Here is a 60,948-nt window from a genome sequence, read left to right as displayed (position 1 = left end):
CACAGCTCCGACAATCAGCGGCGGTTTTGAGATTGTATTTGTGCTACCACTATCCGCACACTTTATATGTGAGTGCCATATTCCAAGCAAATTAAAGTCATACTTATATAAAAGATAAAGCACCATGTCGAGGTCTTTTTTGTATGTGGAGAATCGCATGGAGATGAAAATATAGAGGAATTGCACCCTCTGGAGAGGAGATTCATCCTATAGCATATGTCGCATACCATGGATATCTTAAAGCAGGAGTTCTAAACAAGCAGGTTCCAAAGGAGGTGAACCACAAGCTTATATAGCCTAATTGCAGGCTTCTTATGAGGTGAGCGCACATCTTCACTTGAGGGAGGATTCACAAGCAGTCACCGATTTATAATCTTTGTAGATTGAAGATTTTCCAGCACAAAGTCACTTTTTGGGACATTTTCTTTACATTTATTTTTATATTTTTTAGAATATTTTTTATTTTTATTTTTATTTTATAGTTTTTATTTTTCATTTGTTATGCACATTATTTATTTGTACTAATTTAAATTATAAGTGTATTAGTATTTATGTTTACTTACACACATCATTCTTAATTACTGTGATCCTTATAATAGAGATCAAATTTAAATAACAATATATTGATTTGATGTTTGGGAGCGCAACACTATATATTTTATTTTTGTGGTTTATCACATTGGTAGTTATGTGCTAGAGGTTTGCGATCCAATATTAGAGTGTATTAATAAGGAGTTTTTGTCTACTTTCTGGCTCGCAAGATATTTTAAATATTTGGAAATGCTATAGCAGCCAGCCAGTGGGAAGGTAGTACCAGGCATGGGTGATGGTGTCCCCTGGTAGTGAGGGGGTTGGTGGCGAACAGTGCCCGTTTGTATCTGAGACTGAACTTGCAGCACAGGGACCTAACTGGCGGTACTAGGAAAGTGAGAGAAGTGGATCGACAAAGAGGTTATGCTGTTAATTCTGTACTAGATTGTCTCTGGGAGTGAGGTGGCAATCATGGCTGAACTGGTGGAGCTGGACACAGGCTCCGTGGTGTCCCCTCAAAATGCTGAACTTGGAAAGAAAGGAGTACATTGTCACAGAAAGAATGCTTCACAGTAAATGCGTCATGTATTAAGTGTATCTGTGCAAGGCGAACAGCTCACTTTAGTTAGGGTGCCACCTTAATGCTGATTTTTGCATGACCGTGGCTGCGTGCCTATTTCCCAGGCATTAGCAAGCGCATTTTCAAAGGGTTTCCACTTAGGGTGAGTAGGCCCTGCTCACGCACACTCCCCCCATCACCGAGCCAGCTTACCAATCACACTGTCCCCCATCACAGAGTCCTCTACCATACAGTCCCCCATCACAGAGTTCCCCAATCAGAAAATCTCCCCATCACAGAGCCCATCACTCTAACAGTCCTCCCATCACAGAGCCTACCAATCACACAACCACCCATCACAGAGCCCATCAATCAAACAGTCCTCCCATCACAGAGCCTATCAATCAAACTGTCCTCCCTTCACAGAGCCCATCAATCAAACAGTCCTCCCATCACAGAGCCTATCAATCAAACAGTCCTCCCATCACAGAGCCCACCAATAACAGAGACCCCAATCGCACATCCCCCCATCACAGAGCCCCTCTTCACACAGTCTTCCATCACAGAGCCCATCAATCTAACAGTCCTCCCATCACAGAGCCTACCAATCACACAACCGCCCATCACAAAGCCCATCAATCAAACAGTCCTCCCATCACAGAGCCCATTGATCACACAGCCCCCCAATCATAGAGCCCATCAATCAAACAGTCCTCCCATCACAGAGCCCATCAATCAAACAGTCCTCCCATCACAGAGCCCATCAATCAAACAGTCCTCCCATCACAGAGCCCATCAATCAAACAGTCCTCCCATCACAGAGCCTATCAATCAAACAGTCCTCCTATCACAGAGCCCACCAATCACAGAGACCCCAATCACACATCCCCCCATCACTGAGCCCCTCTTCACACAGTCTTCCATCACAGAGCCTACCAATCACACAACCCCCATCACAGAGCCTATTAATCAAACAATCCTCCCTTCATAGAGCCCATTGATCACACAGCCCCCCAATCATAGAGACCATCAATCAAACAGTCCTCCCATCACAGAGCCCACCAATCACCCCAATCACACATCCCCCCATCACAGAGCCCCTCTTCACAAAGTCATCCATCACAATACCCCTATCACAGAGCCCACCCATCACACAGGTCCCTCATCACAGAACCCCAAATAATACTGTACCCTCTTATATTAGAGCCCTATATTTGACTCCTGCAACACGACAGGGGCAGAAGGTGGAGGGGGTCTGAAGGAGATGGACTTCTTCCATCTTTTCTTGAATGCTGACAGCAGGCCTGCATACTGTCTGCCCTGGATCAGTGTCATACATTGCCATGGTGGAGGCAGGCTTGCTGCCAACACCATAGCAACAAATGACACCAGGCATCATGGCGCTAGAATGCCATTGTTTGTTATGTCAGTGAAGGTCTGCCCACTTCATCATGGCAGCTTATGGGTCTAAATAAGGGCAAACTGGGTCCCATGCTCATGGCTCAAACACAGATGGTACCCCAGTTCGGAAACACTGGTTGATAAAAGCAACAGTACAGGTGAAGGAAGACTGCTGGCAGTCATTGAATCCTTGTTCTAGCACACAAGAATGGGCTATTATTCTTTATGTAAATCTTGTGGCCCATACTAAACAGTACATATCCCCAGGCAGCATGGAATAAACCAACCTCTGTCTCCCTATCTCCTTCCCAGCCATCCAGTTTTAGCTCTACGAGTTTAAAAGCAGGTATTTTCGATCCTTGTCACCACTGGCATTCCAGGAATGCCTGACACTTCCAGCCAAAGTTTTCAGCCAGGCCAGACTAAAGCTGCTTGGTTAGTAATCGCCCACTGCAAGCCTGACAATCCCGAAAGGCAAAGCAAGCAAGGTAAATAATAGTAGAGAAATGATTACCCTGAGCCCAAGGTGAGTGAAATCTGAGCAGGCGGGCACGGTTCACTTGCCGAGCCAATAAAAGGCAGCTAAGATTAAGCAATAAGATTTTCTTTCGTTTGTGTTTCTATGGGAGCTGTATAACCATTCTTCTGATCATGTCCTAAACTAGCAGGATCGTTCTGCTAACTCCTGCTGGATCGTAATGTCACTTTGGCGAGTGGATGATTTAATCAGGACAAAATGCCAACCCCAAGACAACGGGCACCGACTAAACTATGGAAATAAGAAGGCCTGTGGAGATTTGTACTGTTCCAATCAGAAGGACATTTTGATCAATTTAAATGATCGCTTGGCGGCTTATCTGGAAAAAGTGCGAACACTGGAAGAGGCCAACCAACAGCTGGAAGAAAAGATCAAGAAGGTGTCCGAGAAACGGCCAATAGACCATGACCACAGTCGTCATCTGAAGACTATTGACGAACTGGAAAGTCAGGTAAAATAATTCATATTTGGTACTGTTATTACCTTTTATTAACAAACATAAACTTTTGAAAATAAAAGCATATGGCAGTACACTGTACATTAGGCCTCATGCACACGGGCACTCGGAGGCACAGGTAGTGCATACAGCCCACAGCCAGAAGCCTGTCAAATTTAATGAAAGGCTAAAATATGCTGCTGTAAGCAGATCTGAGCAGGACTGTATGCGTAGGAGACATATACCCCGAACGTGGATCTTCTACCTGTGAGGCATACATTCCTGTACTCAGATGTGCAGCTGAAGCATATTTTAGCCAGTCATTGATTTTGATAGGCTGAAGGCTATAATCATCACCTGTGCCTCTGGCCGCCAAAAAGAATCCAATCTTTATCTACAGGCACATGGGCTTGTGTGCATGAGGTCTAAAGTGTATGTAGAGTCAACATTTTTTTTCAGGTTTTACATACAGAGTAGAGTGTAAAACCTGTCCATTTTTTACTGCTGGCATAGAAAATCAAATGAGAGCATTAGAACAAGGAACTAAGGGGAGAATTTACAAAATAATAGACTCTGGAACAGTTACTCATAGTAACCAATCAGCTTCAAACTTCCGCTTGTTTGGTTAAGCGTTGAAAATGAAAGCTAGAAGCTGATTGGTTGCCATGCACAGCTGCTCCAGATTGTCTTTGCTTTAGTCCTTATAAATTGGCCTCCAAGAGTCCAACAAAAAGACATAAAATATCCAATTTTGCTATTTCTGGTTTGCTGTTTTATGTCTTTTTTGCTGTGAAATACCATGGGCAATACAAATTTTATTAAACTCTTGATTCCTTGGTGTGGCACTCTCACTAGATCTTCCATACCTGGATTCTGAATTCTGGGTACCCTAGTTTAGGAGTACCCTGTTTGGATTGAAAGCAGCCTGAACAGAGCCATTGCATCCCAATAAAATGTGATTCCAATGAACGATTCCCAACACACCTGTTCCTGAAGAAATGGCTGTATGTGTAAGCCAACACACCATGGATCTCCTGAAAGCTATAATCAGCAATCACGTTGTCACAGAAGAAGCAACATTTCAGAGCCTTACAGGACCCCTTTATCAGGCATGTGATGTCACATGCCTGATGAAGAGGTGACGTTACATGCCTGATGAAGAGGTGATGTCACATGCCTGATGAAGAGGTGATGTTGCATGCCTGATGAAGAGGTGACATTACATGCCTGATGAAGAGGTGACGTCGCATGCCTGATGAAGAGGTGATGTCGCATGCCCGATGAAGAGGAGATGTCACATGCCCGATGAAGAGGAGATGTCACATGCCCGATGAAGAGGAGATGTCACATGCCCGATGAAGAGGAGATGTCACATGCCTGATGAAGAGGAGATGTCACATGCCTGATGAAGAGGAGATGTCACATGCCTGTTGAAGAGGTGACGTCACATGCCTGTTGAAGAGGTGACGTCACATGCCTGATAAAGAGGTAACGTTACATGCCTGATGAAGAGGTGATGTCACATGCCTGATGAAGAGGTGACGTTACATACCTGATGAAGAGGTGATGTCACATGCCTGATGAAGAGGTGACGTTACATGCCTGATGAAGAGGTGACGTTACATGCCTGATGAAGAGGTGATGTCACATGCCTGATGAAGAGGTGACGTTACATGCCTGATGAAGAGGTGATGTCACATGCCTGATGAAGAGGTGACGTTACATGCCTGATGAAGAGGTGATGTCACATGCCTGATGAAGATGTGATGTCACATGCCTGATGAAGAGGTGATGTTACATGCCTGATGAAAGGGTCCTGCGAGGCTCTGAAACGTTGCTTCTGCTATAACAATGTGATCACTGAATAAAGCTTTGGATCGATTCTGGAGATCCATGGTGTGCTGGCGACAATCTCTCCCTTCTGTTAAAATATCATGGACCTTCTTCAACCATGAACTTTTGACAATTTAAATCCAGCATTTCAGTTTAACATGTTCCAGGTTTGTATTCATTCGCCTCTGTATGTGTCCTGGTGACTGTTGCTCCCAGAAGAGAAAGTGATGGGAAGTCCAAATTTTTTTGGGTTACATGAAGCTGGAGAAAGGGGTGAAGGGAAATCCTCCAAGAGGAACAACTGTTCCAGTGACAAGTTTGCAAGAGTGTATTTCCCCTCACATTGGAGAGATTTCCTCTCATTTCCTGTTGTGGCTCTTAAGTAAGCATTTAAGGGAGATCTCAATAATTAGATAGTCAGTAAGCCTGTCGGCATAGCCCAGTAATAACGAAAATTAAAAAAAAGATTTTGCTGCAATGTCTACCTTCAATCTGTAGCTGTACTTTCTCTCTCTCACTGTCTCTGTCACTACATGTCCAATATCTTCCAGTCTTCCTGTTAGAATGACAGCCATTATTATTTAAAGCTAAATTTCACATTAAAAGGGAAAGTTCACTTTTCCTACTCTATTTACCCCTCCTCTTCCATTTTTGGACTTTTTTTTCCTGGGAGTGGGTACCTATTTCTGACAGGTACCTGCTCCCACTTCCGGTCTGCTTGCCTAAGTTTGCCCTCTGCCCCTCCTGCGAGGGGAAATGTCACATGTCCCAGGAGACTCCGGGTCTTTTGACAACTCATGCATGCGCAATGGGGAGCCAGCTGTGAACAGCAGGAAGTCACAGCCACCTTCCCCCTGAGCAAGATAGCTGTGCCAGGGACCTGTAAACCAGTGAAGAATCAGCTCGGATGATGACAGCGCTGAATCCCTGAACTGGTGTGTGTTTATTAACCAGTTTATGCCCAGCCTATAGGAGAATAATGGGCGAGTGGGACTCTCATCAATCCAGGTGAGCATCATATGACGTCCTCCCAGATCACTGCCTTGCGTTGCACTGTGGTGAGATCTTACCATTATGTGTACTAGCCTATTCCCAGTACCATGTGACCTCTGTGACCAATCAAAGAAGGTCACATGACAATTGTAAACAATGGATTGCTTCCTTTCATACCATCCATTGTATACAATTGTGTTGCTAGCTATAAAGTGTAAAAAAAAAAACAATACTGATCACTTCTCCAGAGTAGTACAATGTTACTATGGTAACATTATATTACTCTGGTCACATAGTTTTATTTTTTTAAAAATAGTGAAAAAAAAAACAAATATATATATATATATATATATATATATATATATTTTTTTTTTTTTTTTCCCCAATGTCCCCAGTCATTGTCCTTGACCACTGCCACACAGTGACGCTGTACTACATGATAGCAGTATGTGAAAAAATGTCTTCATTTTCAAAAACAATTATGACAAGAAATTACATCTTCATCAAACTCGCCATCATTATTATTATTATTATACAGGATTTATATAGCATCAACAGTTTGCTCAGCGCTTTACAATATAAAGGGAGACAATACAGCAACAATACAGTTCAATACAAGAGGGCTAGGAGGGCCCTGATCCTAGGAGCCTACAATCTAAGAGAGAGGGGCTGGTGTTACAAAAGGTAATAACTGTGGGGGGTGGACTGGTAGGTGGAATAGAAGATTCCATTATTAGCTGAAGGCAGGATAGGCTTCCCTGAAGAGATAGGTTTTCAGAGATTGCCTAAAAGTGGGCGAAAGTCTGATAGATTGGGGTAGAGAGTTCCAAAGGATGGGGGATGCTCTAGAGAAGTCCTGGAGACAGGCATGGGAGGAGGAGACAAGGGAGCTAGAGAGCAGGAGGTCGTGGGAGGAGCGGAGAGGACGGTTTGGGTAATATTTGGAGACAAGATTGGTGATGTAATTTGGGGCAGAGTTATAAATGGTTTTAAATGTTATTGTTAATGTTTTGAATTTTATTCATTGGGCAATAGGAAGCCAGTGGAGGGATTGGCAGAGAGGGATGGCAGATGTGGAATGAGAGCCATGCCTCTTACTAAATACAGCAGGCTGTCTACTTTCCAAAAAGGGGTAATTAGGGGGATATCTGTACTGTCCTGACATCTTTTGGCCTCAAGAAATGAAATAGGCCATCAGTACATCAGGATTGATCGATTTTCAGATATACAGTACAGTGAGGAACAGAAGTATTTGAACCCCCTGCGATTTTGCAAGTTCTCCCACTTAGAAATCATGGAGGGGTCTGAAATTCACATTGTAGGGGCATTCCCACTCTGAGAGACAGAATTTAAAAAAAAATTCAGGAAATCACATTGTATGATTTTTAAAGAATTTATTTGTCTTGCACTGCTGAACATAAGTATTTGAACACCTAAGAAACAGCAAGAATTCTGGCTCTCAAAGACCTATTACTGTGCCTTTTGAGCTCTTTAAAGACACCTGTCCACCCCACAGTCAGTCAGATGCCAACTACTACCATGGGCAAGACCAAAGAGTTGTCAAAAGACACCAGAGACAAAATTGTGGACCTCCACAAGGCTGGAAAGGGCTACGGAGCAATTGCCAAGCAGCTTGGTGAAAATAGATCAACTGTTGGAGCAATTGTTAGAAAATGGAAGAGGCTAAACACGACCATCAGTCTCCCTCAGACTGGGGCTCCATGCAAGATCTCACCTCGTGGGGTGTCACTGATGATAAGAAAGGTGAGGAATCAGCCCAGAACTACAAGGGAGGAGCTGGTCAATGACATGAAGAGAGCTGGGACCACAGTTTCAAAGGTCACTGTCGGTAGAACACTATGCCATCATGGTTTCAAATCATGCATTGCACGGAAGGTTCCCCTGCTCAAGTCATCACATGTCCAGGCCCGACTGAAGCTTGCCAATGACCATCTGGATGATCCAGAGGAGGCATGGGAGAAATCAGGTGGTCAGATGAGACCAAAGTAGAACTTTTTAGCCTAAACTTCACTCGTCGTGTTTGGAGGAAAAAGAAGGATGAGTTGCATCCCAAGAACACCATCCCTACTGTGAAGCATGGAGGTGGTAACATCATGCTTTGGAGGTGCTTTTCTGCGAAGGGGACAGGCTGACTGCACTGTATTAAGGAGAGGATGAATGGGGCCATTTATTGTGAGATTTTGAGCAACAACCTCCTTCCCTTAGTCAGAGCATTGAAGATGGGTCGTGGCTGGGTCTTCCAACATGACAACGACCCGAAGCACACAGCCAGGATAACAAAGGAGTGGCTCCGTAAGAAGCATATCAAGGTTCTGGAGTGGCCTAGCCAGTCTCCAGACCTAAACACAATAAAACATCTTTGGAGGGAGCTGAAACTCCGTGTTGCTCAGCAACAGTCCCGAAACCTGACAGATCTAGAGGAGATCTGTGTGGAGGAGTGGGCCAAAATCCCTGTTGCAGTGCAAACCTGGTCAAGAACTACAGGAAACGTTTGACCTCTGTAATTGCAAACAAAGGCTTCTGTACCAAATATTAACACTGATTTTCTCAGGTGTTCAAACACTTATGTTCAGCAGTGCAAGACAAATAAATTCTTTAAAAGTCATACAATGTGATTTCCTGAATTTTTTTTTAAATTCTGTCTCTCAGAGTGGGAATGCACCTACAATGTGAATTTCAGACCCTGCCATGATTTCTAAGTGGGAGAACTTGCAAAATCGCAGGGTGTTCAAATACTTCTGTTCCTCACTGTATATCGTAGTTTGTGGACTCTATAAATTTCTTACTGACAAAGTCACTGAAAGTGCACAGGCCAGTATCTGACAGAAATAAAACAGTATGGGCCTATCCACACCAGCCTGGTCCTCTGCGTTGCACTACGGCATCCCACTCATTTAAAAATCACACATACCATTTTTGGCAAGGCAGAGAACCACAACACGTGTGAATGCATTGTTGCTCCAAGACAGGTAGGGTAGTTCATGATATTCTGAGTCCAGCTACCCATCCACCATGCTGTAGGACAAAACCATAGCTTCTAACTGTCCCTCATTTGGAGGGAGTGTCCCTATTTTGGAAACAACTCCAACTGTCTCTATTTCCTCCTTTTAGGTCTAATGTATACAACTCTTTAAAAAAAACATACTGTTTATCTATTTAGCGATAGGATCCATTCACACCAATTTGTATTGGACTGCATTGGGCAGCCTTGTCCAGTGCAGTCCCAATCAGGGGCGGACTCAGGGGTGTATTTACCACAAGGCAAACAATGCACTTGCCTAGGGCGGCAGTTTTCAGGGGGGCAGCACCTCCCCCCCAGAAGAAGGGATGTGAAAGAAGGGACGCTCTTGCCATGGGAATCAGGCAGGATCCAAGAGAGGCGGCGGGCTGCTTGATGTAGAGCCTGACTCTTGTTCCTGGAGAGCTGTGAAGATGAGTGTCTTTATCTCTCTTGCCGGGGGGGGGGGGGGGGGGGGGGGGGGGGGGTAGTGGAAGGCTCTCCCGAGTGGGGGGAGGGGTGTTGCTGGTCAATGTCAGCATTGTCAGGTTCTCTACACGGGAGGGGGAAGGAAGGGTGATGCTGGTCAGTGTCCGTGTGAGCAGATGATTTTTGTGTTGCCTAGGGCAGCACATAACCTAAATACACTACTGGGCGGACTGACAACTCAACTCATGTGGCCCCAGGATAATAGGGGATCATGGGGCCCCTTTTTCCTCGCCCACACTCAAACCACTCCACAAAAAGCCTATGAAAGGTACCAGAGGCATATTATGGGCCCCCTACTGACCGGGGCCCTCGGGCAGTGCCTGAGTGTACAAATGGTCAGTCCGCCCTTGCAAAGACAAGGGAATTTAGCCTGTTTGCTATCAAGTCAGTGGTGTATGCTGAAGAAAGTACTGCATGCAGTAATTTTTTTCAGCATAGTGAGTTCTAACACAAACTACTGCTTTACATCACAATGCCAATGAATAGAACTGGTTGATATGTCACTTGTAACAGTTCAATAAAGTTCTAAAAAAAAGAAAAAAGTAAACTGCGTCTATGTGATGCACCGGAATTGGCGCATCAGCACTGTTCCTCCCACGGCTTCTGGTGTGAATTCTTTATACTACACTTAATCTTTCATCCAACCTAAATGATTGCATTTGTTATATGGCAAGGTCAGTATAAAGGCAATAAAGTAGTGAAAAAAGCATCAATAATTGTTTGCATATTCAGAATTCATAGTCTGTGTAACAGGAGTTGTGTCTTTTCCCTCCATTGTGCTAAAAAAAAAAAAAAGTCTGCCTTTCTCCTCTCACAAAGTTAATGGAATCCGAGTTACATTGTGAATATCTAAGTTCTTTAAATACCAAAAATTTAAAGATTGGATGAATTTGTTGACAAACTGGATAAACCTCTTAACCATGGCTGCAGGGGTTATAGGACATGCTAAAGCCATTGAAGAGTCCTCTGCCTCTGTAATCACCATGTCAAAGGTCATCCCTTTAATGATGCAGAATACCAATTCCTGTCAATTCCTGTCAATTGCAATTATATGCATTCTATTCACAATCCTGTGAAAATACTATTACTGGCCTCATAACAGCTACATGCTACTTACTGTTACAAGTGAACTCAAAAAGTGAAGATTTGATACCATATGAGGAATATCAAGAAATGTTAATTGGCCAAAGCATGAAAGATTTAGCATTTGCCTTGGCTTGTTTCTAAATACTAGAGGGGAGCGGAAAGATAGCATTGGACCCGTGGTATTTTACAGGTATTGTTATCTAAGGTATTAATATTGGTGTAAATTATCTGGTTGGGCGGTGGCTTTTACACCGCAGAGGATCTCTACAGTCTCCTTGCCTTGTAGTGTGCTGTAAAAAGAGTTGAAATTGAAGCGCCACACCACTAAGAGGTTCAAATACAACTTTATTCCATTAAAGGTCAGGGGTACAATGCAAAAAGTAGCCTGGCTACTTTTTGAATTGTACCCCTGACCTTTAATAAAAATAAAGTTGCATCTCTACCTCTTAGCAGTGGTGTGACACTTCAATTTCAGCTCTTTCAAAATGCTATCAGTGAACCTCCCGTTCCAAGGTACACTGAGCCCCATATATCGATAAATCTAAAGTGTGAGATCATCTAAGGCAATGTGCCTCTGGTTGCTAGCCTCACCACAGTTGGAATAAGATTTGGTGATGTCACTTCTGTGTTGCTCACTGTTATTCTTGCTGGAAGGGAAGCTGTACCTGAGGACTTGCAGTGCACAAATCTCTCTGCTTCCTATTAATTCATTTTGTGAATCTGTGCTACTTTCTTCTTTCCTGTTGCTTCTTCGTCAATACTCCACCAGTCATCATATCACCAATCATCGGTAGGGTTCTGACAGGAGGAAACAAAGCTTTCTTTTCCAAGATGGCCAACTCCACAGAGAGACACAGAGCAAAACAGGGAAAAGTAAGTCAGTATTGGAGAAAAGACCAGCTGCATGGAAAGAGATAGTATATATGATGACTAGACCTTAGCAGGGCTTTTTTTTTATCAGAGAATAGGTGCAGGAACCCCCCCTCCTTCTGAGTCAGCACTTGTTTCCGCTCCCCCTACCCACCTCTGAGCACTGTCCCTTGATTCTATCCCCTACCCACCTCTGAGCACTGTCCCTTGGTTCTATCCCCTACCCACCTCTGCACACTGTCCCTTGGATCAACCCCCTAGCCACCACCCAGTACCGCTCCTTTTAGAGAATACAGAGTCAAATATAATTTTGTATGGAATTTGTTAATGATAACAAGCCAAGCAGTAAAATAGATCCCCTGCAGCCAGCAACAATAGGCCCTCCCAGCAACAATAGATTCCCACAGCAACAGTGGACCGTCGCAACAAAATATCATCCCAGCAACAATAGATCTTCAACAGCAACAACAGATCTCCAATCATCAAGCAACAATAGAAAGCCTCCCTCAACAGTAGATCCCTTTTGGCAACAATTGACCTCCCAGCAACAATAAATCCCTCTCCAGAAACAATAGACCTCCCCAGTAACAATAGACCACCATGCAAAAATAGACCCCTCCAATGACAATAGATCCCCAGCAGACAGCATTAACAGACCTTCCAGCACACCCCAGCACCTCTTGCCATTACATATATTCAGTGCCGTATGTGCCGGAAGCGTTCCCCCGTGTTCCTGCGGAAAAAAGCCCTGGTCTTTAGTCCCCTCCTTGCCTTTTAAGGCACAGCTTCCACACTTCAGGTTTTCTTTAGTATCTCCTTTGAACATAATCCAGACAGATTGTATGTATTTAAATATAATGAATTGTTTTTTTCATAAGGTAACATAGCAAGGCCATGGATCACTTTTTCCAGGGCGCTCAGCCTTTGGCACCTATAGGAGGACAATTAGGTGGCAGTCTGAACACCGTGGCAAAACGTAGTTGTGGCAAAATTGCGCTAACAGTGGGAGGGGCTTAATGTTTGAGCCAACTCACTAAGTACACAGAACTATGCTACAGGTCTTGTACCCAAATAGTTCATTTGTCCATGATCCATGGTCAGCAACAGTTGCAATAAAGCAACTAAGAACCCCAGGGGAACCTGGCCTGATACACTTATGTGGGCTGTCTTTTCTCCCTTTGCGGTCTCCCAGCAGCTATCTTTGCCTGTCAAGAGTCCCGCTACACATGTCAGTTGGTGGGACCAAAGTTCAGCTGCTAATGCAGCCAGTCAAAGTCCTCCATTTCCTGCCACACTGTCCAATCAGCAGTGGGGAGAAATAGGCTGCTATGTTGAGAATGCCCAGGCCACAAGACTCCCATGGCCACCAGCCAAGGCAATTCAAAGGAGTAAAGTGGGAGAATTACTGGACCCCCATAACCCCCACCTACACCCCTGAATATAGCACACCTCTTCTTTTACTATATAACCCTAGATCATTCTCTCTGTAATTGAAACACACAGCAGGTTAGGCTAGAAATAATATAATAGTTGTAATGAATAGCAAAACAATATATACATGTTGATATCGGCATCCTTTTAATGAAATGAAAACCACAGAAGCCAAAAGGGAACAGCTTATCTTTTAATAAACAATGGGCACCTTCATATTTCTGAAAATAAAATAGGTCAACAAAACACTTGCTCAAATAGCGTGGGAAAGGGATTGAGATCTTTTTCTGTTTTATTTACAGTAATTGCATTGATGGGAGGTACGTAGGGCACTATTAAAGTATCTGTTCTACAAAATATTGTCTATGACCAGTGGAGAAATTATAATGCATCTGTCAGCTCTTGAATGTTCCACAATATACGGTATAGATTGGTGAGTATGTGGAGGAATACACCTGCAGTATGAGTCCATATATCGCATAACCACCATATTGAATGACCATGGACCTATTGGTTTTCGAGTCTAAAGCCTTAACCACTCGGCCATCAAAAATGCTTGACTGCCAGGATTCTAGAGCCGGTTCACACCATGCCATTGACAGAATTGACCCTGTAGATTAGTGGCCAAGTAGAAGAAGGTCCGCCGTAACCTGGTGATCATTGGTAGTAGGGCCCCCTCATACTAATGCCAGGGAATCCTGTAGGTTAGTAGAAGATGGACCATCTTAAATTGGTGATCATTGGTAGTAGGGACCCCTTACACTGATTGCCAGTGAGATTAGTGATGAGTGAAAGGAACACTGCCCTACATTACTATTTAAAGTAGGGCCCTTTACACTGATTAATTATATCACAGAAACCCCAATGCACAAGGAAACACTTTCAGTACATAATATAAGTGAAAATTTGCTGCTGTGCACCAGTGTTATACACCAAAATAACAAAAATAATATATAAACAGCGCAATCAAAAAACCTCATTCAATATATGATATTATAAATCAGTTATAAATATTGTGAAAGAACTACTTGGATATAGTGTTCAAAAAAAATTATTTAAATTACTTGTGTCCACAAAAAATATTTTTACAAAAGTCCTTTCATCCCAAAAAAAATTTTGATATAAATATCTTTTCCCAAATAAAAGTGCTTCCACCATCCACCAGTGTGAAATCAAAATCAACCGCACTCACCAGATGTTTGTGAGTTTTGCGCATTTTAGAATTTAAGGGATCCTAAACCCTTAATTAAATTTAATTAAATTAAACATATCAAGGAAGGAGAAAGGGTAGGTATACTTAATAAAAAGGAAAGTAAATATTTAGTACCTAATGCTCCAAGAGTGCCGGTTATATATCAATTGCCTAAAATTCATAAGAATTTGGAAAACCCACCTGGAAGACCCATCATTAGTGGCATGGATTCCCTTTTTTCCAGATTAGGTGAATATGTTGATACATTTTTGCAGCCCCTGGTTCCTACTGATCTGATTAATTTGCTTAACCACTTCCCGACCAGCCGTTGCATATAAACGGCCGGACTGTGGCAGTGCAGGGTCGGGTGGCCGTTTATAAATGGCCTCCCCGCACCCTGCTTGTGCGCGCGCAGCACCGCGATCCGGTGCCCGCTGTGTCCTCCGGACACAGTGAAACACAGATCGGCGGACGGGACCACTGTACGAGGTCCCGATCATGTGATCACTGATTGGCCAATCAGTGATCACATGCAGAGCAGTAAGCGAGATGTCACTTGTGACATCATTGCTTACTACGTGTGAAATCTGTGAATGATCACAGAGGTCACATGGTACAAGGCTATTCACAACAGCCTTGTACCATGTGACAAGCTGTGACCAATCACAGCTCACTCAGTACTTCTCAATGAGTGCAAGAATGCAGACAGAGAGAAAGAGAAATGATTGCTCTTACATCCTATATGGGTGTAAAAGCAATCAGTGTAAAAAAAAAAAAAAAAAAAATCTTCATCACCCCCCACAAGTAGTACAGTGTCACCATGGTGACACTGTACTGCTAGGGTGACAGTATGTAAAAAAAAAAAAAAAATAATAATATAAAAAAATAAAATAAAAATGTAAAAAAAAAAATTTAAAAATTATAATTTTTGGTTATAAACTAATTTGGATTTTTTTTTTTACTAAAAAGATAACGGAATAAATTTTGGCAAAGATGTATGATGAAATATTATTTATTTGCAAAATTTTATTAAAAAAAACACTTTTTTTCATAATTTTTGGACTTTTTCATTTACATAGCAAAAAAAAAAAAATTCCAGCAGTGAATAAATACCACCAAAATAAAGCTTTATCTGTGTCAAAACAATGGTAAAAAATTCATTTGGGTACAGTGTTGCATGACCGCGCAATTGTCATTCAAAGTGTGATAGCGCTGAAAGCTGAAAATTGCCCTGGTCAGGAAGGGGGTAAAAGTGTCCGGTCTGGAAGTGGTTAAAGATATCAGAGAAGAAGGAGATTGCATCATGGCGAGTGTTGATGTAAACTCTCTCTATACAAATATCAGACATGGTGATGCATTGGGGTCAGTAAAGTGGGCTTTGGAGACAAAATCAGGAATGAAATCTGATCAAATAGATTTTTTACTTAAGAGCCTTGACCTAGCTATGTCGTATAATTTTTTCTGGTATTCCAATAGGTTCTATAGGCAAACAATGGGCGTGGCTATGGGAGCAAAATATGCGCCGTCAGTGGCGAACCTGTTTATGAGCAAGTGGGAAACTTTTTTTTTGGATGAAAGGACTTTTGTGAAAATAACTTTTGTGGACACAAGTAATTTAAATAATTTCTTTTGGACACTATATCAAAGTAGTTATTTCACAATATTTATAATTGATTTATAATATCATATATTGAATGAGAAGGTTTTTTGATTTGCCCTTTACACTGATTGCAAGAAGGGCCCCTTTTCACTATGGTCAGTGACTGTAGGGATGCTGTGGATCAGTGGTCAGGGGAAGTTGGACTATCTTACATTGGTGGTCAGGGATCGCTAGCAGCTATTAGCTTTGCTTTAGAATTTCTGTCTATAATCTATTTATCTTTACTGATAAAACAGGGAATAATGAGGCTCCCAATCTCCATGGTAGGTTACTTCCAGGCACCAGGAACCAGACAAACAGTAGTAGTTTATAGAAAGTGGCTTCACTTGTAGAGTAAAACTCCTAGGCTTCCCTAAAGGCCTCTAACACTAAGAAGATTATTTGTAAAACATGTGTTGGACAAATATTACACGCCACATTAATATAGGCTGCACAAATTCTGGCTGTAATTTCTATAATAGATTAATTTATTCAGGAAGCAGCTCCATCTAGCGGCCATAATGCAGTATGACTTTCTAAAATACCTCAATGAGAAAATATTCCACAATTTAGCCACTAGATGGAGTTGACATTTATAGGAATTGATCTATTTCAGAATTGATGTGTGTGGCCTACCTGCATTGTCGAAAAGAGTGTGCATATGTGCATTGTCTGTATATCATTTAAAAAAAGATTTCAGGCTGAAAAACAAAACTCTTGGCTTAAATAAAAAATTTTTTATGTTTGTTTCTCAGATAAGAAGTGCAAAACAAGCTAATGCCGAATGTTGGCTGAATATTGAGAACACGAAAATAGCAGCAGACGGCTTTAAAGAGAAGTGAGTTTCCATAGTAATAGGTTTCTGCTATTCAGACCATGTTATGCATGACCACCCTGGGTGTTGTACAGATTACCAGAAGCTCAAAGGTTTCTCTGTGTGATGGATTGGAAGAATGAAAAATAGAACGGCTGACCTCCCTTTAAAAAAAAAAATGGCCAGAATCTGCAGTGAAACATGAGAAAACCTAGTCTAGAAAAGAATATACGGCCTTGTATTAGCTTTTGACAATTGTTCCATTTGAGCATGCTCTACCTAAAGCAACTAACTGGTGAAATGTTTAGACAATTTTAAAGGACCAGTAAAGTTCATTTTAATTATGGATGGAGCTGGCTGAAAACACCAAATGGCTTAATTTCCTGGGAACTCTAGTGGTGAACTCTCCCCAACTATAGTCATTAACTGGGTTTTATGTCTCTGTGAAGTCTTTTTCCCTTTGCTACTGTCAGGGAACGAGAAGATCGCTGCGGCGCATGAATCTGCACATGCGCAGGATTCCGACAAGGCATACAGGCAAGCGGGCACTAGGACCCAGGAGCGCCTGTCACCAATGACGGCGCAAGCAGGCACTAGGACCCAGGCGCGCCTCTCGGCGCTGGGTGGGCTATTTATACGGGCCACTGCAGGATCCAAATTGCCATATGGTCTTATTCCTCTGCCTGTGTTTTCTGATCCTGAGTTGTTTCCTGTTGCCGAACCCAGCCTGCTCTTGACTATCGTGACCTTCTCCTGCCCTGACCCCTGGCTTGACTCTGGATATTCTTCTGCCTGCTCCTGATCATTCTGACCTCCTGTTGCTGAACCTGGCCTGTGACTATCCCTCTGCCTGCTGCTCTGGTCTGTTCTGCCTTCTCGGATATCGAACCCGGCCCGCCTGACTCTTCTACCTGCCACACGGATCCATCCGCATCCTGCTCTGGTCTGCTCTGCCTCTTCACGTCAGGCTCACTGCTAAAGTACGTGACACTAGCGGTCTCCTCTACCGCAGCTGGGCATACCTAGGGGCCACGACCTGGTCTCAGCCTGCTCCAAGTCCATCCCCACCATCAGGGGCTCTGGTGAACAAGCAGACTGGGACTTAGACCCCGCGCCCTGGGGAAACCCCAAACTGTGGACCTATAGAGCTACTGCTAGAGTCTTGACAGTTACAGCTTAGATTGTTCTACATTAAAGACCAAATCCAACTAAATGTTTTTATTTTTAAATGTTGGACAGATTGGGGAAGAGTTAAACTTACTGTAAGGTCCAACTGAGCACACAGGAAGTCAAGGAAATCACCATCTTTGACACAGGCAACAATAAACCTAGAAGCTCTACACCCTTCACCACTCTTATGTGAGGGCAGGGCCAACTCGCCCTACATGTTGGGTCACCTTCTCGCTTGCACGCGTTTATCAATGCCCGGGACCTGGCAGGGTCATGTTCATGTGAGAGTCAACATTATGGCAGAACTCCATCTTAGAGATGAGCAGTACACTGTGTGCAGCTGGATGACCTACAGAGTCTTTCAGTAAAACGTCTACACACCTTTACTCTTCAAATGTTTCATTTAAGGGGGACACTACTGAGTCTATGCCCTCTCCACCAGTCCAGCATATCTCTTCCACCTCACTCCTAGTGATAGAATGGGGTCCCGCCACGCACTAGCGCGGTTCTCATGTTTGCATTTCTTTAACTCCTTCTCTTTCCCATACCATGTGGCAAGGTGCTTGAGGTCTCCTTACCATAGGTTCGGTCTCAGTCACTGCTTGGGGGAAGCAACCAAACAGAACACTGACTCCAGTTCATGGTTACCAGTGGCAACTACTCTCCTCCATGTTAACCCTTTATAGTGGCCTTCCTCTTCTACCCTGTGTATACTCTACAGGCCCTGCTCCTAAATACGCCAAGTATCTTCATGCACCCCTTTGTAGAGACTTCAGACCAAACTCTTAAACAGCTCAAGAACTTTCCTGGAGTTTCTGCAACATTACAGACTATAGTCCAAACACAACTTTTCCTAACTATCTAACAAATGTCTGGCTGCCCAGACATAGCTGTCCCGGTGGTAGTCATAAGTGGTAAAAGTTCTTAAGAGGTAGGTTCCCGTGTGAGCAATTTGCAAGAAAGTGGGGACATCTTCACATCTCTGGTGGAACCGCACTTCTTTCCCATGCTCCCTCCCCCCAGCCTCCCCAAGCACTACTTTTACACTTCCCAACTTCATACAAAGCTAGCAGAAACAAAAGGTTTTGGTTGGATTTGGGCTTCAAAAACAGATAGGGGGAAATCTGATATATTGACCATGATGGGTGTGAAGACCTAGGAACTCAACGGTAGTTCCTATCAGAGAGACATAAACCAACCTTAGAATTTTTGAGAGACAATGACATAGAGCACTTTCAGCCAATCTGACCAGCTTTGGATTCAAAATAATACAGGCAAAAAAGAAAAACTGAACCATCAAGTATTGTTTCTTGTGGTTCACCATTGTTTCTCAAAGTGAACTCTTTGTTGACCTATACTGTATGGCTCATGTCAGACAAGCAATTTTTTGCCAATGTCATTATTCCAGCAACAGAATTGATAAATATGTAACTTACATTATCCTATGTAGAACCTAAACCAGCTGTATAGTGTTCTGCCACTGCTGCAGTGCGAGCAATTGAGTCTCAGTGGCTTTTATAACATTAATAAAACCAATTACAGATATTCTCCTATCATAAAAGTACACGTTTAAATAAGAAGATTCATACTCTGAATGGTCTAGGGTCATCAGTGGTGTACTCCCAGGTTCAGTGTTGAGACCCTTACTTTTTAATATATTTATAAACGATATGGGGTCTAGGATTAAAAATCCAATTTCAGTCTTTGCAGATGACACCAAGCTGTGCAGTGGAATAACGTCCTTACAGGATGTCTTCAACCTCAATTGTCTGTGTAGTTGGGCAACTGTATGGCAAATGAGGTTTAATCTTGATAAATGTAAGGTTATGCTCTTGGGGGCTAAGAATATGCATGCTTCATACATACCAGGGGGGGGTACAACTGGGGGAAACAATGGTGGAGAAGGATCTGAGAGTTCTGGTAGATCACAAGCTTAATAATGACATGCAATGCCAAGCTGAGGTTTCTAAAGTGAGCAAAATCCTCTCTTGTTTTAAAAGAGGTATAGACTCCAGAGAGAGAGATATCATTTCCCCCCGGTACAAATCATTAGTAGGACCTCATCTGGAATATGCAGTTCAGTTTTGGGCACCAATTCACAAAAAGAACATTGAGAAACTGGAGAAAATACAGAGAAGGACAACCAAACTGATAAGAGGCATGGAGGAGCTCAGCTGTGAGGAAAGATTAGAGGAACTGAATTTATTCTCATTGAGAAGAGGATATTAAGGGAGGATATGATCAATATGTATAAATACATCAGTGGTTCATATAGTGAACTCGGTGTAGAGTTATTCACCCTGAGGTCATCACAGAGGACAAGGGGGCACTCTTTACGTCTGGACGAAAATAAATTTAATCTCCAAACATGGAAAAGTTTCTTCACAGTGAGAGCTGTGAAAATGTGGAATAGACTCCCTCAAGAGTTGGTTCTGGCCAGCTCAGTGGATTGCTTCAAAAAAAGCTTGGCTTCTTTCCCTGATACACATAATATAACTGAATACTAACATTTATAGGTAAGGTTGATCCAGGGAATATCCAATTGCCTCTCGGGGGATCAGGAAGGAATTTTTTTCCCTGTAGGAGCAAATTGGATCATGCTTTGCTGGGTTTTTTTGCCTTCCTCTGGATCAAGTGTGGGTATAGGATTATAACTTTTTTTTTTTAAATGGTTGAACTGGATGGACTTTTGTCTTTTTTCAGCCAGACTAACTATGTACCTACGTAACTATGAATTTCAGTGATTTTACTGTTAGTGTAAGTGACAACAGAATTGCCAGTTTGGCATGGAGTTAATGCCAATTGCACAATATCCTGGCATTTTTTACCAGTTCTCAGTGGCAGAAATAAACAAACTGATCAAGCCAACCTCTCACTAAATCTTTAGATCAATGGTTTTCAGTTTACAAGGTGTAGGGGGTCTCAACTGTAGCCCCTAGAGTCACCAAGTGGCTGCACAAAACCATCAGTATATGTAATGCTAAACAATTAAAGAACACAGACTCTGATCTGGTGATCAATAATATTATAACCCCTTTTTGAATCAACATTCCTGCTACTGACTTGTGGGCTCCAAGGGCTGCATGACAAGCACCAAAGTACTGCATCCTAGGGCCACAGGTTGGCCAAAAAGTTAGATCAATTTAGGGTGTCAGCAGAATCTTTTGTGGGTGGTGTCCAGGGTCTGACAAACCACTTACCTTAGTAATTTCAAGTGCCTGCCCAGTGATAGTTCCCGCCATAGAAGTCAAGACAGAAAAAAGGCCAGCCCAGCACGCAAATAGTTGAAAATACTTAAAATGTGTTGTCCATGTGGCCATCATGGATTTCCTGGTAGAAAGACTTATACTACCCCTCAGTTGCTTTTAGATATTGCCTATTACTCATTCTCTCTATTTGAGTTAAAATATAGTCAGAATTTCAGCTCTCCAGCATCAAAAACTGAAATATCAGTATTGTGTGTACTGGCCATTTAAAGATCAGCTTTCTGATAATCCCAAAACCTTTCATCCTCACCAAAAATGGACTTTTTAAGTGCCCCTCTCTGTGACCAATCCCCCCGATGGGCGGGGTGAAATGCATGAGATGGCATGTCCGGAGTGATGGCTGAGGCCAGCTAGAGCCCACATCGCTTCCTGGTTGACTCCTGGGCAGCGGTAGAGTGGAGTCCACCCTTCCTCACACTCAGCATGTTTCTGGAATGACTCAGGACGCTGCTCCCCTCTCTTTCCCTGCCGGCAGGGTGATGGCACCTCCTGTCCAGCTTTGAGCGGCACCACAAGTTAATTACCAAGTCTGCCCCTTTCTGATACTCATTACATGGCAAAGAAGCTCATCCTAGGAGGGGTTTTATTAATAAACTGCCACAATAAATGAGAAATCGGTTCACCTGAACTTGCATTTGCCATCAAGCAAAACAATTCACCTAATTAGTGCTCATGTACCCAATATTTTTGAGAAAGCCTTGAACCATCTTAAGATACCTGCTTACAGTTCTTCACACTTGACCTTTGAACAGCAGTATCAGTAGGATCCAAAGGCTATCCCAATTTTAGTTGCTATTTAGGGGACAATGAGTCCCCTCTGACCTCAATTATCTAAAATAGGAACCTATATACTATTATTATGTAGCACCCTCCTAGTCAGCTATGGGGAGCTAGAAGGAGGGATAAGTAGCAGCCTGGGTGTAATAGCTAGCAGGGGTCAAATTGTGGTCAGAGCTGAGAGGCTCTGCAGACCAACCCTCTGGAATTTCCCCCTGCTCTAGAACTTTGGAGAAAGGTCTAGAAGCAGTGGGTGGATCTGAGGAGTGGCTGGTCTTTACACCTGGAGGATCCTGACCAATTGCCAACAGGAGGTTTCACAAGGGGCCAGGACAGCCTTTAAGAGTAGCTGAGTCTGGTCAGCAGGGGGAGTTGTTGGAGGAGTTCAGGGGGAAGCTGGAAGATGGAGTGAGGTTGTAGAGAGGAGCCTGTGAGGAGGCCCAGATAGAGAGGGGCTTACCTAGAGGCAATGGAGCTTGGAAGGAGGAAAGCTCAGACCTTCACTGGCCTCCAGAGTAAGGACCACCTGTGTAGCAGGGAAGGAGCAGCCCAGCTAGAAGGCCTGGTAGCAGCCACCAACCCACTAGCCGCACAGGAGAAGGACTGAGTGAGTAGACCTGCACCCCCTGGACCAGAAAGGGAAAGGAGGTACTCTAGTGGGAACCTAGATTAGCCTGACACCCAGGACTGTTTCATTAAATTTGTGGCAGATACTGAATCCCTTGGGATTTCTCCAGACAGCTGGGTAAAGAAGATGGGTACAGGAGATGCTGGCTAGCTCTCCAAAAGAGACTGGTTGCTGTAACCACTGTATATTGTTCAGGAAGTTGTCCTAGGTTTCTCAGTTCCATTGCGTATTCCATACACCTCTTACCCTATCCAGGTTGAAATCCCCTAATAAAACATCAAAACAAGCTGGCTGTGCAGGACTATAGGGGGGCTCAAAACTTCAGCAGCTCCTAAGGGGGTAGTGCTACAATTAAATACTTTAATAAACTATTACCTCATTTAAGATCAGTTTGATCTCCGTTTGTGTTTATTTATTTTATTTAAATTATATACGGGGAAATATAATAATTGTAATATAGAGTCTTCAGAAGGCAAGTATAGAAGCAATGGGGTTGTGGCTCTCTCTGGTAATGGTAATGGTAGTTGATGTAGTCCAGGGTTTCTTTTCCAGGGTTCCATGGAAGGAGGTTGCTAGGGGTTCCTTGAGCAATGAGCAATTTGTGCCTCTCAGATAAGTTTCTACTAATACCATTGATTTTTTTCACTATCTTTAAGGGGGAATTCTTCCCAATGACTAAAAGTGTAAGCAGTCTTCTTCCAAATGACCATCATACTAACCTATCACGAGTTGTAGATATAGTAATTTTTAGCAGGGGTTCCCTGAAACTAGAACAGTGGTGGAACTACCAGAGTCGCAAAGGTTGTAATTGTGACCAAGCCCTGGTGTTCCGCCACTGTAGGGGCCCCAAGAGCCCAGACTGTGGCTCCCCAGTGGGTTTGCTGTCTGCAGTGGTCTGAGCTCAGTCTCTCTCACACAGCCGAGAGCCAGACAGTTCCTCCCCTTTGCATGGCCAGGAGAGGAAAGAGAGTGTAAGGGAACTCTACAAGTTCAGATGTAAGGAGATTTCTGTGCAGATCCAGATGCAGGGGAAACTCTGCAGATTAAGATGTAAAGGGGAACTCTGTAAATTCAGATGTGAAGGGGAAATCTGCAGATTCAGATATAAGGGGAAACTCTGTGGACTCTGATGTAAGGGGATAAATATATATATATATATACACACACACTGTGTATATATATATGAATATATATAGTGTATGCTACTACAAAAAAACCTTGCTGAGCGCAAGTGTTTGGGTTCGGCTTGAAGAAAAGGTGGCAACCCTACAGGAAAGGAACCCGCTGAAGAGTATGTGATGGGTCACGCTGTGGGATATTATTAAAGGGTCCCGCTATAGGTGTAAAGTGCCCCAGGATCAGTGGGAAGGACCCTGACTCAGGGGGCAACCCTGAAGGTTCTAGTTATGTCTCTGGACTAGTAATTTCAAGGGTTCTTCAGTGTTGAAAAGGTAGATAAATGCTGATTTAGTCTTTTGGGTAAAAGAAAGATGTCTGAATGTTTTCAGTTAACCAGAACTGATTTCTTAAGATGAAAGCTGAGCTAAAGAGGTTTTCAATGTTTTCAGCCAGGGAGCTGGTACGGTTTAAACACCCAGGGTCCAAGGGATCAGAATTTAGCAATGTCAAGAAGACTAGGCATGTTTTTCTAAATGCTATTTTTTCTTTATTTGGTGCTTGGTTATTGGTTGGTGCCACGACCAGAAAATATCTTCCATAATATAGGGTAATTATAGTGCTGGCATTACTATGGGTGTTCATGAAGCAATGAGATGGAGAGTGGAAAGGGGGCTTTTCTGTAGATTTCCTCCTGATTTTACCCAAGACATCTTCCACCAGTGGAGAGCTTTGTAGGATCTTTGGCACCAGTAAAGGACAACCATAATAAAAATAATGGGACACACTATAGTATTGCCAGGGGGTGTTTAAGTGGTGCTATCAAAGACATTGAAAGAAAAAAACATTTGAGTAATGGGTGGCTATGGCATTCACCCCTGACAGTGTTAGAGCTTGTTTCCACAAGAGGTGGATGGCTCTTCAGAGGGCATTTGACAAGTGGTGAGGGGGTAATATGTTTCCTCCTTACCATCTGTTGTAACCCCTCAAAGACAGCACCACCATGCCGCATAAAGTGCATGCAGTTGTGGGGTGGTTCACGGCGCAGCCCCATTAACTTGAAAGGGTCACATTTGACAGGCAGTAAAGCTGCATTTGAGGTTTAAAGGAAACGGTTGGAGGCAGGTGCGTGGGCGACAGTAAAAATGTGGCTCAACCACCTGTTTTTACTATCCCCCCAACCACAAGTGTAAACTACTGTAAGCCTTACAGTGTATTTCAACCCCTGTCTCTTCTGTTGGAAAGCTTAGTCTGCATGAAATTATGGGGAAAATCTAATTAAATAAATGTAAATAAAGGATGACTTAAAGTTGCTTGGGGTCTATTTATAAATGATTTTACACAAGATTCATACCACATTCATCCAGACATCACATGTTTTCTATTTGAATTGAGTTGGAAACATTTGGGTGAAAATTGTATGACTATTGTATTTATTAAGACACTTATATATAGACCCCTGTGCATCCTAAAAATTTTTTTTTCGTAATTAAATGTTTTCAGCTATTTTAATCATTCTTTGTATGTCAGTGGTGTCAAACTCCTCTATACTCTTCAAGCCACATCCTGTCCATATGCACTTGCTCCAATATTAGGCTGTATATCATTGATCTGCACCAGTTAGTTACAGTAATCCATGCCTGCATAATGTGTCGGCATGACTGGTAATAGTCTCCATCAGCGACCCATATGATGGGATGATAACGCAGCCTAAATGCCCTCCAAACCAATGCCAGTAGGCAGGGGCGGACTGACAACTCATGGGGCCCCCGGGCCATAGAGGATCATGGGGCCCCTGTGTCCTTGCCCAAACTCAAAAAAGCCTATGAAAAAGGTACCAGGGGCATCTCATGGGGCCCCCTACTGACCTTGGGCCCTCAGGCAGTGCCCAAGTTTCCAAATGGTCAGTCCGCCCCTGCCAGTAGGATCAGCATGGGAAAAGACCGATGCAAAACAGACAGGATTAGCTTGTCAGGCTCTAGTGGACTTCAACAAAATGGTGGCTGTAGACAAACACTGACTCCACTTGTAGAGAACTCCTCAGAAATGTTCTGCCCTTTTCAAGGCTTAATCATTTGAACTGTTTTAGGTTTTTTTTTTTTTTCCTAATTATTTGAAACTTTTCCTTTGCGAAAACAAATCAATAAAGGGTGAACTTTTGTTGTTACAGAGCATTATGCAATTTCTGAAGGCAACATAGCACAAACCCTTTGCTTTCAGACTTTCTCTCTCAATGAAAGTCTGCATGGAGCTATATATCAGCATTTTTTTTCTCAGCTGTGACACTGTTTACACTTTTTAAAAGCACGCAAAGTCTCAGAACACACCAAACAAAAATGTAAAGAATTCTGAGCCTGGGATAATGCATACAACCCCCTTGATGAAATCAACTTCACATCAGAAGCCCCTTTCCAATAAGAGGTTCCCTCCATCACATCAGAGACCTCCATCATGTCAGAGGTCTTCTCTATTTCATCAAGTCCCCATTTCACATCAGACTCGCCCCTTCACGTCAGAGGTCCTCCCACCATATCACAGTCTCCCCATTACATTGCTATCACCCTATCACCATAGAGTCCCCCAATGACACAGTTCACCCATCACAGAGCCCCCCACTTAAACAACCCCCCAATCACACAGCCCCCTTTCTGATTACTACTTTTTGGCTCCAGAAGAGCAACAGAGGGTGGAAGAGCTCTGGAGGAGGTGAGCTTTCATCTTCTACTGAATTTTGATGGTGGTCCTACATGCTGCCTGCTCTAAATTAGAGTCATACGTTGCCAAGGAGCAAGTGAATCGGCCACCATCACCATAGCATGATACCATGCGTCCTCGCCCTACAGAATAATTTGCTGTTATGTTGCTGGTGACCAGCCTACACTCTTGGTGATCCAAATAAAAAATGTGTTCCATACTGGTGGCATCCTGTGACAACCCAGAGGGCTTCCCAGGCTGTCAAGGCACCCCAGTCGAGAAACACTGCTCTAGAGTGTCATTGGTTTTTATGGTGCTGGTGACCAGCCAAGCCCATCATGGCAACTTATTGTGCTGATCCAGGACAAACTGGGTCACATGGTGGTGGTACCCCAGTGAAACCAAGACTGCACCTTGGTTGAGAAACACTGCTATAGTGAGTAAATGGGGAAGGATAAGAAGTGAGCGAATCAATCAGCCATCTGGCTCATTTGGCTGCTTGTTTGTAAAATGAGCTTTAGGCATTGAGCTCTGTAACCATGGTCTTCTTTAGTGAAGCAGCTGAGATTAGTCTAGTATATCTTGAAGCCCAGAGCTTCACCCGTTGGCTGGAAATAGGCAAATATGACAAAGGTGTTGACAGCACAGATAATCCGCTCACTGTATGAACATTTATATTTGAAATACGATTGTGAAAAAGGTGACAAAATAAAGATGTGACAATGTGACAATCATAAAAAACAACACATAAAAACATTTCCCCTTGAAATCATTCAGGTACGAAGCAGAATTAGCTTTGCAAAATACTATAAATGATGACGTGAAGAAACTTAAATCTGTCAGCAGTGGTCTGGAGATGGAGATACGCTGTTTGGAAGTTGAGGAACAGATTTTATCTAAGGAACTGGAGAACCTTAAGCAGGATCAGAAGGAGGTAAGCTATCTGAACTATTATAGTCAGACTCAAAATCCTTAAAAAGTATTTTTTTTCATTGAACCTGTGCTTTGTTCATGTAGGTACCCATATGGAAGAAAAATATATTTGAAATATATTTTAAAAATATTCTTCCCAAATATATTGACATATATTTGAAATGCTACAATTGTGGTCATATTCAATATAATAAAAAATAAATAAATAAATATATATATATATATATATATATATATCACTGTATGTTGAAATGCGTTTTTATTACAAAATATTTTTTTAAAAGAATTAAAAAATTTTTTTAAAATACACTTCAAATATACTGTATGTCTTTAGAAGTACAAATCTACATTTTTGGAATGCATTTACAGATATATGTAAAAATATATGTTAACCACTTCCTGTCCGGACACTTTTACCCCCTTCCTGTCCAGGGCAATTTTCAGCTTTCAGTGCTATCACACTTTGAATGACAATTGCGCGGTCATGCAACACTGTACCCACATGAATTTTTTAGCATTTTTTTGAGACAGATAAAGCATTATTTTGGTGGTATTTATTCACCGCTGGGATTTTTATTTTTTTTGCTATATAAATGAAAAGTCCAAAAATTTTGAAAAAAATGTTTTTCTTATAAAATTTTGCAAACAAATAATATTTCATCATAAATCTTGGCCAAAATTTATTCCGTTATCTAAAAAAAAATACGCCAAATTAGTTATAACCAAAAATTATAATTTTTAAACATTTTCTTTTACATTTTTTTTTCTTTATATTATTATTTATTTATTTTTTTTACATTCCGTCATCCTAGCAGTAAAGTGTCACCATGGTGACAATCAGTGATCACATGATTGGGACCTCATACAGAGGTCCCGTCCGATGATCAGTGTTTCACTGTGTCCGAGCGCGCACAACTAGAAATAGCGGGTGCCGTTTATGAACGGCAACCTGCCCCTGGAGTGCCACCGCCCTGCCGTTTAAAAACAGCAGGCGGACGGCAAGTGGTTAAAATGACTTTTTTATATGTTTTTTTAAAATATATTCTTCAGAGTTTTTTAACCTCTTGGCGCCAGTCGAACGCAAATGTGCGGCCTCCCAGCATCTGGGCCTAGACGCCGAGCGACTGGACATTTGCGTTCCCAGCACACATGTCCGGTACTCACGGAAAGGTTCCGATCTCCTCTTTCGATCGGGACCTTTCCCGAATATGTGACCGCCATGACAGTGTGTCACGGCGGTCACATGACCCTAAACCCCGCCCCGCCTCCCGGCTTCTGAAACCCTTAAAGGATCAGGAGGCACCGGCGCCATATATCTGTAAAAGCATTCCAAAAATGTAGATTTGTATTTTTAAAGACATACAGTATATTTTAAATGTATTTTTTTAAAATATTTTTCATATATTTTGCACTAAAAACCCATTTCAACATACAATATATATATATATATATATATATATATTGAAATATATTTTGAAATATATTGAATATGGCCAAAATTGTAGCATTTCAAAAATATGTCAATATATTTGGAAAGAATATATTTTAATAAAAATGCATTTCAATATACAGTATATATATATATATATATATATTTATTGAACTATATTGAATATGGCCAAAATTGTAGCATTTAAAAAACATGTCAATATATTTGGGAAGAATATTTTTAAAATATATTTCAAATATATTTTTCTTCCATGTGGGTAAAAAGTTTGTTTTAATGTCCTACATCTAAACAGCACATATACACCTTTTTTTCACATCCCTGCTTCTCCAGGTAGAAGCAAGAAAAAGAAGTCATAAGCTATGAGCTGTTGAAGCTAACATGGGGCTAAGGTCCTTCTACATAACCCATGTGACCGCACTGGCCCAATCACTAAACACTAATGCTGGTGATCTTTCCAGCACCCTTACTGTCCTAGGGTGACAATGCTTACCTTCGTGTATCTATTAAGAAGCAGCCATGTCACCTTAGGCTAGGAACGTAGAAAGACAGAAGAGGAAGGGCAGAAAAAGACCAAGTGGTCCATTGAGTACGCCCTGGTTATTTTGTTATAATTTTTTATTTGTTTTTTTTTTAACATTGTTGTCTCTTCATTTCCATAAAACAGGAGGAAGGTGACCTGCAGTCTGAAGAAGTAACCACTGCAGGATGATAAGATGCTTGAGATAACTCTGCAATGACGCAAAGTTCATTTTTAGGGTTTCCACACACTTTAGAAACAATACCTGCAGTCAGAAGCCCATTACTATACCTTATATATTAATTAAATTTTTTATATTTGTAGGACAGAGAGCGTCTCCTACAGGAAAAATCCAAGTGCCAAGTGAATGTTGAGGTGGACTGCATGCAAACAACAGAGCTTACAGATGCCCTGGAGAAGATGAGAGATCAGTACAAGGCCATGGCAAGTCATCATCAAAAGCACTATGAATCCTTGCTTCAGGAAAAGGTCTGGATAATTATATTGCACCTAATGGTTCTTAAAAATGTATCTTTCATCTATCTGAAATCTAAAAAAAAAAAAAAATCAATAATATTAAAGTGAATACATAGTATTTTTTTTTCTTCTGGAAGAGATCAGATGGACGTAAATAACATTTTCAATTCATATTACTATTTTAAGAATTTTGTATAATATAGTTTTTAATTTTGGAAATGTACATGGGACAATCATATTTTCCCTGCTTCTTGTTTGCTGATCATAGATCACGGGTCACAGATGCACAAAAATGTAATTTCCTTTGCACATCATTGAGTATTCAATACTGCTTCTCCATGTTTACCATTTATTAGTTAACATTCACCTTGCCAAGGGAACAGTCTCTACTTTTTAAATAATTGAATCCCCATGAGTCAACCCACTTAAAAAAAAATACAATACACCCCTAGAGTCATCTTATCTCTAAAGTCAATAAAAAAAAGAGGAAAAACTGAGCATTTGCCCCCTCTAGTGGCTAATCTATAAATCTCTTTAGTTGTTATGATAAAAAAAATATGGAAGTGTGAGCATGTGAAATGTGAAAGACACATCAAGAATTAATTAGATATTCAAAAGTCACTCAACCACTTCCCATCCAGCCCATGTATATAAACAGCCAGACAGGGGCAGTGCAGGAGCGAGTTGCCGTTCATAAATGGTGCCCACCATTTTGGACTGTGTGCGCTGCCTGAAAGTGCGCGGCTGTGTCCTCCTCCGAAGAATATATTTTAAAAATATATATTTTAAAAAATATATTCTTCATATTTTTTTAACATATAAAAAAGTCAGTTTAACATATATTTTTACAAAAATTTGTAAATGCATTTCAAAGATGTAGATTTGTATATTTGCAATGTATTTTTAAAAATATTTGTAATATATGTTGTAATAAAAACTAAAAACGCATTTCAACATGCAGTATATATATATATATATATATATATATTGAAATATATTTTGAAATATATTGAATATGGCCAAAATTGTAGCATTTCAAACATATGCAATATATTTGGGAATAATATTTATAAAATATATTTCAAATATATTTTTCTTCCATATGGAAGAAAAATATGTGCAAAACCATTAGACAGAGAAGGTAAGTGTAATATGTTTTTTTATTTTACTTAAAAAACAAACAAATGTTTGCAACCAATTTAAAGCAGACCTTTACCCCAACACTAAAAATTGGAATGCTGTTCCCAAACATCTGCAATACAGTATTTAAATGAAACATGTATTGTGTTATTTACAGCTGTGTCTCCAGTGCTTACCAGGGAGATCTCATCAGTAACCTGCAAGATCTAGTGAGATTTTACAAAATCTTATCAGATCTCGTGGAGAAAGACTTTTTTTTTTTTATTTCACTCAAATGACGTGTACTGTCACATGTTCAAGGAGGCAAATGAATAGGTGTGCATGAATTACCAAAGTTCTAGAAGAATTAACTAATTCATTCTCAGATCCATTTTTGCTTCTTACTCATATTGCGCTTAATATTGGAGGGGCAGAATAGGTTTTGGGAAGTAAAGGGAGGAATAATATTCTGCCCTTACTTAAAATGGCTGCCGGGAGAAGATCGTTGCTTATAAAAAAAGGAATATTGAATTATGATGAGTGTATGTTGTCTGATTATAAACCAATTATAAACTGGCCAATCTAACAATCTATGTATCTTCTTGCAGTTTAAGGAGACCACCCAGCAGGACAGCAAGGACACAGAACTTCTTCTAAGCCAAATGAGACATCTTTCTTTGTTGAGGAGGAAAACGCAGGAGCTAGACACTGAGCTTGAGGTTCACCATAGCTTGGTAATATATAACTGAGTTAAATTTTTGGAGTCACTACTCAAAAATGTGTTTTCCATTTTTCCTGTATATTTGTCTGTATATTTGCCTGTATATTTGTCTAATTCTATTTTTAACATATTCGTAATTAAAGAAAAAAGGTACTAGTTTCTTTGGAAGAACAGAATATTATGTTGTTAGTCACTGTCCTTCCCACCTATATGGAAGAGAAAAATATATTTGAAATATATTTTAAAAATCTTCTTCCCAAATATATTGACATATATTTGAAACACTACAGTTTTGTCCATATTCGATATATTTCAAAATATATTTCAATAAATATATATATATATATATATATATATATATATATATATATATATATATACTGCATGTTGAAATGCGTTTTTAGTTTTTATTACAAAATATATTACAAATATTTTTAAAAATACATTTCAAATATACAAATCTACATCTTTGGAATGCATTTAGAAATATATGTAAAAATATATATTAAAATGATGTTTTTATATGTTAAAAAAAATATTTTCAATGCATCTTTGCCTTAGTGGCAGAGGATCTTGCCCATTACTGTGAAAAAACATGTCCCCTAATTTTCACAGAGAAAGCAATGTAGGAAGACAATGAAATTGTCAGAATCCTACCATATATACACTCACTGCCCACATTATTAGGTACACCTGTTTAATTGCTTGGTAACACAAATTGCTAATCAGCCAATCACATGGCAGCTACTCAATGCATTCAGGCATGTAGATGTGATGAAAACGACTTGCTGAAGTGCAAACCAAGCATCAGAATGGGGAAGAAAGGGGATTTAAAAGACTTTGAACATGGCATGGTTGTTGGTGCCAGTCGGGCTTGTCTGAGTATTTCAAAAACTACTGATTTACTGGGATTTTCAAGGACAACCATCTCTACGGTTTACAGAGAATGGTCTGAAAATAGAAATATCCAGTGAGGATCAGTTGTGTGGACGAAAATGATTTGTTGATATCAGGGGTCAGAGGAGAATAGGCAGACTGGTTGCTGTGACATTCAGATGGTAGGGCAGATTTTGGCAAAAACATGAAAGCATGGATCCATCTTGCTTGTATCAACGGTTCAGGCTGGTGGTGGTGGTGTTCTTGGCTCTAGCAAGGTGTACCTAATAAAGTATTTTTGAAGAGCTGTAGAGCACTTGGTGTACCACCCCAGACCCCAGATGAATCTTCCTCTCATTCAACTGTACTGAGGGAATCTCTGGGCAAGGGTTCCCAGAATCTGTTGCTTTAAATGCACAATCCCAGATGGGGGCTAGTCAAGTTTCTCTCCAGAATGCCCTCTCCCCTTGTCTGGCAGGCTTGTTGGGTAAGTGGCTGCCTTCAGGCCTTCTGCTGGGCTGGCTCCTTCCTTAGCTGTACAGGCGGTCCTCTCTCTGGGGACCGATGAGGTTAAGCATTCCTCCTTTGCAGATCCAGCATGTAGGTAGGCCCCTTCCCTCTGGGCCCTCTCCTAGGCTCCTGCATTTCAGCCTCCCACTCCATCTTCCACCCAAACTCTCCTGCTGCTGAGCAGGTCAGTCACACTTAAGGGCTGCTCTGGCCCCATGCCAAACTTCTTGCCTGGGGATTGGTCAGAGTTCCTTAAGTGTGAAGATCAGCCCCTCCTCACCCCCACCCACTTAGTTCTAGAGACTTCTCCAAGCTTTTAGATCAGGAGTAGGTATAAGGGAACTGACCTGCAGAGCCCTCAGCCCTGACCCAAGATGTCCTTGTTGACTTACAAACAGGTTGGCTCATATCCAGGCTGCTGCTCAGCCTTTCTTTAAAAAAAAAAACAAGCTAGCTCCCCCTTACTGACTAGAGAGGCGCTACATGTTGTTTAAAGATGAAAGGGCATTAGCAGACGTTTCCTTTTTAACAAATCCCATGATGTCCTTTTTTTCCTAGAAATCTGCACGGGAATCAGAACTGTATGAAATCAAAGTTGGTTATGTTGTATATCTGGAAAATATACAGGCAACTGTATTAAAGTTACAAGATGCATTGACAAAATTAAGGTCAGAAGCTGAGAAATTGACTACTGACAGTAGGATATTGCATTACCTGAAAGACCTTCTGGAGATGGAAATAAGAACATACAGCATATTAATGGATGATGAGGAGAAAAGGTAAAGATACTTCATTCAAAACACTGGGAAATCTTACAACAGTTCGAATTTTCTGGATTCATATGTCACTTTAGCCATGACCTATATTTTTGTTACTTGCTATATTCTCTGGTTTTCACTTTCTCTTAACTGGGGCAAGAGGTTTTAAAGGAGGACTGCCTTCAATGTATACTGATAACTCTGAGGGTTTCTTCAGCCCTTTCAGTATATATGGCAAGCAGGATGTACTGTCTCCACTTACTGGGGCATTGGAGGGTATCTAATAGCAGAAGAACTACTGACTGTCAGTCACCATAATCAAACAAGGGGGTTGTGGTGATAACATAATATGTCCACCTTTTGCTGTAAATACATGTTAGTGGGTGGAGTGTGGTGCGGTGGCAGAATGCAGCAACTGATGTTATGAAGAACTTGCAAGCAGTACAGCAGTCAAGCGGTAGAGCTCGAGAGGGAACTTACAGTCAATGTAGTGGAGAGTCAGTGGTAGTTGGCCCACAATTAAGGCAGCCTGGCCAGTCCAACCAAAAAGAGAGCTTTCTGAAGTTGCAGACATGGGCCCTGAGCTTTTTCTACTCCTCTGGAACCTTTCCCTGCCGCTTGTGCTATCCCTGACAGATGGGTATGTTCTCTCTATACACTATATAGCTACTTTGCAAATTTGTGCCAAAACCTGGGGGCAGGGACTTAAAAAGACTCTGCATGACCCAAGATGGCCACCAGTGTCACCGGGATGCAGCATAATCAACCAGAATGCTGTCCCAGGGACTGAGGGAACAATAGAGAAACCCAGTTTCCCTTTATTTCCTTTCCATTTGCATTGCTGCTCCAGAAGAGCACCACTTACAGTGGAGATAATAGATTGCACATGCCTGCTTGCCACTCAAACACTGTAACTGACATATAAAGTTTAGATAGTTGTTCTGTTTCATGATTTTTATTTAATTATGTATTCACTATTGCTCTGCGTTCTTCTTTTAGGATAGAAACTGTGATTTCCGAGCCTTCTTACAACAGACAAAGTAAGTACGCTATAATATAGGCACACCACAAATATTAAAGAAAAGCGTTGGAGATCAGTAGAATGTAAATCCAACATATTATGGCCTGGCTAAAGGATTTTGATGAAGTGCCCCTGTATGTTGAAGATCAGTGGAGAAGGTGGTCAGTGGTGAAGTATCCCTCTTAGATTGATGGTCAGTGGAGATGGTGGTCAGTGGTGAACTGTGCTCTTACGTTTATGGCCAGTGGAGAAGTGTGCCCTTACATTGATGATCAGTGAAGAAGATCGTCAGTGGTGAAATGTACTCTTAAATTGATGGTCAGTGGAGAAGATGGTCAGTGGTGAAATGCCCCTTTACATTGATGGCCAGTGGTGAAATGTCACCTTACATTGCTGATCAGTGGGGACGGTGGTCAGTTGTGATGCGCCCCTTACATTCATGGTTAGTGGAGAAGTGTGCCCTTACATTGATGATCACTGAAGAAGATTGTCAGTGGTGAAATGTACCCTTACATTGTTGGTCAGTGGATAAGATGGTCAGTGGTGAAGTGCCCCCTTTCATTGATGGTCAGTGGAGAAGATGGTCAGTGGTGAAGTGCACCCTTACATTGATGACCAGTGGAGAAGATGGTCAGTGGTGAAGTGCACCCTTACATTGATGACCAGTTGTGAAATGCCACCTTACATTGCTGGTCAGTGGAGAAGGTAGTCAGTTGTGATGTGCCCCTTACATTCATGGTTAGTGGAGAAGTGTGCCCTTACATTGATGGTCAGTAGAGAAGATGGTCAGTGGTGAAGTGTGCCCTTACATTGATGATCAGTGAAGAAGATTGTCAGTGGTGAAATGTACTCTTAAATTGATGGTCAGTGGAGAAGATGGTCAGTGGTGAAGTGCCCCTTTACATTGATGGCCAGTGGTGAAATGTCACCTTACATTGCTGGTCAGTGGGGACGGTGGTCAGTTGTGATGTGCCCCTTACATTCATGGTTAATGGAGAAATGTGCCCTTACATTGATGGTCAGTAGAGAAGATGGTCAGTGGTGAAGTGTGCCCTTACATTGATGGTCAGTAGAGAAGATGGTCAGTGGTGAAGTGTGCCCTTACATTGATGGTCAGTGGAGAAGGTGGTCATTGGTAAAATGTGCATTGCATTCATGTTCAGGGGAGAAGCTGAGCAGTGGTGGAGTGTGCCCTTACATTGACGGTCAGTGGAGAAGGTGGTCAGTGGTGAAGTGCCCCCTTACATTAATGGTCAGTGGAGAAGGTGGTCAATGGTGAAGTGCTCCTTACATTAATGGTCAGTGGTGAAAGGTTCTCTTACATTGATGGTTAGTGGAAAAGGTGGTCAGTGGTGAAGTGGGCTCTTACACTAATGGTCAGTGGAAAAGGTGGTCAGAGGTGAAAGTGCCCCCTTACTTTGAGGGCCATTAGTAAAGCGCCCCCTTACATTGATGGTCAATGGAGAAGGTGGTCAGTGGATGAAGTGACCCCCTATGTTTGTGAATAGTGTCCCTATAATATTGATAAGATAGAACAAGTCCAGTGAGGGGTAACAAAAACGGTGAAAGGCCTGGGTGATGAAACATATCAGGAGAGACTTCAGGAACCTAACAGTCTGGAGGAAAGAAGGGAAAGGAAAGACATGATTGAAACCTCTAAATACATCAAAGGGGTGAACAAGTGCAGTATTTTCAATATGCAACCAAAATCAAGAATACAGGGACATCACCCTAAACTAACTGGAGGAAAGTTCAAAACTAATCTTAGAAAGTATTATTTTACAGAAAGGGTAGTTGATGCTTGGAATAAACTTCCAGCAGAGGTAGTGAGCCAGTCAACAGTAAATGGCTTCAAACATGCTTAGGGCAAACATAGATCTATACTCAGACAAAAAAGTAAAAAAAAATAATAAATAATTAAAAAAACGGGCAGACTCAATGGACCACTCAGTCTTTTTTCTACCATAATTTTTCTTTGTTTCTATGGTCAGTGTAGTGACCCTTATGTTGGTGGTCATTGGTGAAGTATCTTCATCACATTGGTATTAGTGGTAAAGTGCTCCCTTACAAGTTACAATCTTCCAACATTCTCAATGAGTAATCATTGGGGGAGGGGAGAATAAGGAAATATGTTTACCTGCCTGCAGCAAACTGATTACATCATTTCCCCAAGAAGCTTCTCTCAGATCTAGTCAAATGCAACAAGATAAATTGGCAACACCCCAAGATGGGTACAATCTCAAAAAATGGGTGCAGAAAAAGGCATCAAACTACAGTAGAGAGATCCCACCCCATATATCGCATACATGGGGCAGCACAGTGGCTAAATGGTTAGCACTTCCACCTGGCAGTACTAGGGTCGTTGGTTCGAATCCCAACCATGACACCACCTGCCTGGAGTTTGCATGTTCTCCCTGTGCCTGCGTGGGTTTCCTCCCACACTCCAAAGACATGCTGGTAGGTTAATTGGATCCTGTCTAAATTGTCCCTAGTATGTGTATGAATGTAAGTTAGGGACTTTAGATTGTACACCCCTTGAGGGTTAGGGACTGATGTGAATGTACAATATATATGTAAATTGCTGTGTAAATTGACAGCACTTTATAAGTGCCTATAATAAATAAATACATAATACATAAGCTAGTAGGTGATTCCTTCCATCACACTTTGTCTATAGTTAAAATATAAATATTGTGGTCGGACTGATTTTTTAACTTCCCACCATCCAATTAAAAAGGGCATAAGAATCCAGGTACTTTTTACCAACTAATGATGCCCATCACAAGGTGTTACCTTCTGACTGTAAAATCTAGTCTAATTTAATGACTTTATAGTATTTCCATATCAGCGTACAATTGCATCATTGAAATTTTTAGTGTTTTTGTTTCTGATTTCAGAGTCGAGGTCCTCACTTACCAGGAACTTACTGTTTGCAGATCATGGAAGAAGACACACAAAACATGTTGGCGCATCGGCTTTTCATGAATTAGAAGAGAATGTTAAATAAGTTTTTGTATAAATAAATAAAGCTATTTATTGATAATAAAATCATAGGTAGGTGTGATTTATGATAGGTTGAGGTTTTGGTAATATCATTAAGTATTTAACAGTCTAATTCTGCTTTTCTACCAAATGATTTACACTCACTAAATAATTAATGTTAATAATAAAATAAGAACTTGTTTAAGTGTATCTATTGCATTTTTTTTACTGTTTGGATGGTGTGGGACAGGGGTCTCCAAACTTGTTTAGTATGAGGGCAATAGCATATATTTTACAAATATATGGGAAGAAAATACAAGAATAAATGAATGAATAAGTTGTATTTGGAGTTCTTTTTTGGAATCAGCATATTAATCAGAACAGAGGAAAAATAACTTCAGTAAAACATAGTTCTTCCTTATATCAGGGTCCCCATCAAAACCTTCCTTACATCAAGGTCCCCATCAGAGCTGTCCTTACATCAGAGTTTGACTTAGGAGTTCCCCCTTAAATGAGAGTCCCCATTAAAGACCCTTTACATCAAAGTCTCCATCAGAGCTTCCCCCCTGCATCAGGGTCTACATCAGAGCCCTCCTTACTTCAAGGTCCCCATCAGAGCCCTTCTTACATCAAGGTCCCCATCAGAGCTGCCCTTACATCACAGTTTGACTTAGGAGTCCCCCCTTAAATGAGAGCCCCCATTAAAGCCGCCTTACATCAAAGTCCCCATCAGAGCCCCCCCTACACCAGGGTCCCCATCAGAGCCCTCCTTACTTCAAGGTCCCCATCAGAGCCCTTCTTACATCAAGGTCCCCATCAGAGCCCTTTTTACATCAAGTTCCCCATCAGAGCTGCCCTTACATCACAGTTTGACTTAGGAGTCCCCCCTTAAATGAGAGCCCCCATTAAAGCCGCCTTACATCAAAGTCCCCATCAGAGCCCCCCCTACACCAGGGTCCCCATCAGAGCCACCCTAACAACAGCGTTCCGCTTAGGAGTCCCCCCTTGCACCAGATTCCTGGTCAAAGCCCCCCTTACATTAGTTTTCCCATCAGTGCCCCCCTTACATCAGAGTTCAGCTTAGGACCCCCCCCAGACATCAGAGTTTCCATTGAAGCCCCCCTTACATCCGAATTTCCCTTACATAAGAGTCCCCATTGGATCAGGGTTGCCAAAAGAGTCCCCCTTTCATCAGGGTCCCCATCAGAGACACCCTAACAAGAGCGCTCTGCTTAGGAGTCCCCCCTTACACCAGATTCCTGATTGAAACCCCCTTACATTAGATTCCCCATCAGTGCCCCCCTTACATCAGAGTTCCACTTAGGAGTCCCCCCTTGCACCAGATTCCTGGTCAAAACCCCCCTTACATTAGATTTCCCATCAGTGCCCCCCTTACATCAGAGTTCAGCTTAGGACCCCCCCCATACATCAGAGTTTCCATTGAAGCCCCCCTTACTTCCAAATTCCCCTTACATAAGAGTCCCCATTGGATCAGGGTTGCCAAAAGAGTCCCCCTTACATCAGGGTCTCCATCAGAACCACCCTAACAAGAGCGCTCTGCTTAGGAGTCCCCCCTTACACCAGATTCCTGATTGAAACCCCCTTACATTAGATTCCCATCAGTGCCCCCTTTACATTAGAGTTCATCTTAGGAGCCCCCCTTACATCAGAGTTCAGCTTAAGAGTCCCCCCTTACATCAGAGTTTCTATTGAAGCCCCCCTTACATCTGAATCCCCTTTATATAAGAGTTCCCATTGGATCAGGGTTGCCAAAAGAGTCCCCCTTAAATAAAGATGTCCATCGGAGCCTCCTTTAGTTTCAAATTCCCCATCAGGGTCCCACTTACATCAGGGTCCCCATCAGAGCCACCCTAACAAGAGCGCTCTGCTTAAGAGTCCCCCCTTACACCAGATTCCTGATTGAAACCCCCTTACATTAGATTCCCCATCAGTGCCCCCCTTACATCAGAGTTCATCTTAGGAGCCCCCCTTACATCAGAGTTCAGCTTAAGAGTCCCCCCTTACATCATAGTTTCTATTGAAGCCCCCCTTACATCTGAATCCCCTTTACATAAGAGTTCCCATTGGATCAGGGTTGCCAAAAGAGTCCCTCTTAAATCAAGATGTCCATCGGAGCCTTCTTTAATTTCAAATTCCCCATCAGGGTCCCCCTTACATTTGATCCCCATATGAGTAGCCCGCCATTACTTTAAAAAGTGGCTATAGTCAGTGCAGCAGCAAGGTGGGAGGTGCAGCTGGTATGGACAGAGGAATTTCTGTCCTGTTGCTGGTGCAAACACATAATCACTTTATAGGACGCCAGCTATCCTAGTAAATGATGGGATGACCACAGTGCAGCGATGGGGGCCTGAACCTAGCTGCAGAGCATATACAATCCTTGAACAGGTCAGATTTGGCCAGCAGGCCATAGTTTGGAGACCCCTGATGTAAGAAATAGTTAAAACCCAACAATTGCCTCTAATAAAATATATATCATCTATAATTGTTTTTGTGACAACTGATCATTTTAGGGTTCCCTGTCCCTTTCTGCTGAAGAGACAAGGACCATGAGGTGTCCTGAGGACTTGAGTGTTCACTGAAAACAAACACGTTAAATCTCTCCATGGGGGCTGCAGGCAGCAATATACAGCTGACAGTTGTAACACTTCCAAAAGGTGTCAAAACTTTAAAAAATAGTCTAGTAAAAGGTACAGTGTCATTTTGTTGCAGATTTTCACAAGGATACAGAGAAGCCATTTGTTTAAAGTTGAACTCTGGGATGATGAAATATTCCTGGGCAAGGAATGTGTAATAAAGACCGGTCTCTCGCCTTGAACAGGGTGACTGGTCTTGACTCCGCCCCCTCCTGTTTTCTGCAGGAAGCCTGTAGTGGGTGGGTGATGGTGACCTGTACTCCTTCCAGAGTAAAACACACAGTCACTAACTCTTCAGCACTGGGATCATATATGCACATAGCCACACGATCATCGGTTGCCTCCAGCAGGCTCTTCCTGGTGAGGGAGATGTAGGCTCACACCACCATAGGGTAGCTTGGGCTCTCTCCCACAACTTCCTCCTGTCTCTCCAGTGAGCTTCTTCAGACCAGGGGCAGACTGACAACTCATGTGGCCCCCGGGCAATAGGGGATCATGGGGCCCCTGTATCCTCGCCCACACTCAAACCACACCCAAAAAAGCCTATAAAAGGTACCAGGGGCATCTCATGGGGCCCCTTACTGACCCCAGGCCCTCGGGCAGTGCCTGAGTTCCCAAATGGTCAATCTGCCCCTGCTCCAGACCTAACTTTATCCCTGCAAAGTGCAAAGAGGCCCCCCAGCTTAGCCTAGATGGGACCTTGGTGTCTTCCTAATGGCCTCTTTAGAAATCTGCCCCAGGACCAGGGTTGTTCCCCCTCACAGGGGTCTCCTTTAGCAGGATTGGACCCAGGAACTCTGTCCCTACTGCTCTGACCTCAGACTATGTATGGGCTTTCTCACCACCAACTGGGCACACCTCCCAGGGATTGGCTGGAATCCCATAAAAATTCAGGCTGCATGCCCTATTTCCTCTTTGATTATAGAATCTTCTAGAACAGTGGTCTCCAAACAGTTGCCTGGGGGCAGGATGTGGCCCTTTGCTTTCCTTTATCCAGCCTTTGGGGCACTTTTCCTCCCACTGATGCCAACACTATTCCTCCCACTGAAGAGAGGAGAAAGTTCATAGGGTGCATCTGCGTGATTGGACCTTCATGTGCTGAGGATAACAGTCACTGTGCAAATAATGGATGGGAAGAGCACCAAAAAAACCCCACAGTACCATCATACTCACGTCATGTATCACAAGAACCATGCTTCGCTGTAAAAAGAGCGACCCATTCTTTCACAAATGTTTGTAGAAGCAGTCTGCATGCCTAGGTGCTTGTCTTTATATACCTGTGGCCATGGAGGGGATTGGAACACCTGAATCTAATGATTTGGTCTGGCCCAATATTTCTTGCAATATAGTGTATGTGATACAGGCTGTCATTAGCATCAACACAGCTATTTTTGTTTTTCTGAATCCCCTTTTGAACATAACATTATTATTACCTGTTGATCCTGCCAGTAGCTCCATTATTTTTTCACTTCCTTTACCAGGCCAAGCTGTCCAGCAAACGTTATTTGCTGGGGGTGAGATAAACCATTTACCACTGAGAAGGGTGCTTACTACAGTCACCGATTAGTCACATGATCAAGGGAACACTGTAAACGGAACACTGTAAAGCTGACTATGTAGATTTTTGAGCAAATGTATGTATGGAAATTATTTTTTACATTCGATGACTAGGTTTGGTTTGCTTATTTTTTTTTATATTTAAATTTTTATTTGATTATTATACAAAATGGAAAAAACATCAATTATAAAAATATTTCATATATACTCCAGTAACCCCATACATTTCCCCTGTCCCTCCTCCGCCCCCCCCCCCCTCTACCCATCCCCCCATCCACATCCTTCCTCTCAGTTTAGTTCTTCTCTCATACCTATCTGAATATATCAAGTTCATCTCTTTCATGAATTTATGGTTTGGCTTGCTTCTAACATTCGATTTTGGGATGAATAGAATTTCCCGAATGAAAACCACATACACTTGAGAACAGGGGCGGACTGATAACTTATGGGGCCCCCAGGCAATAGGGGATCATGGGGCCCCTGTGTCCTTGCCCAAACTCAAAAAAGCCTATGAAAAAGGTACCAGGGGCATCTCATGGGGCCCCCTACTGACCCCGGGCCCTCGAGCAGTGCCCGAGTTTCCAAATGGTCAGTCCGCCCCTGCTTGAGAAACATTTTCCATCCTGCCCCTTTGGATTTTCTCATCACTGCGGTCAAGAAGAAGCATCGATTTGACCTTTCTAACCATAAAGGAATTGAACAAAAGTTCTTAAAATTTAAAAATTTCAAATAAAATTCAACTATTGGTTTTTATTTAATTGTCCCCTACTAAAACCAATTTAAAGCTACATAGACTATTTTGTCCACAGGATGACAATGCTGCTGTGAGAACAAACAGCGTTGTCACCCTGTTACAGGAAGTGGAAAAATAATGGATCTACTCGCAAGATTTATGAGTGATAAAGCTATGAACATGTAAAAAAGGTCCACTGTACTGACTCTTAAATTGAAAGTTTAACAGACTCATACACGGAAATTTAGATTTTTCCCATGGTCACATATTACGCAGATTTCTGTTTAATTAATTTGTGAGATCTGAGAAATGGAAAGTCAATCTGTATCTGGTAGCAAAGAATATTCACAGCAACCTAAGAGGTCTAGCTTTTAATATGTAGTCTTTGTCTCCATCTGCTGGCAGATAGAGGTAAAACAATTTATAAAATTTTTTAAAAGGAACATGAATAAGGCTCTACCACAACCAATCGGAAAATACAGTCCAGGTCCATTTTTGTATAATGAAAAAAAAAAAAAGAACAACCTAGACAAGGAATACCTCCTGTAAAATACAAAAATTACTCTACGTGCACCCTTTTTTGTATATACAAGCTAGGTGACTTCAAATGTCCTGTCCATTTCTGGCTCCGATAAGGATAGCCTTGTCTTGTAAGTCCAATTTTGGGCATTTAAAAAAAAATAAATAAAAATAGTGTTTTTTTAATTATTAAAGTTGAACATTTATATTTTGTTTTTAAATAAGAAAGTAGCCCAGTCTGCAAAACTCGCCTTCATTCTGGAGTTGTTCCCTGCAGTACTTCTTTTTTACACTAGATGTCCTCAGTCTTCCAGGCTGAAGGATACCCAGTGTCCCTCACCCTGGAAGAATGAGGACATACTGTGAATGCAAGGTGTCATAGACCCGCATATCGGGGGGGGGGGGGGGGCATCATCCTACTGTCCATCAATCACAGTTTAATGATATAGAAAGCAGTGCTGATGTCATGTCTGCATAATCCATGACCAGCCAGACTGGAAAAAGAGGTCTGTGCCTGTTATATGATGTTTGAAAAACATTCATATGAAATTCAGCATTGTTGGGCATCTGGAAGGGAGCACTAGGGGTAGGGGGCTGAGCCTGGAGTTGGACTTTAACATGTTTTGGCTATGATGGTTAAATCGAGTGGAATGCAGTAATGTATACATGTAATGCATTCATTGGATCTGATGCAGGTCTCTGTTTTATCCTGGCAATGTTGTAAATATGCCATTAGATGGCGCTCCAACACATATATATATACATCTATCATTAGTTTGTGCTGTTTTCCTTCAATACTGCTTGAGTGTTCTGTTACACTGGAATGCGATGTGGGAGAGCTTCGTTCCCCTGCGGATTCCTGCACCACATTCTGACCGCAATGCCCTTGCGATCTGCTGGGTGGTGGTCAGTTACAGTTTTACTAAACCCACAACAGTAAAATCAGTCTGTGTATGTAGTAAAGCATGCTTGTTACACTTACTGTGGAACCTAAGGGGTTAATCCTCTGCATTGTGTAAAAAGGAGGTTTGATCCTGACTTCTCTGATTCTGCCCTTCTTCCAGTGTCCCCCTCTTATCTCCTGATAAGACATATCGTGTTTTGACACTCTGCACATGCTCAGTTTGGTGTGAATTGCTAGAGAGGTTTTTTTTTTTGTTTCGTGGGAGAGTGCATGTGATCAGCACAGGGCCAATCAGCACTGTCCACACAGATGTCAGGGGTTCTGCATCCTCCTAGAGCAGAAATAAAACTCCTACAAGGTTAACCAGTGCTCTGCTGAAGTCACAAGACTGCTCTCACTGCTGATGAGAAAAGGTATTTAGCAGTTTATATTTACTAAAATAATTGCATTTCCATGTTCTGTGCACTGTGGGAAACCAGATATAGTGAATGCAGGGTCCGGGGTTTAGTAACACTTTAAAGTTAACGACAACGCAAACGCATTGTGTTTGCCTGCACCAATCCGCGCAGTATAAAGTACTCTCCTGCCCTAACTCCACTCTGTCTCCCCCCTCCCCCCCTCATCTCCCCTCTCTCACTCTCCCTTCTCTCACACACCCTCTCTAACCCCCCTTTCTCCCTCACCCTTCTAACTCCCCTTCTCTCTTTAATCCCCTCAACCCCACTCTCTCACCCCCCCTCTCTCTCTCTTCCCCTATCTCACACCCCCTCTCTAACCCCCCTTCTCACTCCCCCTTCTCTCTTTCCCACTCTTCAACCCCCCCTCTTTCTCCCACCCCAACCCCACTCTCATCCCCCTTTCTCACCCCCTCTCTCATGCCCCCTCTCTAACCCCCCCTCTCTCACTCCCTTTTTCTCTCTTGTCCCCTTTTCAACCTCCCTCTCTCTCACCCCCCTCTCTCTCTCACCCCCAACCCCACTCTCACTCACCCCCCTGTGTCACCAACTCTCACCCCCTCTCTAACCCCCCCCCCTCTCACCCTATTTCTCACTCCCCCTTTTCTCTTACCCACAATTCAACCCCCCCAGGTTTCTCCCCCCCTCTCTCTCCCCCCCAACCCCACTCTCTCTCCCCCTTATCTCCCCCCTTTCTCATTCCCCTGTCTCTCTTGCCCCCCCTCTAACCCCACTCTCTCTCATCCCCCCTTTCTCTCTTTCCCAGTCCCTCACCCCCCCCCCCCACACTCCCCCTTTTCTCTTGCCCTTTTTCCCCCCACTCTCACTCCCCCTTTTCTCTCGCCTCCTCTCTTACCCCCCTCATTCCCCCCATTTTTACTCCCCCTTCTCTCACCCTCTCTCTCACCCCCTCACTCCGCCCTACCTCTCATTCCCCCCTTCCTAACCCCCCTCTTTCTCCCCCATCTAACCCCACTCTCTCTTACCCCCTCCCCCCTCTCTCTCACCAGCCCCTTCTCTTTCACCCCCTCTCTAATTCCCCCTCTCTCGCCCCCTCTCTTTTATCCCCTCTTTAACTCCCCTCTCCCCCCTCACTCCCCCCTCTCTCACCCCTACTCCACCCTTCTCACCCCTCTTTCTCTTACCTCCTCTCTCTCTCTCCCCCCTCTCTCTAACCCCACTCTCCCCTCTACTCTCTTTCTCTCTCACCTCCCTCTCTCTCACCCCCCCCTCACCTCCCCTCTCTTTCTCTCTCACCTCCCTCTTTCTCCCTAACCCCCCTCTCTCTCAGCCCCATCTTGGTCACCCAGTCTTTCTCTCATCAGCCCCCTCTCTCTCTATCACTCCCTCTCTATTTAATTTAATTTGTTTTATCAAAAAATTATTTGCGTTTTCTTTTTTTTTATTTCCATAAAAAGGCCCAGCAAAATCTTTAGGACCAGGCCCATAATGCTCTTAATCTGGTCCTGCGGCCATGATGCAAAAATGAAACATTGTCCCCACTGAATGTGAAGTGCCCTATATTGTAGTTTTTGGTAGCTCGGCACTTTGAGAGTTAAAGGAGACAGTATAGCCGCAAGAATGATCAAGCACTTTCTGTGCCAAGTAATCAGCAGTGGAAAATAATGCTAAACTTTCTTCCAGAATCAACTTTAGCAACTTATCCATATCAGTTTCAGGAGTGAGGTAGGTATACAGGGCTTAGATTCAGTAGATTGCCAAAGGCTTGCTCCTTTACCCACTTGCCTACCGGGCATTTTCATCCCCTTCCTGCCCAGGCCAATTTTCAGCTTTAGGCGCTGTAGCACTTTAAATGACAATTGCGCGGTCATGCAACACTGTGCCCGTATGACATTTTTATCATTTTTTTTCACACAAATAGAGCTTTTCCTTTGGTGGTATTTAATCACCACTGGGTGTTTTTTTTTTTTGTTATATAAAAATTCTGTTTTTATTATAAAATTTTGCAAACATGAGGCTGCACTGATAGGCTGCACTGACGAGGCAGCACTGGTGGGCATTGTGGAGGCACTGATGATGCTGCACTGATATGTGGCATTGATGGGCCCTGATAGGCAGCACTGACTGGCAACACTGTTGAGAACTGATGGGCAGAACTGATGGGCACTTTTGGGGCTGCACTGATAATCAGTGCCCAGAATATCAAATATTTACTTTGACAGTTGCCAGTTACTGCCGATAACCGGTAAGCCCTGGTTCACACTGATGCGGTGCGCAATTTGCAGCGTTTCCTGTGCGAACTCAACACCGCATCAGAATCGCACCAAGCGAACCACTGCGGGTGTGTATGTTAACTTAGCAACACCTCAAAAGTGATCCGCAAAACACGGTGCGATGTGCAGAATCGGATCGCATAGGTGTGAATACCCATGCGATCCGATTCTAGTGCGGACCCAAAAAAGGGTCCTGCACATTTTTGGTGCGGGTGCGGTGCGATTAGAGCCATACAAAATATATGGCTCCAATCGCACCACACACAAATCACATGTGATCTCTGCAGGAATGCGGTGCGGTTCCTGTGCGAATCCCATGCAATATACCGCACCGCATATATGTGAACCCAGACTAAGTGTATTTACATAGTGGTCAGCTGTGATTGTACACAGCTCATAACATGGTAAAAGGTCGCTGTGATTGGCCTTTTACCAGGTCATGTCATCAGCTGTATCCAAAGGACACAGCGATCACAGACAGTTTCGGGGGCTTATTCAGGGAGGATGTCATATGACGCCTTCCTAGAACTGGATGACCGCGCTGTAGCCGTCATTCGGTAGTAATGTGGCTAAGCAGATTTGTTGGCCAATCACTGATCTGCTGAGAGGGATGCTTCACTGTCCTACTGATGCACAGGCTCGTGGAGCGGCGGACTAACCATTCGAGAACTCGGGCACAGGGGTGGACTGACCATTTGTAAACTCGGGCAGTGCCTGGGGTCAGTAGGGGGCCCCATGAGATGCCCCTGGTACCTTTTTCATAGGTTTTTTTGAGTTTGGGCAAGGACACAGGGGCCCTTATGATCCCTTATTGCCTGGGGGCCCCATGAATTGTCAGTCCACCCCTGCTTGGGCACTGCCCAAGGGCCCGGGATCAGTAGGGGGCCCCATGAGATGCCCCTGGTACCTTTCATAGGCCTTTATGGGTGTGGTTTGAGTGTGGGCGAGGACACAGTGGCCCCAGGATCCTTTATTGTCCGGGGGGCCCCATGAGTTGTCTGTCCGCCCCTGGGCTCGTGTCAGACCCGCAACCTGTCCCTAGGCTATCAGTCCCTCACAAGATGGTCTCTATCCCTTATCTACTTTCCTCACAGTGCAGGGTTTAACAATGACACAGCAGGGGCTAAATATGGCCCCTCTCTCTCTCATAGATGGCCATTCAAATCCTGAGCAAACTCAGTGTCCAATGAGACACGGGCTTCCCCAAGATGGCACCCGGAATCCATGACAGAGGACACACTGGTGCCATGCCTGAAGACAGAACAGAAGGGAAGGACTTCTAAACACCATACCAATGAAAGAACTAAGAATACAGGGGAACATCTAGTGCTAAAAAGTGAAAACACCAGAAATCTCACTAAAGGCAAACAATGTGAGACTAACAGCCTATTCCAAGCGTAATTAGTGGGGGGAGGTAAAAATAAAGTTAGCAGAGTAACCATGTTGAGAACCAGGGGTGGACTGACCATTTAGAAACTCGGGCCCGGGGTCAGTAGGGGGCCCCATGAGATGCCCGTGGTAACTTTTTCATAGGCTTTTTTGGGTGTGGTTTGAGTGTGGGCGAGGGCACAGTGGCCCCAGTATCCTCTATTGTCCGGGGGGCCCCATGAGTTGTCTGTCTGCCCCTGGGCTCGTGTCAGACCCGTATTCTGATTACATGCAGAGAGGTTCTTCTTGTCAACACTGGGCCCAAACAGGATGTCCCTACACTGTCCCTTCTCCACAACCTGTCCCTAGGCTATAAGTCCCTCACAAGATGGTCTCTATCCCTTATGATTAAGCCTTGAAAAGGGCAGAACGTTTCTGAGGAGTTCTCTACAAGTGGAGTGAGTGTTTGTCTGCAGCCACCATTTTGTTGAAGTCAGCTAGAGCCTGACAAGCTAATCCTGTTTGTTTTGCATCGGTCTGTTCCCATGCTGATCCTACTGGCAGGGGCGGACTGACCATTTGGAAACTCGGGCACTGCCTGAGGGCCCAGGGTCAGTAGGGGGCCCCATGAGATGCCCCTGGTACCTTTTTCATAGGCTTTTTTAAGTTTGGGCAAGGACACAGGGGCCCCATGATCCCCTATTGCCCGGGGGCCCCATGAGTTGTCAGTCCGCCCCTATTGAGAACATGGCCAATGCATAACCAGGAAGCAGAGAGCATGTTGGACCCACACAAGGATCCGCTACACATACTTGTGATGATCTGAAACATGCTGACAGGAGAAGAAATCAGAGTGATTATAAATTGCTGCTCATTCACTACCCACTTACAAGCTGGAGGCAGAGAGGTGACCCAACTTTATTGATTAACTGAAGCAGGAATAAAAATCAGGTCAGCCATATTTCCGTGCTGTCTGGCATGTCTATATAACACTTCCTGTCTTCGTCAAAGAAAGAGAAATTATATTACATGTTTGTTTTTGGGTTTAATTGGCTTCCACATAGTAATCATTTTATATATTCTATGCCAGGGGCGGACTGACAACTCATGGGGCCTCCGGGCAATAAGGGTTCATGGGGCCTCTGTGTCCTTGCCCAAACTCAAAACAGCCTATGAAAAAGGTAACAAGGGTATTTCATGGGGCCCCCTACTGACCCTGGGCCCGAGTTTCCAAATGGTCAGTCCGCCCCTGTTCTATGCATATAGTGTATATGTGATATATCCTAGGAAACATATGCTTGTCTTCAGTTTTGTATAGAAACAGAGAAAAGTGACATCAGAAAAATGGGCAGCACAGTGGCTAAATGGTTAGCACGTCCGCCTGGCAGTACTAGGGTCGTTGGTTTGAATCCCAGCCATGGCACCACCTGCCTGGAGTTTGCATGTTCTCCCTGTGCCTGTGTGGGTTTCCTCCCACACTCCAAAGACATGCTGGTAGGTTAATTGTCTCCTGTCTAAATTGTCCCTAGTATGTGTATGTATGAATGTAAGTTAGGGACCTTAGATTGTACACCCCTTGAGGGTTAGGGACTGATGTGAATGTGCAATATATATATGTAAAGTGCTGTGTAAATTGACAGTGCTTTATAAGTACCTGAAATAAAAAATAAAAAGACCGAGTGGTCCACCTGGGTTTTTTTGGGGGGTTTTGTTTTTGTTTTTTTATTGTTTTTTTGTCTGCATATAGATCTATGCTTGTCCCAAGCATGTTTGAAACTATTTACTGTTGACTGGCTCCCTACCTCTGCTGGAAGTTTATTCCAAGCATCAACTACTCTTTCAGTAAAATAATACTTTCTAAAATAAGTTTTGAACTTTCCTCCAGTATAGACAGATACTGGACATCTGATGAGAGCTGTGTAGGGTCCCTGAATCTTATATTGGAATCACTGTTATACATTCTCTTTTATTAGCCGGATATTGTGGTCTCTCCCATGGGAGTGGTAAAATCTCAGTTAACAGATATAAGTGACGTACACACCCGTGTTTCAGTATTTACACTGGTTACATGACAACAATAGTAAATCATTTGCCAAAGCCAGAGGTTGAGGACCAAAAGTAACCTATGTGATGCTATATGACAGATAAGGGCAGCGCATGAGGAGTTGAAAGAAAATCATAAGACAATTAAACACTGCTTATCGGACACATTGCTTAACCCCCCAATTTATCAGTCACTAAAGCATGTAGGCTGATAATACAATATTTCTGGGAACTTTTTTTATTATATACCGTAGTTCTTCCCAGTGGTACAAGACTGGTATAATCTTTTGAAGGCCATCTCTTCCAACAAATTGAGGTGGAGAGGAGGGGCTGTGATGTCACCATCTCCACCTCATCCAATCAGAGAATGCATTCAATGAAAAATATACAAGGTGTTTTATGAATGGTGGCAGCGCCAAACGAGTGATCCCTTGTACAAATTTTGCAGTGGGGTAGTTATTCGGCACAGGACCCTGAAGTTTGGGGCGATCCAAGGGCGGACTGACCATTTGGAAACTTGGGCACTGCCCGAGGGCCCAAGGTCAGTATGGGGCCCCATGAGATGCCCCTGGTACCTTTTTCATAGGCTTTTTTGAGTTTGGGCAAGGTCACAGGGGCCTCATGATCCCCTATTGCCCGGGGGCCCCATGAATTGTCAGTTCACCCCTGCTCGGGCACTGCTCGAGGGCCCGGGGTCAGTAGGGGGCTCCAAGAGATGCCCCTGGTACCTTTCATATGCTTTTTTGGGTGTGGTTTGAGTGTGGGCAAGGACACACTGGCCCCAGGATCCTCTATTGTCCGGGGGGTCCCATGAGTTGTCTGTCCGCCCCTGGGCTCGTGTCAGACCCGTATTCTGATTACATGCAGAGAGGGTTCTTCTTATCAACACTGGGCCCAAAAAGGATGTCCCTACACTGTCCCTTCTCCACAACCTGTCCCTAGGCTCTCAGTCCCTCACAAGATGGTCTCTATCCCTTATCTACTTTCCTCACAGTGCAGGGATTAACAATGACACAGCAGGGGCTAAATATGGCCCCTCTCTCTCTCATAGATGGCCATTCAAATCCTGAGCAAACTCAGTGTCCAATGAGACACGGGCTTCCCCAAGATGGCACCCGGAATCCATGACAGAGGACACATTGGTGCCATGCCTGAAGACAGAAAAGAAGGGAAGGACTTCTAAACACCATATCAATGAAAGAACTATAGTAGCCCCAACTACTGCAATGATTGTCATCCTCCCCAGGTATATTATAGGTAAGCAATCAAGATACTTGGAGTTCAGCTTCAACTATGTAGTGTGAGGACCTACCTGAACAATTCATTCAATAAGTATCCAATCTGGCAGGTCCTTGCACTACATAGTTGTTGTAGGTCTTAAAGGTATTGCATCATCACATAATGTGTATCATCTTCTTAAAACCCTTTTGGAATTGCCACTGTAGGTGTGCAGACCTAAGAGCCAAGGATGTAAGTCTTTCAATTTAAAGTGGAACAGAATCCACAAAGTGTATTAATATATGAATGCCTCACAATGCTCAACTACGTATTTGGTTGAAATCCAGCTAAGTGTTCAGTAAAGCTACATTTAAAATGCAAAGTGTGTAGTGTGCATGTGTTTTCTCTTAGCTCATCGAGGGCATCACAAAGATGGAGTAAGGGAACATGAGGCCTTAGGCAAGGTAGCAGCTTTGGCCCCTTGGACCTTTTACTTATACATAGTTACTAAAGAGTTCACAGTTCCCCTGGGTATCCCATACAACCCTCAACCCCATCCAAGTCACGTGATACAGGGTCATGTCCGAAACGCATCATCATGCCAACAGCCCAAATTTCCTGATTGCAGAGACGAGGCTTGTGTTCCAGCCAGGTGCCAATTCGGGTTGCGGTTTTCTTTGATGTCATATCCAGTTTGCCACTTCTGGTAAGTGCCAGCCCCAGCGGGATCCTGGCCTGTATCCCTGGGACCTTTTCCTTCAACTGACCTTCTAACAAATTGTAATAAGTGTAGCACCCTCCTAGTTAGGAGGATCTAGCTAATTATTCTTAGTTAGAAGGCTAAGTAGCAGCCTGGGTGATAGTGAGAGGGTCACATTTGGGTCAGCGCTGAGAGGCTCTGCAGATCAGCTCACTGATACCTCCCCCTGATCTAGAGACTTGGTGAAGTCTCTAGAACTCAGTGGGCAGGGGTGAGGAGGAGCTGGTCTGCACTCTTAGGGGGTCCTGGCCAATCCCCAGGTAGGAGGCTTGGCATGGGGTCAGGACAGCCCTTAAGAGTGATTGATCCTGCTTAGTAGCAGGAGAATTCAAGTGGAAGATGAGGTGAGAAGGCTGGAGCGTGAAGCCTGGGAGGGGGTCCAGGAGAGGAGCCTACCTGCAGGCAGAAGCTGAAAGGGAGGATCTATCAGCCTCAACCGCCCCCCAGAGAGAGGACAGTTTGGAAGCAGGGAAGCAGTCAGCTCAGCATAAGGCCTGGAGAGCTTGCAGGAGAGGACTGAGTGAGTAATCCCACACCCCCTGGGCCAGGTAAGAGGAAAGGGCATTCTGGTGGAAAACCTGACTAGCCCCCATCTTGGATTGCTGCTTCAAAGGTGGCAGATCCCGGGTCCCCTTGCCCAAGGATTTCCTCAGGCAGCTGGGTGAAGAGGAGATTTCATCTGGGGTCTGAGGTGGTACACCTGGAGGGCTGGAGAGCTCTTCCAACCAAGAAATTTTGCTGTCTAAAGACTTGTACATAGTTGCTAAGGAGTTCACAGTTCCCCTGGGTATCCCATACACCCCTCAACCCTATCCAAGTTCAATACCCCTTGAAAAAAAACTGTTTTAAGGACTGTTTACCGTCTCCTGTGTGCAAGGTCTGAAGAAAATGTGTATTGTCTGGCTCTGCAGGATTGTAGGAGGACCCAAAACATCAGCGACTCCTAAGGAATTAGTACTACATAAGCGCAGAGAAACCAACCAATTTGCTTGTCTGTACTGACATCAGTTACTGTCTACAAGTGCATCCTCCTATGTGAGATAAACAGGCAGGTGAACAGTGTTGACCAATTGCAACCAATTTACTGCAGGAGGATTTACCCAACACGGGCCAACTTGGACATGCACTGAGCTGTAGTCTCCTGCCTAGGTTGCCATGTGGATGAACTGACTTTGGGGAATCAGTAAGAAGCTGGAATAAGTCTTCTGGCTGGTGGCTGATGGAGCTTTTCCTTCAGCAACAGCAGTGGGAGATCTATATACATTCTGTAGGCCACGTGGGGAGTGTTTCCAGAACGCAAAGCAATGACCATTGTAAATATGTTGCCAGTGGTTGGGTGTAGAACTGCATTTTGTTTTACAAGGAGAGGCATAGCTGTAGGCTAAAGGACTTGTAAAGAGCAAAAATAGACTGGAAGTAAATATCTTCACATTTATGGGCATCTCATGAGTTCAGTTCCACTTGACTAGAGTATAAAAAATTATTTGTCCCTAGACTGCTTAGTTTATTTTGATTATTTATTATATAGCGCCATCAATTTATGCAGCGCTTTTACATATAATGTAAAGTCCCGAACCCTCAAGGAGCATACAAACTAAGGTTCCTAACTCACATTCATATAATAGGGCCAATTAACCTACCAGCATGTCTTTGGAGTATGGGAGAAAGCCAAAGTACCCAGAAGAAACCCTGGGAGCCGTACCCAAAGTGGGTCCCTACCAATGTACATTTTTGCCTATAATAAAGCACATACAAGGCCCTTGTACCCCGACAGCTGCTATGACAAATTACACCAAAGGAACCGTCCCAAGAAATGCCAAACAATCAAACCTAAAGAAGGGAGGGAGGAAGGGTGGGAAGTTATCCCAAAGCAGTCTTTCTTCCAAGTGAAGACCATCCAAGATCCTCCTGCTGATCATCCCCTGCAGCCCCACCATCATCTGCCAACCCACCAATCTGGTAAGTACCCTATTTACTATTAAACTACCTAAAGCTTCTCTTATGTTTAGGCTTCCTCTTTCCTTACTCTGGGCCTAACTTTAGCATGTGTAGATTCAACAGGTTTTCGTTTCTCCTATCTAAGAGGTGGGAAAGTATGATTTGTTATTGACCTCTGGAACATTTGCATCACAGTATTGTGAGTCAGTGGTATGTGCTAACTCATGGAAAGTCAAGGTTGTCCATACAAACTCAAGGCAGATACAGCATAGCATGGATCAAGGTATTTAGGGTGTGACTGTCTACATAACTATGTGACTGAAATAATCTAGATAATTTCAGTCACCTCCTTTGACATTCTTCTGATTTTAGCAGCCTGATAGCTAAAGAAACCTGTCAACAAGTTGCAGGTAAAGTATTGCAACATTAAAAAGTATTTCAATTGCTTACTGTGTTTTTCCATAATTTTTTTTCACTTGGATGTGCCTTTGAAAGTGCTTGAAATTTTACAGCCTAAAATGTAACAGCTTGAGAATTCAAGCTGTTATAAAAGCCAGAGGTGGTCCAACGAAGTACTATTGGTGTACTGTAGTGGGTTTTTTTCATGATTCCATAATATTTTCCTCAGAATTGAGTGATTCCATATTTTTTTCCTCTGCTTGATCTGCGAAAACAGTTGCCATTGACTACAGTTTTCTTTCTTTTTTATGTTTTTAAATGTTTATTAAAACCAAAAGGTTGGAATGGTAAATGAAAATAGTTTTGAGGCATGTCTGTGATTGTTTTTTTCTACACAATTAAACAATTGAATGAACATTTTCCAAGAGTGGTGATTCTACACTTTTTCCAGGGGTTGTACTATACTGTACTCATGTTATTCAAAGTGTAGTGCTACACCCGTAGAGGCCGCTTGACTTTAACCCATTCTTCACTAAAAGTACAGAGGTTGCCCATACACAAAAGCAACAGTTTATTCACACCGGCTCTAATAAACAGTCTAGAGGATGTCTTTTGGCATTTTTTTGCTTGAAGAACTTTAACAGGAGAGGGGATCTTGGGCATGGGATACTTCAAAATGCTCAGCAGCCAGTAATTAAGGGACAAATTTCTAGTAACTATCGTTGGATGGTCTAAGGTCCCACAGCTGAAGACCATGGGGTAAGTCTTTGAGTTGTTTTCTGGTTACCTTGTGCCAATGCACTACTGCCAGTACCCAGTGTGTCTTCCAATACACTTCCCAGTCACAGGGATCAGTTTTAAGGTCACTACTCACAAGTCCCCAGGACAACTACCACCTTCCAGCTTCCTTTATACATGGTCCAGTGAGTGAGACAGCACCTCTCAGGACCAAGTCTCGTGTGGTGTGGTTATGCAGTCAGTCCCAAACAAGTCCAGCTCTGGCACTCAAGAGCAGCTGTTCAATCTGTGGACAGCCTGAGGGCAGTAGCCCTTCTAGCTCTGGAACGCTCTTGGGGAGAAGGAGTCATGCTCTCCAGTGTCTCAGACTTTTTATCACAATTCCTTCCCAAACTGGACACTTGTCTCCAAGAATTGGCTGAAACCTAATAAATATTCAGCCTGGTTGTTTTGAATCTCCTGTCCTAAGCTTTGGAATCTTCTGAAAGCAATCAAACCCAGAACAGGCCGAAACAAACAATCACTTGATTGAACAGATAGCGCAGAACTAAATTTACCTAGCATCCTACACTAGGGGGGTGCTACAAAAGAATCATATTTTCAGACTCCACTTACCTCTAACCAATCTATATCTGCAATTTTAATTAAAAAAATCTAAAAGCTATAATTTTCATTTTCCAGGTCAAGTATATGCTGTCCATTAGCTTGCATATCTATTAAAGGGTATGCAAAGGGATATTTAGTCTTTAAGCAATGCCGTCATGACATCTCAATGCAAGCAGTGGCAACAAAACTGGTCTGCTTCATCGGGGAGCAATCGCCATTCTCCATTGCCAGTGAAACATGGCATATGTCACGTCACAGTGGATTAAGGTAAATAAATAGGGGCCATAGAAGCTCCTTAAAATAAAAGAAATCAAAGCTATGAAATGGCTAAGAGTGGGAGACAGTGCTAGTTTTCATCTGAAGTTCAGCTTTAATGAATTTTGTCTAACCTATGTAAAAATAAGGGCTAAAGGGGAATTTACAAATGAAATATAAAAATGACTGTAATTGGCTTGTAAATCAGTAGCTTGCATTTCAGGATTACTTACATTTTTTGAATTATTTCACAAAACAAGCACACACAGCAAGAGATCAAAGCCGGTACAGAATTGTACAGCAGGAAAATATGTCATTGAGTAAACAGGTCTTTGCACACAATGACATAAAGGGGTTGTTATTACTGGAAATCCCGCTCTGTTAATAAGTAGAAGTAGTAGACTTTGAACACATAAACTTTCTGATAAAAAGCTAAACAGCTTCACAGTGGAGTGACCCCTTTACAATCCTTGTATCTTGACTTAGAAACTTTTTATAGATACTCTACTATAGCAGTCAATTTAAAGTGTATGTACTGTATAGCCAAAAATCTTTTTTTTGTTTAATGGAATTATCCCTGAAGGAGCTATTGGAATGCTGGGTTCATCTACCATTTCCAGTGGTAACCCACCAATTCACCAAGTAATATAATGGTCTTTATTTAGGCCAAAGTAATCCCTGTAGGGAAGGAACTGATTAAAATGCTCAGCAGTGGCTGGGCTAACACATTATCAATTACCAAAATATGCGAAGACACAATGAGGTTCCCTTTATTTGCCTTTGAATGACCCATTGAGAACTCACTAGGCTATTGGGAGGAAAATTACCTTGATACAAGGCCACGTTCGAAACGCGTCATCATGCCAACAGCCTAAACTTCCTGATTGCAGAGACGAGGCTTGTGTTCCAGCCTGGTGCCAATTTCGATTAGCAGCCTTTGCGGTTTTCTATGATGTCATATCCAGTTTGCCACTTCCGGTAAGTGCCAGCCCCAGCAGGACCCTAGCCTGTATTCCTGGCATTTTCTGCACTTTGGTATCCATGGCCTTGAGGCACACAGGAGGTCCTATACAGCAACTGTCACATCCATCTGGCATTGCGATACCACTGCTTTCCGGCCATTGCCCCGCCATTATGGAAACATCTTTCTGGTAAACCTTTTTATCACTGGATCTGTCTGCATTTCTATTGGATTATTTTGGATGTTTTTCTAAGATTATTGTGGACCATCATCTGAAGAATATGAATATAGTATGTGTAATAGACATTGTGGAAACTAAATATTTACAATAAAAATTCTTATTTTATTATAAAATATTATTTTAACAAGGACATATTGTGGTTTTGGAATATGTTTTCATTGCCAATATTTTACATGATTTCCCAAGGCATCCCCAAGTGATGTTAGTACTGGACCCTTCGACAAAGGAAAATGACCCTGCTAAGTGCAAAAACAATACCCACAGAAGAGAATATCCCTGAAAATATAATATAAGGGAATATGGCTAACTATGAGGTCTATCTAATATCCCGAGGCCCAATCGTACTGCTGGCCAGTGGAATAATAAGCATGGAGTCTGCCAGCGGTGGGGCCCTTTGACTTAATAAAGGAGTGCTCAACCTTCATTATTGAAGGTGTTTGTAATCTAGGGATGGAGGGGTCACTCTCAGGGTGTTCTAAAGTATCGAGAGGGTTAAATAGGTGACAAAGTTCCCTTTATACAAAGCTACATGGGCAGCAGCAAGCTCCCAGGGGTAATGGACAAACTCAAGTACACACAGGGGTTGCAAAAGGCCACTCATAACTCAGATGTTTGGTAGATATCCTCCTGGTTTTATTTTTTGCTGTGTTTAATTTGGGAGATTATCATTCACTACCTGTTATAGATATGCAACAGGAAGTGAGAGAAAATCTCTACAATGTCAGTAGAATTCCGCTTTTGGACAGAGTAGGTGTCTCCATTAGAAGATTTCCCTTCACTTCTTGTTCTGGTGCCAAATGTAAAATGTATTTTCCAAATCACTTTCTGCCTTGGTGACCATGGTCAACAGGACAAATAGAGAGTTTAAATGTCCCTAGTGGGGGCACAAGCAGCAAAAAAAGATTTTGACTTTTCCATTTTATCCAAAACAAAAAGAAAGGGGTCATACACTTTAGGCTGACCTTGAACTTCAGGCCAAGTTCATTTATTTGGTGAGGGTTTCTTCCTCTTTTCTCAATGCTGTATTAAATTGCAAAAAAAAAAAAAAAAAAGCTCTGGGGAAGTTAGTTGGTTAGTGTTTTTCAATCTAGATGTAGATGGAGTCTTCAGGAGTGCAGCGACAACAGCCTGACACTGTTAACACCTGTGTACTGAGGAGGCAGAGAGTTAAACCCGCACCTCCTCCCGGCTCTCTCCTCTCTATACTATTGCCAGCAAAACAGAAAGCTGTGATGATGGCCCGACAAATCCTTAGCAACCAATGATGTCATCAGTTGGTAGGACGCAGGTGGGTGACCAGCACAGCTTTCAGTTTTGCCAACAATAGCACAGGGAGGAGGACAGAGCCGGAAGGAGGTGCGGGCTGAGCTCTCTGCTTCTTCTGTACACAGGAAGATTGTTCAATTGGGAATGTACAGGAGGGAGAGGAGATGCAAGGGGTGGGGAGGTGGGGATCAGAGAGAGAGCACAACCCACACCTCATGGCTCTCTTCTCCTCTCTGCTGCTGTCACTACTCCTGTAAGGACAGAATTTGTGCTAGAAGGGGAAGTTTTGTAGGGGCTGGGGGGATTTCAATGGGTTGTGCTAAGAGGGGGGATTTGGGGGGTTGTGCTAGGAGGGAGATTTGAGAGGTTTTGTTAAGAGGGGGGCTTTGGGGGGCTGTGCTAGGAGGAGGGATTTGGGGTAATACGATTTACAACTTACAGACCAAAGAACACACAGACTACATTTTAGGGATTGCTCACACCAGGTGCAGTGCAGTATTACATTCAAAATCACATGTTTTCCTGTTTCACACAAAAATGCAATGCTCTTTTGCAAACACACATGGGTGCCATTAATTTTTAATGACATTCCCACATATCTAGCAAATGTGCGTACGTTGGCTCCTGCTAAAATGCATGGTACTGTAGCAATATGTGTTTTGTTGCTGCTCAATTTTAAAAATCATTCCAGCACCTTTTTTTCATGTTTCACACGCATAGAGCAGCTCCTTAAAAAAATTAAATGTGCAGAAGTGCGCAAAACAGTGCTCACCTCTTGGTGGGAACAAGCCTTCAGACTGGTGAGCCCCAGGATTTTTGCTCAGTTCTAAAGAGTGCATTGACTGAAAAAAAAGTTGAAAAACACTGAGTTAATATACTTGTCTTTCCCCAAGTTCCATATTTCAGAAGGTGATGTCACCTTCCTGCCAACGAGATCCCAGGGAATGCCATGTAGTACAAATTTCATGAAAAGACAGGATTAAATCCTCATGAGATTTGGTCTACTCAACATTTCCCAGATCTTGCAAGTAGAATGATGACATCAGCCTCGTCTAACAGCTGTTAGTGAAAGCGGGGGGGAAAGGTATGTATATTATCTAACTCCCCCTCCCCACACACACACACATAGGTCCGTGGTGGATATACTTGACATGCCTATATTTGGGGATCAATATCATATGGTGAGCAGCATTAAATGAGGTGGTGGCATGTTGGATGGTGATCTTCACTGATTTGTGTGGTGGCAATCAAAGGAAAAATAGTGACCTATGGACATTTCTAACACATCATTTAATTATATAGTTACATAGTTAGTCTGGCTGAAAAAAGACAAAAGTCCATCCAGTTCAACCATAAAAAAAGTTATAATCCTACACCCACAGTTGATCCAGAGGAAGGCACAAAACCCAGCAAAGCATAATCCAATTTGCTCCTGCAGGGGAAAAAATTTCTTCCTGATCCCCCGAGAGGCAATCAGATATTCCCTGGATCAATTTTACCTATAAATGTTAGTATCCAGTTATATTCTGCGTATCCAAAAAAAGAATCCAGGACTTTTTTAAAGCAATCCACTGAGCTGGCCAGAACCAAGTCTTGAGGAAGTCTATTCCACATTCTCACAGCTCTTACTGTGAAGAAACCTTTTGCGTGTTTGGAGATTAAATTTCTTTTCCTCCAGACATAAAGAGTGCCCCTTGTCCTCTGTGATGACCTCAGGGTGAATAACTCTACACAAAGTTCACTATATGAATAACTGATGCAGGGGTGGACTGACAACTCATTGGGCACCCGGGCAATAGGGGTTCATGGGGCCCCTGTGTCCTTGCCCACAAAAAAGCCTATAAAAGGTACCAGGGGCATTTCATGGGCAGTGCCCGAGTGCTCGAATGATCAATCCGCCCCTGCACTGATGTATTTATACCTGTTGATCATATAACCCTTAAACTCCTCTTCCCAAGAGAGAATAAATTCAGTTCCTCTAATCTTTCCTCATAGCTGAGCTCCCCCATGCCTCTTATCAGTTTGGTTGCCTTTCTCTGTACTTTCTCCAGTTCCCCAATGTTCTTTTTGTGAATTGGTGCCCAAAATTTAACTGCATATTCCAGATAAGGTGTTACTAATGATTTGTACCAGGGTAATATGATATCTCTCTCTCTGGAGTCTATACCTCTTTTAATAGAATATATATATATATATATATATACTGTATATGCTCCTTTTAAAGTGCTTCCTTTCTCGTTTCTGATTGGACAT

The 60,948-nt window shown here is 42.9% G+C and overlaps 1 protein-coding gene across 2 annotated transcripts; it reads left to right on the top strand.

The window, feature by feature from the left end:
• The first annotated feature begins 2,904 nt into the window (after nt 1-2,904).
• On the top strand, nt 2,905-38,056 carry LOC149464455 (keratin, type I cytoskeletal 12-like). 2 transcript variants are annotated; one of them, XM_089674424.1, is made up of 8 exons: nt 2,905-3,480; nt 16,773-16,855; nt 27,260-27,416; nt 29,707-29,871; nt 31,587-31,712; nt 33,644-33,864; nt 34,843-34,883; nt 37,741-38,056. In XM_089674424.1, exons 1-8 carry the CDS (start codon nt 3,190-3,192, stop codon nt 37,869-37,871), a joined length of 1,215 nt encoding a protein of 404 aa, XP_089530550.1. In that variant the 5' UTR covers nt 2,905-3,189; the 3' UTR covers nt 37,872-38,056. The 2 variants fall into 2 exon arrangements, with proteins under 2 accessions (XP_089530550.1, XP_089530551.1); XM_089674425.1 differs by having other exon boundaries at nt 2,907-3,480; nt 37,762-38,056.
• Nucleotides 38,057-60,948: the final 22,892 nt, after the last annotated feature.

This window comes from Staurois parvus, unplaced genomic scaffold (assembly GCF_062004578.1).
Source record: "Staurois parvus isolate SC_StPar_1 unplaced genomic scaffold, SC_StPar_1.0 ptg000151l, whole genome shotgun sequence".
NCBI lineage: Eukaryota > Metazoa > Chordata > Amphibia > Anura > Ranidae > Staurois > Staurois parvus.
Note: the sequence above shows the minus strand (reverse complement) of the source record. Positions and strands in the feature narration are given on the sequence as shown.

Bases quoted from the DNA above. Each gene is read 5' to 3' on its own strand.
- LOC149464455 (XM_089674424.1), top strand. From the start codon at position 3,190: ATGTCACTTTGGCGAGTGGATGATTTAATCAGGACAAAATGCCAACCC. The intron at 29,872-31,586 runs GTCTGGATAATT...ATCTTCTTGCAG, and splicing joins AATCCTTGCTTCAGGAAAAG to TTTAAGGAGACCACCCAGCA. The intron at 34,884-37,740 runs GTAAGTACGCTA...TGAAATTTTTAG, and splicing joins GCCTTCTTACAACAGACAAA to TGTTTTTGTTTCTGATTTCA.